This window comes from Eleutherodactylus coqui, chromosome 13, assembly GCF_035609145.1.
Source record: "Eleutherodactylus coqui strain aEleCoq1 chromosome 13, aEleCoq1.hap1, whole genome shotgun sequence".
In the NCBI taxonomy this organism is placed as follows: Eukaryota; Metazoa; Chordata; class Amphibia; order Anura; family Eleutherodactylidae; genus Eleutherodactylus; species Eleutherodactylus coqui.
In genome coordinates this window covers 128,079,733-128,151,821 of record NC_089849.1, presented here as the reverse complement: position 1 = coordinate 128,151,821, position 72,089 = coordinate 128,079,733, and the positions used below count along the sequence as shown (strand labels likewise).

The 72,089-nt window shown below is 51.6% G+C and overlaps 2 protein-coding genes across 4 annotated transcripts in view; both read right to left on the bottom strand.

Moving 5' to 3' along the window:
* The window catches only part of LOC136588320 (uncharacterized), a 30,815-nt gene extending 27,891 nt beyond the window's left edge, over positions 1 to 2,924 (bottom strand). For 2 of the 3 annotated variants that reach the window (XM_066587434.1, XM_066587436.1), the window contains exon 1: positions 2,546 to 2,647. The gene's annotated coding sequence lies outside the window, so the exon portion shown is untranslated. Of the gene's footprint in view, positions 1 to 2,545 lie in introns of all 3 variants that reach the window. The other variant, XM_066587435.1, reaches the window with a different exon arrangement.
* A 21,694-nt stretch (positions 2,925 to 24,618) lies between these two features.
* On the bottom strand, positions 24,619 to 67,695 carry LOC136587561 (oocyte zinc finger protein XlCOF7.1-like). Its single transcript, XM_066586220.1, has 5 exons — positions 67,417 to 67,695; positions 30,512 to 30,641; positions 28,576 to 28,767; positions 28,369 to 28,492; positions 24,619 to 27,318 (listed from the first exon to the last, which is right to left on the bottom strand). Exons 2-5 carry the CDS (start codon positions 30,584 to 30,586, stop codon positions 25,661 to 25,663), a joined length of 2,049 nt encoding a protein of 682 aa, XP_066442317.1. The 5' UTR covers positions 30,587 to 30,641; positions 67,417 to 67,695; the 3' UTR covers positions 24,619 to 25,660.
* Between the last annotated feature and the right edge of the window lie 4,394 nt (positions 67,696 to 72,089).

The following is a 72,089-nucleotide window of genomic DNA, read 5'->3' as shown; positions in this document are numbered from 1 at the left end:
CCCCCCCAAATGGGCGGAGAAACCGGAACGCCTCCCCCCCCAAATGGGCGGAGAAACCTTCGCTTTCTGTGCTGCGGGCGGCCCCGCGCTCTCTGTGCTGCGGGCGGCCCCGCGGGCCTGCGCTGTGGGCGGTCGCAGACGATCGCCGTCAGTCCTGCGCAGTACAGATTTTTTCCCGTACCGTTGCTAGGCGATGACACGGGTACCGCGGCCCGTCCATGATGTCGATTGCATATAGGTCGCGGATCGGACGGCTTCCATTGACCGATGGCGGCCGTCTGCGTGCAGCCTGCGGCACAATAAAGCATGCAGCGATTTAGGCCGTTCGTTTCCACGAATGTGAAGGTAAAAGTGCTTTGCTGCAGGTTCTCCGTGCGGATTCTGCAATGTGACCCGCCGGCGTGCCTCCGCCACCAGCGCCCGCTCGCGCCCGCTGAGGTCTCCCGTCCGTTATTCGCCCGCCCGCTGAGGTCTCCCGTCCGTTATTCGCCCGCCCGCTGAGGTCTCCCGTCCGTTATTCGCCCGCCCGCTGAGGTCTCCCGTCCGTTATTCGCCCGCCCGCTGAGGTCTCCCGTCCGTTATTCGCCCGCCCGCTGAGGTCTCCCGTCCGTTATTCGCCCCGCTCGCGCCCCCTCAGGTCTCCCGTCCGTTATTCGCCCGCTCGCGCCCGCTGAGGTCTCCCGTCCGTTATTCGCCCCGCTCGCGTCCGCTGAGGTCTCCCGTCCGTTATTCGCCCGCTCGCGTCCGCTGAGGTCTCCCGTCCGTCATTCGCCCGCTGAGGTCTCCCGTCCGTCATTCGCCCGCTCGCGCCCGCTGAGGTCTCCCGTCCGTCATTCGCGCCGCTCGCGCCCGCTGAGGTCTCCCGTCCGTCATTCGCCCGCTGAGGTCTCCCGTCCGTCATTCGCCCGCTGAGGTCTCCCGTCCGTCATTCGCCCGCTGAGGTCTCCCGTCCGTCATTCGCCCGCTGAGGTCTCCCGTCCGTCATTCGCCCGCTGAGGTCTCCCGTCCGTCATTCGCCCGCTGAGGTCTCCCGTCCGTCATTCGCCCGCTGAGGTCTCCCGTCCGTCATTCGCCCGCTGAGGTCTCCCGTCCGTCATTCGCCCGCTGAGGTCTCCCGTCCGTCATTCGCCCGCTGAGGTCTCCCGTCCGTCATTCGCCCGCTGAGGTCTCCCGTCCGTCATTCGCCCGCTGAGGTCTCCCGTCCGTCATTCGCCCGCTGAGGTCTCCCGTCCGTCATTCGCCCGCTGAGGTCTCCCGTCCGTCATTCGCCCGCTGAGGTCTCCCGTCCGTCATTCGCCCGCTGAGGTCTCCCGGCCGTCATTCGCCCGCTGAGGTCTCCCGTCCGTCATTCGCCCGCTGAGGTCTCCCGTCCGTCATTCGCCCGCTGAGGTCTCCCGTCCGTCATTCGCCCGCTGAGGTCTCCCGTCCGTCATTCGCCCGCTGAGGTCTCCCGTCCGTCATTCGCCCGCTGAGGTCTCCCGTCCGTCATTCGCCCGCTGAGGTCTCCCGTCCGTCATTCGCCCGCTGAACTCTCCCGTCCGTCATTCGCCCGCTGAGGTCTCCCGTCCGTCATTCGCCCGCTGAACTCTCCCGTCCGTCATTCGCCCGCTGAGGTCTCCCGTCCGTCATTCGCCCGCTGAGGTCTCCCGTCCGTCATTCGCTCCGCGCGCCCGCTGAGGTCTCCCGTCCGTCATTCGCCCGCTCGCGCCCGCTGAGGTCTCCCGTCCGTCATTCGCCCGCTGAGGTCTCCCGTCCGTCATTCGCCCGCTGAGGTCTCCCGTCCGTCATTCGCCCGCTGAGGTCTCCCGTCCGTCATTCGCCCGCTGAGGTCTCCCGTCCGTCATTCGCCCGCTGAACTCTCCCGTCCGTCATTCGCCCGCTGAGGTCTCCCGTCCGTCATTCGCCCCGCTGAGGTCTCCCGTCCGTCATTCGCCCGCTGAGGTCTCCCGTCCGTCATTCGCCCGCTGAGGTCTCCCGTCCGTCATTCGCCCGCTGAGGTCTCCCGTCCGTCATTCGCCCGCTCGCGCCCGCTGAGGTCTCCCGTCCGTCATTCGCCCGCTCGCGCCCGCTGAGGTCTCCCGTCCGTCATTCGCCCGCTCGCGCCCGCTGAGGTCTCCCGTCCGTCATTCGCCCGCTCGCGCCCGCTGAGGTCTCCCGTCCGTCATTCGCCCGCTCGCGCCCGCTGAGGTCTCCCGTCCGTCATTCGCCCGCTCGCGCCCGCTGAGGTCTCCCGTCCGTCATTCGCCCGCTCAGGTCTCCCGTCCGTCATTCGCCCGCTCGCGCCCGCTGAGGTCTCCCGTCCGTTATTCGCCCGCAGCCCATTTACACGCATAGAGTTGGTAAAGTCGCTGGTTTTGCGTGGAGTCGCAGGTCTCTGCTCGGCGCCGGTGGTTTCTGCGGCAGGTAATCGGCACAGACCGGACAGGCAGCAGGCAGGGACATCCCCGGCTCTACTGACCGCTAGTATGCGGCTGTGACCAGCCCTTATGTACCTCACGTGACACCCTACACCATACACAGCACTGACAGCCCCGCCGCCTCTCACCGTGTCCGCCGCTCCTCAGCCCGTCCTGGATGGAGGGGACGCGGGCGCTGGAGCCCCGGCTACTGACAGAACTTACACACCGGATGTTACCTGTTCACAAACTTCCTGTCTGCGTTCCAAGCCTCGCTGTCACTGACGTTGTAGGACCTTTGGTGATGTCATGGTCATGTGATCTGTCACATGTGGGGGAGGAGCCACGAGGAGGTTCGTGCAGTGCTCAGGGCTAGAGTGGAGTAGAGTCTGGAGAGAAAGGAGGAGAAACAGACTGGGGGGAGAGAAGGAGGATCAGACTGGAGGGAGGAGGAGGGTAAGGCTGGGGGGAGAGAAGGAGGGTCAGACTGGAGGGAGGAGGGTAAGGCTGGGGGGAGAGAAGGAGGGTCAGACTGGAAGGGAGGAGGAGGATCAGACTGGAGGGAGAGAAGGAGGATCAGACTGGAGGGAGGAGGAGGGTAAGGCTGGGGGGAGAGAAGGAGGGTCAGACTGGAAGGGAGGAGGAGGATAAGGCTGGGGGGAGAGAAGGAGGGTCAGACTGGAGGGAGAGAAGGAGGATCAGACTGGAGGGAGAGAAGGAGGATCAGACTGGGAGGGAGGAGGAGGGTAAGGCTGGGGGGAGAGAAGGAGGATCAGACTGGAGGGAGAGAAGGAGGATCAGACTGGAGGGAGAGAAGGAGGATCAGACTGGGAGGGAGGAGGAGGGTAAGGCTGGGGGGAGAGAAGGAGGATCAGACTGGAGGGAGAGAAGGAGGATCAGACTGGGAGGGAGGAGGAGGGTAAGGCTGGGTTCTCACTGGGTGGATTCCCGACGGAAATCCCACTGTTTGGCCGCAGCGAAAAAACGTGAGATTTCCGCCGGGAGTACCGCTGCTTCAAGACCCGCGGCGGTTTTGAAGCGGCCCGGCCGCTCGCTCTTCCGCTGCGGCCGGTGTTCCCTTGGAGGAGAGCGCGGCCGCAGCGGGAGAAAAATGGACATGCTGCAGTCGACAAATCCGCTCCGCAGCGGCGCCTTCTGCCGGCTTAGCCGCTGCGCATTTGCCTTCCCGTGTGGACGAGATTTCTGAGAAATCTCGTCCACATGGCCGGCTAATCCCAGGATTAGCGGCCGCAGGCAGATTTCCCGCGGCAAAATTCCGCATGGAATTTCCACAGCAAATCCGCCCTGTGTGAACCCAGCCTTAGACTGGAGAGGGGGAGCAGACTGGGGGGAAAGGATTAGACTGGAGAGGGGGCGGAGGAGGAGGATCAAACTGAAGGTGGGGAGAAGGAGGATCAGACTGAAGAGGGATGGGGGAAGGAGCAGACTGGAGGAGGGGGAAGAGGAGGATCAGACTGGAGGGGGAGGAGGATCAGAGTGGGGGTAAGGATCAGTGGGAGTAGGAGGAGGATCAGAATGGAGACGGAGTGGAGGATAAGACTGGAAAGAGTGGGGATCAGACTGGAGGGGGGGAGGAGGATCAGACTGGAGACGGAGTGGAGGATAAGACTGGAAAGAGTGGGGATCAGACTGGAGGGGGAGGAGGAAGTGACTCGAGAGGGGTGGGGGATCAGACTGGAGGGAAAGTGGGGGAGAATCAGACTGGAGATGGGAGGAGGAGGATTAGACTGGAGAGGGGGGAACAGACTAGAGGGGGGAGGAGGATCAGACTGGAGAGGGAGGGAGGAGGAAGAACAGACTGGGGGGAGGATCAGACTGGAGAGGGATGGGGGAAGGATCAGATTGGGGGGAGGAGGAGGAGGATCTGACTAGAGGGGGGGGGGGGAATTAGACTGGAGAGGGGTTAGGGAAGAATCAGTGTTTCGGTACTAGTGGGGTGCTTAGGTATGCACGCCACTGTCCCTTCCTGGAGATAGCCCTGATGGACATGTCCAGGCCGCCAACCCTGACCCTACGCTTACTAGGGGCGACAGGCAGGGACCGCAGTACATATGCAAGAGACAACTACCCACTAGCACCGACAGGAAAGGCAGATGACAAGAACCAACACCAAACAATATGAATAGAACAAAGGCAGATGGTGAGGCCTGGCTGATAACAGCGAGGTCTAGCAGACAAACTGACAGAAGCAAGATACAAACAGAGGAGGACTGGAAAACCCTGGCTGATAACAGCGAGGTCTAGTGGACAAGCTGACAGAAGCAGGATGCCAAACGAGGCAGACTGGCTAGAAGACTGAGGGAATGGCACAAAGTACCAGGGCCAGATTACCAGCAGGTCAGAGTAGCTGGAAAACTCAGCATACACTGAAAACTGAAACAGTAATTGGCCACTCCCAGGCAGCATGAGCTGGACTTTACCTATCGGCTCCTCCCACCTTCCTATAGATAGACCTGTCAATTACCAGCACACCTCCAGACACCTAGCAGGGTAATTAACCTGACTAGAAGGCACAGGATATGTTAACCCTGGCTCGTCTGGACAGAACAAGGTGTGCTTGCAAACTAAACTATGAGCTGACAGGCGTAACAATCAGACTGGAGAGGGGTGGAGGAAGAATCAGACTGGAGAGGGGTGGAGGAAGAATCAGACTGGAGAGGGGGCAGAGGAGGATCAGACTGGGGGGGGAGGAGGAGGATCAGACTGGAGGGGGGGGAGGAGGATCAGACTGGAGGGGGGGAGGAGGATCAGACTCGAGGGAGGGGAGCAGGAGGATAAGGGGGAGGGGAGTCAGACTGGAAGGGGAGGGGGGGAGGATCAGACTGGAGAGGGGGGAGGAGGAGGATCAGACTGGAGGGGAGGGAGGAGGAGGATCAGACTGGAGGGGAGGGAGGAGGAGGATCAGACTGGAGGGGAGGGAGGAGGAGGATCAGACTGGAGGGGAGAGGAGGATCAGACTGGAGGGGAGGGGGGAGGAGGATCAGACCGGAGGGGAGGGAGGAGGAGGATCAGACTGGAGAGTGGGTGGGAGGATCAAACTGGACAGGGGGGATCAGACTGGAGGGGGGGAGGAACAGACTCGAGAGGGGGTAGAGGATCAGACTGGAGGGGGGGGGGTCATACTGGAGAGGGATGGGGAAAGGAGCAGACTGGAGGAGGGGAAGAGGAGCATCAGACTGGAGGGGGGGATGAGGATCAGACTGGAGGTAGAGTGGGGGAGGATTAGACTGGAGAGGGGGAGGATCAGAAGGGGGGAAAGTATTAGACTGGAGAGGGGTGGAGGAGGGATCAGACGAGAGGGGTGGGGGAAGGATCAGACTGGAGAGGGGGGAGGAGGAGGATAAGACGAGGGGGGAGGATCCAACTTGAGGTGGGGAGGAGGATGATCAGACTGGAGAGGGAGGGGGAGGATCCGACTGGAGGGGGGGGAGGAGGAGGATCCGACTGGAGGGGGGAGGAGAAGGATCAGACTGGAGGGGGGAAGTTTAGACTGGTGATGGAGGATCAGACTGGAGGGTGGGGGAGGATCAGACTGGAGGGGGGGGAACAGACTCAAGAGGGTGTGGAGGATCAGACTGGAGAGGGAGGAGGAGGATCATACTGGAGAGGGATGGGGAAGGAGGATCAGACTGGAGGGGGGGGATAAGGAGGATCAGACTTGGGGGTAGGGTCAGAGTGGGGGTAGGAGGAGGATCAGACTGGAAACTGGGTGGAGGATAAGACTGGAAAGAGGGGGAATCAGATTGGAGGGGGGAGGGGGAGGATCAGACTGGAGGGGGGGCAGAGGAGGATGATCAGACTGGAGGGGGAGGAAGATCAGACTGGAAAGGGGGGGAAGAACAGACTGGAGGGGGTGAGGAGGATCAGACTGGAGAAGGAGGAGGATCCAACTGGAAGGGGGAAGGGAGAGGATCAGACTGGTGTTGGTGGTGGGGGGATCAGACTGGAGAGTGGGGAGGAAGAACAGACTGGAGGGGGGAGGAGGAGAATCCCTTAGTGATGCAGTCTGTACCGAGCAGTGTTGACTGGAGAGGGAGGAGGAGGATCCAACTGGAGGAGGTAGGAGGGGGAGGATCAGACTGAAGGGTGTAGGAGGGGGAGGATCAGACTGGAGGGTGTAGGAGGGGGAGGATCAGACTGGAGGGTGTAGGAGGGGGAGGATCAGACAGGAGGGGGGTTGAAAATCAGACTGTTCTCCCTCCCCCTTCTCCAGTCTGATCTTCACCCCCCCTCCAGTCTGATTCCTCCTCCCCCCCCTCCAGTCTGATTCCTCCTCCCCCCCCTCCAGTCTGATCCTCCTCCTTCCCCCTCCAGACTGATTCTCCTCCTTAAAACAAGGGGTTAATGCAGCGCATATGTTCTGGGAATTGCACAAATGCAAAGAACTTGTGCGAGTTTATTGCCGCGGTAAATATGCTCTCAGAGTAGGTGTAAATCCATGTGCGGACTGTGAATTCTGTTGTGAAGATCTGCATACAAAGAATGAAGTCCGCGGGAAAATCTGTGGCTTTCCACAACAAAGCACGCCGCGGGTTTGAAAATCTACAGCATCGCGATCTAACACTGCAGATTCTCTCCAGCGGGAGTGATTTGGGTTTGTTAGAGCATATTTCATGGTTAAGCAATTTTGGTGCGCAATTTAAAGCCCAAATTACACAATGTATGAAATCGCCATTACAAATAGTGAAAATTCGTGTTCAGTCCTGAGAATTCACAAAGCTTGTGTCTATTTTTTAGGAGTTTGTTTCATCTTATTTAGGTACGTTCACATGTAGCAGAAAGGTTGCTCATTTTCCACCACCCTTGGTGCAGATTTTGACTCTTCTCACCTTGCAATCAGCAGCCTGTAGTGGTTTCAGGCACTGGGTTGTAGCCTCAGGTGTAGTAGCGGAAGGTTTGGAGAGTAGCCAGGAAAGAACCAGGGGTCAGCAACCGGAGGTCTCATGTCGCAGTACAAATGGAGGACACAGCATTGTCAGAAGGGAAGCCAGAAGTCAGTATCAGGAGGTCTTGATCAAGGGCTTGTGGAGCACAATAATCATGCAAGGAAGGAGGGAACAGGGCCAGGTTTTATAGCAGGCTTAATTAGGAACAGGGCAGAGCTAGGACAGAGCTAGGACAGGAACTGGATAGCAGGATCTGGGAAACAAGAACTTGTCCAAAGGCCTGAATGGCTCAGTAGGGAGAGCCGCCGACTGGAGTGACATAGCTTTTAACTGCAGTGCACGGAGCAAAACTTACCCGGCGGCTGCTTCATCTGACAGCAACACTTAGTTGTGATTGCGAGGTGAGAGGAGCAGCAAGCCAAAATCAGCTGTTGATGTGCAGTTAATTTTGCGTCAAAATTCACATTTCGACTCAGTTTTTGATGCAGAAATACTGTAAATTTTGCTGCAGATTTGCAAATAAAGAAAACCCTAAATGGGCATTTCAATGATTTTTTTTCTTCATTGTGTAGCTGCCCTCCCAGTATATATAAGTTGGCTAGTGTTACCTTGGTTCATTATAACTTTCTATCTGAACTCCTGGCCTCCTCTTCCTCGGATGGTCATGTGATCTCATTCTGATCAGCTCAGATCTACTTGTGGTTAGGGAGTCATTTTCTAGTGAGATCAGTCTGCGTGATGCTGTTATATGGATCTACCACAGAAACTGCCTAAAGTGGGACACAGCTGCTGTCCCACAGGTACAGTAAAGGAGATCACAGCTCATCCTCCTGACTATACTTATGGACTGTAGCTTATTTGGGTGAATAAAGGTAATGATCAATGGTAAACAGCATTTTTGTTACAAAGAATGTGAATGGTTCTTAGCCAAGTCATGGGTGCTGAATTCGAAAATAAAATCAGTTTTTGCGTATCAGGTTCAGTTTTCTTGCGACGCGCTACCCTTTTTATAGAAAACCTTGAAAACGCATCCTTTAATTCAGCAGTTGTAATGCTTGAAAAACCATTGAAATATACTCGGAATTACAATACAAAACCCTTAGTTTAGAAAACCAGCCCCAGGAAATAATGGAGGCTTGGCCACATTGCCCATGAGTTTTGCTCGATGTACAAACATGTTCTGTTGCGTCAGCTGCCACCGGCATCCCAGCCTTGAGAGTTCAGGCAACAGTCGCTGTTGGAAGTGACGGCTTGTAGTTCTAGGTTTGTGTTTTGTGTCAGTTCAGAAGAAATGCCTCGTACCGCTGTCAGCAGCCCCGATTCTTTTTGTTATATCTGTGGACAGTTTACTCTGAAATCGCAAAAATGGAAACTTAATCCTCTTGTAGAAAAGTGCTACGGACTATATTGTGGGTGTAAGGTTGGTGGACCGGACCGCAGATGGGCTCCCCACATGTGCTGTTTGATATGTTACACTCCTGACAGGCTGGTTAAGAGGAACACGGCCCATGCCCTCTGCTGTTCCCATGATTCGGAGGGAACCAACAGATCATACAACAGACTGTTGGAATCACCTCGAAAACCAGGAAAACTGTGCAATATCCTGATTCCCATCTGCTATAAGCCCGGCATGTCACAGTGAAGAACTGCCACTAGCAGCGCCTCCTGAGAACGTGAGTGAAGGTGAATACAGTGACGACCATGCAGAAGACTGAGAGGGGACATACAGACCGACCCAACATCTCAGGACCCCTGGGAATCACATGAGACCCACTTTGTGACTCAATGGGGTCTCAGCGATCTTGTTCGTGATTTAAATTTGTCGAAGTAACGGGCTGAGCTTTTAGGTTCCAGATTGAAAGGATGGAATCTCCTTTCACGTGATACAAAAGTGTGTGTTTTTCGTGACCGACGTGCTATTTTTTTTTTTAATGTGTCTCCAAGGAAGGTGACGTGGCCTTGTGTAATATCGAATCCATTATGGGGACTCTTGCCCATGATTTCAATGTAAATGAGTGGCGCTTGTTCATAGACTCCAGCAAAGTTAGTCTGAAAGCAGGACTTCTTCATAATGGGAACGGATTTCCTTCAGTTCCGATTGCTCATGCATTAACCTGAAGGAGACATATGAGAACTTCAAACAGCTCCTCCCACTTGTCCAATATGAGAAATACAAATGGCGTATATGTGGAGATCCCAAGGTTTTTGCGATTCCGCTTGGCCTGCAGCTCGGTTACACAAAGCACTGCTGCCTTCTATGCGAGTGGGACAGCAGAGACAGAAAAAAACACTACTGTGGGAAAACATGGCCTGCTGGGAATGAACTGCTGCCTGGACAGAAGAATGGGGTCAACATTCCTCTTGGTGACCCCAAAAATGTGTATCTGCCTCCGCTGCACATGAAATTGGGTCTCACCAAAAACTGTGTAAAAGCCATGGACAAAACATCTCTGGATTCATGGACTTGTGGGGGAAGTTCCCAGGGATCAGTGAAGCAAAAATTAAGGAAGGAATATTTGTAGGACCGCTAATTAGGGAAGTGATGGCTGACGAAAATTTGCTTGATATGTTGAACGATGTTGAAAAAAAGGCATGGCTGTCTTACAAGTGTCTGCAAGAACCTTTTAGGCAACAATAAGGCAGAGAACTATCGTGATATTGTACATGAACTACTGAGATCATACCACCGTATGGGCCCCATAGTAATAGTACCCCCCATACATAGTGGCCCTCATAGTAATAGCACCCCCTACACACATACTGAGATCATACCACCGTATGGGCCCCCATAGTAATAGCACCCCCCCCCCCCCCACACAGTGTACCCCATAGTAATAGCATCCTCACCACACACATACTGTAATCATACCACTGTATGGGATGCAACACCTCATAGTAATAGTGGCCCCCATAGTAATAGCACCCCCCACACAGACAGTGGCCCCCATAGTAATACATCCCATACAGTGGTATGATCTCAGTATATGTGTGTGGGGGATGCTAACACCCCATAGTAATAGCATCCTCACCACACACATACTGTAATCATACCACCATATGGGATGTAACATGTCACTAAAAATACATTTCTTGAACGATCATTTGAACTTCTTCCCGGATAACCTTGGTGCTGTTAGTGATCAACATGGAGAACGGTTCCACCAGGACATTTCTCAAATGGAAAATTGTTATCAAGGCAAATGGAATGCCGCAATATTGTCCGACTACTGCTGGACCTTACGGAGAGACACTCCCGCGATTCGGGGGGCGCCGTGGGTGAGTGGGGGGGTTGCAGCGGGGAGTGGGGGGGGGGGGAGAGGGAGAGAGAGAGGGCTCCCCCCTGTTACCCCCCGCGCCGCCACGCCTCCCCCCGCCCCCCAGCGCCCCCCGAATCTTTTCACCAGAGTACTGAAGTACTCGAAAATCGCGGTGCTCAGTCGAGTAATTACTCGAAACGAGTACGTTCGCTCATCTCTAATTATGACTAAAATCCAATTTTTTCAACATATCTCCAATTTTAAAATTAACTTTCAGAAATTCAGAACTTTAAATGTGGGTTTTCCAAACCTTCTCCAACACTACATGGCCAATTCCTTCCAATACCGCTTAACTCTAGAGGCTTAAATTTAGGAGTGTGGGTTCCAATAAATGTAGACTCTTTACTCCAGCAACAATCCTGAATAATTGGGGAAGATTTCTGTAGTTGGTCCGAGGGTTTTATGCTTGGGTTGGATGCTGTGCCATTAATGAACGTCTTGCCATATCTCCTATATGTTCTACAATCTCTCTAAATACACTTCTCCTACAGAGTCTTCGAGCTACTGAAGTGTCCTGGCCAAGTCTATCTGGGCAGATTAACCACCTCCCTTAAACCATTCAATTCTCTCTCTGCACAAAACAGAGATGGGCTTGGCCTTCAGAAAGTATTATGAACACTGGGTTGCCATAGAACAATCTCTTCTCTCTCACTGTACTGGTTGTCATGGCCCAAGATGATCTTAGCCTACACCCAACAATAGGTCCATCTACACCCAACTAGAAGTCCCACTCTTCTAACCTGTAAACTGTTGTTCCTTGCAATTTGTTTCTTCTTTTCCAACTATTCTATTCCCTATTCTAGCAAACCCAAAGTTTCCCCTGTCCTAGAAGCAGTTTTTTTTTACATTGGTGGACCACGAGGAAGTAGAGAGCTGCACATTTCCTCTCTGGTTCCAACTTACTGTCTGATGATGAGAAGCTAATACCTATTATTGATCCTGTATGTAAAGATGCGCCTCCTGGTGTCCAAACCTCTGGACACAAAGGGGCACAGAAGGCCTCCGCTGTCACAGTGACGAACAGGGCAGGTGGACCTGAAGAGCCAGGAAGGCTGTGCAGCTATAGCAGGGTCAACTGGTTGGATAGAAGCCACTGACCCATTCTGGAAGCCCAGAAAATGTGAGCCTTCACAGAGCTTCTATAGGATCCAATAATTACAATTATAAACCAATAGTAACTAGCAGCAAGAGCCAACAGCACTACCAAAAAATACTCTTCAGAATTAAGATATTGACCAGAACATCCTGAAGACGTCTGAAAGCTCCAGCACTCTCACGACAATGCAGAAAGCACACGAAGCACAACAATATGGCGTCTGGCTGATCATCGGAGCTTTCTATGGTTGTGTTCTGTGGGCTCCGTGGGACTTTCCTGACAAACACACAGTACATACTCAGTAAATGTGCACTAAAAAATCTGCATACACCGCAAAAACACTAAACATGCACAAACACACAGCTAAAGTGTTAGAGATATTCCAGGGACCCCAAAGACATGTTGCCGGGTTCCAAATTAGTATATGTTACTACAGGCCTGGAGAATTCAAACATGTCGCTGTATTCAAGGAATTCCAAGTTTATTACTACAAACAGAGTCTTTATGAGGAAGAAGAAGGAGTCTTCATGGCTTTATGCCAACGCTTCACATACGTTCTCATGTGAAACTAACAGACAAGTACAGATCTACAAAAACTTGTAACATTCCTGCTGTGACATTCTGAGAAAACAAAGGGATGGCTGCACCCCCACATGAATCCTCATCTCAGGCAGAAAACAGAATTGGGCTAAAGTTCAGAGTTAGTGTTGTATGAAAGGAGACAAAATGCAGAAGAACAGAACTTCAGTCGTAACATAAGCATGCGTATGCCCGTGTGAATGAGGCCTTACTGACCATATAGCAGTAGACAGCAGCGCTACAGTCTTTCTGCCGACCATAGAAGTCATTTTAGTAGCATTGTATCCAGTCATCACAAGTGACATCCTCTCCAACTGAAGGCATTTGTATTCGCTTGTCTACATCTGGTTCGAACACCAGCACCCTTCTGACATTTTCTATACTTTTACATAATATCCCCATCTATAGTGCTCCAGATAGCCCTAGAGCCCTATACAGTAATATCCCCCCTGTAGACCCCCACAAGTGCTGCTTTTAGTGCTCACAGTAAAGGTGCCCCCTTTTATGCTCAACTCAATAATAATGCCTGTCACTTACAGGAGGAGGGGACAATGCCTATCGATCCCGCTCCTGTCCCCGATATCTCATGGATCGACTATTCCAAGCGCTGTCACAGCAGCGCCTCGATCAATCACTCTGGCGAAATTGCAAACTTGGATTTGGTAGAATACAGGCTGATTTGTACCCAGCTTTCCCGGGCTCCTGCATGAATGCGAAGCGGGAGCTCTAATGACCACTTATCTGTTCTAGCGCACCCCAAAGCTCTACAATGCCCACACACACAAATACCCGCTGCCACCACCAGTTACAGGTAAACTGGAACCCGGACTTGTGAATTATGAACACAATCTTCGAACTTAATGAGTCGTTTTAAAACAGAAAAGGCTTAACTGATAAATTGTGGATTTATTCTAGAAAAGGTCTAGCAGTGCAAATATAGATATGTACAAAGATATACACAAAAGGTTGTTACACGGGAGGATAAGCAAATACCGCATTAATACGCAACAGGCAGTATTTTAAAATAAACAGGAAGAAATTAACAGAACGTTACCAGATTTGGATATTGGTCCAATGTTCTGATTGGCAGAGGCTCAGAAACCAAGGGACAGCCCTTATGCCACAGTATAGCACTGTGGATTGACAAACAGGGTTTCTGGAGCCCCGAATTATAAAGGGTCCCTCAGAACACTTCACCCCAACCCCCTGGAATGACATTAGAGGGGGAGGAGTCCTGTATTCCTTGTGGGAAAAAAAAATCATAATTCCCCATTTTCAGTCATATCTTGGCGAGGTGGGGGGGGGGGGGGGCTCCGATCAGGAATGTAGGCCTGGCATATTTGTAGTCATGATTTTATCTATTCCTTGATATCAAGTGCGACACATAAATTCTGCCTGGTGTGCCAGCTTTATTCCACAGCTTACAGGTATATATACATACACAGTCCATATAGCTTTACGGTTCACAACCCACAGGGTCCTGTCACCAACCCCTCCTAGGGCATCTGAAGGGCAGCTTCTTTTGTCAGACAGGGTCACAGACCCAAGTGGTCTGCGCCGGACCTCCGGCTCCAAGTCCCTGATGCGGCTCCCTTCACCTTCCTGCTACACCCATCAGGTGTTAACCCTTACTTTTCCTTTCTCTAGGTACCAGACTGCCTATCTAGCACCCTCTGCAGGCCAGTCTGACACTGCCCTGCTACCTGCCCCCTCCCCCCTTGATAAAGGCCGTAGGCCGCATTACTCTTTTTTTCTTCCTTGGTTCCTCCAGGCTCGGGGGTCTCCATGTCTGGGACGATCACTTCCACTTTCTTCATGTTCTGAAACACTAACAACATTTTGATTTTTCTGCGTGTTCTTAACGATCTTCTCTTCGGTCTGACCATTAACTGGCCCTTTCCTAGCTGTCACCTCTGCAACCTCCTTTACAGGACTTTCTTCACCTGTACCTTCTGAGGCATCTTACCCGATCTCTACTTTAGTGGCCTTCTCTGCTACAGTAGCCTCACTTTCTGCCTCCTCCTTGGCCTCTTGTACTTTAGAGGTCTGTTCCGTCTGCATCTTTTGCTCAGCTCTCACCTTAATGACTTTTCTTTTGTTTACAGAAGTGATGTCTTTCCTCCAGATCATCCAAGTCTTTACAACCTGTTCACCCGGAGTGCCCAGGTCACCTTCACCTAATTTGGTACATTTCACCACTTGTGTCCTGTTTTTACAATTCTTCATTCCTGCCCCCGGTCGTTGGACCACGCCCTTGCGTTTTCTTTGTATCAGAGTTCGCTTTCCAGCATCATTATCGGGACTCTTCCACAAGCCCTTCTTCTCTTTTACTTGCTGTCTGAACTCGCTTCTAGACCTCACTAGTCTCTGAACCCTCTTTTCAGCAACATGACCCTGTGCTGCCCAGCGTTTCATCTTCATGCTTGAATTCTTGGCGAACTTTTGGAACAGCCCCCTTTTCTCTGACATCATTTTCAGGGTGTGCGTTAAAGTTAACACTTCGGTCTCTTTCATACAGACCCTTTCTTCAGCGCGCTCACATTCAGTGACATATCTTGCAGACCTGATTGTCTCCTCTGTAAGCTGCTGTCCACATATTTTCTGCGTCTTTCTTAGTTTGGACACAAGCTCCTTTTGGAGACCAAGCTTCACAGAAGCATCTTCTAACTCTTGCTGAAGGTATACTTTAACCTTCTCAAGCTTATCACAGGCAGCTGTCTTCTCTTCATACTTGTACCCTCACAGTTATAGACGAGCGGCTCCTACGCACTGGCGATACTCAGATTGTACCCTCACAGTTATAGACGAGCGGCTCCTGCACACTGGCGATACTCAGATTGTACCCTCACAGTTAGAGATGAGCGGCTCCTGCACACTGGCGATACTCAGATTGTACCCTCACAGTTATAGACGAGCGGCTCCTGCACACTGGCGATACTCAGATTGTACCCTCAGTTATAGATGAGCGGCTCCTGCACACTGGCGATACTCAGATTGTACCCTCACAGTTATAGACGAGCGGCTCCTGCACACTGGCGATACTCAGATTGTACCCTCACAGTTATAGACGAGCGGCTCCTGCACACTGGCGATACTCAGATTGTACCCTCACAGTTATAGACGAGCGGCTCCTGCACACTGGCGATACTCAGATTGTACCCTCACAGTTATAGACGAGCGGCTCCTGCACACTGGCGATACTCAGATTGTACCCTCACAGTTATAGACGAGCGGCTCCTGCACACTGGCGATACTCAGATTGTACCCTCACAGTTATAGACGAGCGGCTCCTACGCACTGGCGATACTCAGATTGTACCCTCACAGTTATAGACGAGCGGCTCCTGCACACTGGTGATACTCAGATTGTACCCTCACAGTTATAGATGAGCGGCTCCTGCACACTGGCGATACTCAGATTGTACCCTCACAGTTATAGACGAGCGGCTCCTGCACACTGGTGATACTCAGATTGTACCCTCACAGTTATAGATGAGCGGCTCCTGCACACTGGCGATACTCAGATTGTACCCTCACAGTTATAGACGAGCGGCTCCTGCACACTGGCGATACTCAGATTGTACCCTCACAGTTATAGACGAGCGGCTCCTGCACACTGGCGATACTCAGATTGTACCCTCACAGTTATAGACGAGCGGCTCCTGCACACTGGCGATACTCAGATTGTACCCTCACAGTTATAGACGAGCGGCTCCTACGCACTGGCGATACTCAGATTGTACCCTCACAGTTATAGACGAGCGGCTCCTGCACACTGGTGATACTCAGATTGTACCCTCACAGTTATAGATGAGCGGCTCCTGCACACTGGCGATACTCAGATTGTACCCTCACAGTTATAGACGAGCGGCTCCTGCACACTGGTGATACTCAGATTGTACCCTCACAGTTATAGATGAGCGGCTCCTGCACACTGGCGATACTCAGATTGTACCCTCACAGTTATAGACGAGCGGCTCCTGCACACTGGTGATACTCAGATTGTACCCTCACAGTTATAGATGAGCGGCTCCTGCACACTGGCGATACTCAGATTGTACCCTCACAGTTATAGACGAGCGGCTCCTGCACACTGGTGATACTCAGATTGTACCCTCACAGTTATAGATGAGCGGCTCCTGCACACTGGCAATACTCAGATTGTACCCTCACAGTTATAGACGAGCGGCTCCTGCACACTGGCGATACTCAGATTGTACCCTCACAGTTATAGACGAGCGGCTCCTGCACACTGGCGATACTCAGATTGTACCCTCACAGTTATAGATGAGCGGCTCCTGCACACTGGCGATACTCAGATTGTACCCTCACAGTTATAGACGAGCGGCTCCTGCACACTGGCGATACTCAGATTGTACCCTCACAGTTATAGACGAGCGGCTCCTGCACACTGGCGATACTCAGATTGTACCCTCACAGTTATAGACGAGCGGCTCCTGCACACTGGCGATACTCAGATTGTACCCTCACAGTTATAGATGAGCGGCTCCTGCACACTGGTGATACTCAGATTGTACCCTCACAGTTATAGATGAGCGGCTCCTGCACACTGGCGATACTCAGATTGTACCCTCACAGTTATAGATGAGCGGCTCCTGCACACTGGCGATACTCAGATTGTACCCTCACAGTTATAGACGAGCGGCTCCTGCACACTGGCGATACTCAGATTGTACCCTCACAGTTATAGACGAGCGGCTCCTGCACACTGGCGATACTCAGATTGTACCCTCACAGTTATAGACGAGCGGCTCCTGCACACTGGCGATACTCAGATTGTACCCTCACAGTTATAGATGAGCGGCTCCTGCACACTGGCGATACTCAGATTGTACCCTCACAGTTATAGACGAGCGGCTCCTGCACACTGGCGATACTCAGATTGTACCCTCACAGTTATAGACGAGCGGCTCCTGCACACTGGCGATACTCAGATTGTACCCTCACAGTTATAGATGAGCGGCTCCTGCACACTGGCGATACTCAGATTGTACCCTCACAGTTATAGACGAGCGGCTCCTGCACACTGGCGATACTCAGATTGTACCCTCACAGTTATAGACGAGCGGCTCCTGCACACTGGCGATACTCAGATTGTACCCTCACAGTTATAGACGAGCGGCTCCTGCACACTGGCGATACTCAGATTGTACCCTCACAGTTATAGATGAGCGGCTCCTGCACACTGGCGATACTCAGATTGTACCCTCACAGTTATAGACGAGCGGCTCCTGCACACTGGCGATACTCAGATTGTACCCTCACAGTTATAGACGAGCGGCTCCTGCACACTGGCGATACTCAGATTGTACCCTCACAGTTATAGATGAGCGGCTCCTGCACACTGGCGATACTCAGATTGTACCCTCACAGTTATAGATGAGCGGCTCCTGCACACTGGCGATACTCAGATTGTACCCTCACAGTTATAGATGAGCGGCTCCTGCACACTGGCGATACTCAGATTGTACCCTCACAGTTATAGACGAGCGGCTCCTGCACACTGGCGATACTCAGATTGTACCCTCACAGTTATAGACGAGCGGCTCCTGCACACTGGCGATACTCAGATTGTACCCTCACAGTTATAGACGAGCGGCTCCTGCACACTGGCGATACTCAGATTGTACCCTCACAGTTATAGACGAGCGGCTCCTGCACACTGGCGATACTCAGATTGTACCCTCACAGTTATAGATGAGCGGCTCCTGCACACTGGCGATACTCAGATTGTACCCTCACAGTTATAGACGAGCGGCTCCTGCACACTGGCGATACTCAGATTGTACCCTCACAGTCATAGACGAGCGGCTCCTGCACACTGGCGATACTCAGATTGTACCCTCACAGTTATAGACGAGCGGCTCCTGCACACTGGCGATACTCAGATTGTACCCTCACAGTTATAGATGAGCGGCTCCTGCACACTGGCGATACTCAGATTGTACCCTCACAGTTATAGACGAGCGGCTCCTGCACACTGGCGATACTCAGATTGTACCCTCACAGTCATAGACGAGCGGCTCCTGCACACTGGCGATACTCAGATTGTACCCTCACAGTTATAGACGAGCGGCTCCTGCACACTGGCGATACTCAGATTGTACCCTCACAGTTATAGACGAGCGGCTCCTGCACACTGGCGATACTCAGATTGTACCCTCACAGTTATAGACGAGCGGCTCCTGCACACTGGCGATACTCAGATTGTACCCTCACAGTTATAGACGAGCGGCTCCTGCACACTGGCGATACTCAGATTGTACCCTCACAGTTAGAGATGAGCGGCTCCTGCACACTGGCGATACTCAGATTGTACCCTCACAGTTATAGACGAGCGGCTCCTGCACACTGGCGATACTCAGATTGTACCCTCAGTTATAGATGAGCGGCTCCTGCACACTGGCGATACTCAGATTGTACCCTCACAGTTATAGACGAGCGGCTCCTGCACACTGGCGATACTCAGATTGTACCCTCACAGTTATAGACGAGCGGCTCCTGCACACTGGCGATACTCAGATTGTACCCTCACAGTTATAGACGAGCGGCTCCTGCACACTGGCGATACTCAGATTGTACCCTCACAGTTATAGACGAGCGGCTCCTGCACACTGGCGATACTCAGATTGTACCCTCACAGTTATAGACGAGCGGCTCCTGCACACTGGCGATACTCAGATTGTACCCTCACAGTTATAGACGAGCGGCTCCTACGCACTGGCGATACTCAGATTGTACCCTCACAGTTATAGACGAGCGGCTCCTGCACACTGGTGATACTCAGATTGTACCCTCACAGTTATAGATGAGCGGCTCCTGCACACTGGCGATACTCAGATTGTACCCTCACAGTTATAGACGAGCGGCTCCTGCACACTGGTGATACTCAGATTGTACCCTCACAGTTATAGATGAGCGGCTCCTGCACACTGGCGATACTCAGATTGTACCCTCACAGTTATAGACGAGCGGCTCCTGCACACTGGCGATACTCAGATTGTACCCTCACAGTTATAGACGAGCGGCTCCTGCACACTGGCGATACTCAGATTGTACCCTCACAGTTATAGACGAGCGGCTCCTGCACACTGGCGATACTCAGATTGTACCCTCACAGTTATAGACGAGCGGCTCCTACGCACTGGCGATACTCAGATTGTACCCTCACAGTTATAGACGAGCGGCTCCTGCACACTGGTGATACTCAGATTGTACCCTCACAGTTATAGATGAGCGGCTCCTGCACACTGGCGATACTCAGATTGTACCCTCACAGTTATAGACGAGCGGCTCCTGCACACTGGTGATACTCAGATTGTACCCTCACAGTTATAGATGAGCGGCTCCTGCACACTGGCGATACTCAGATTGTACCCTCACAGTTATAGACGAGCGGCTCCTGCACACTGGTGATACTCAGATTGTACCCTCACAGTTATAGATGAGCGGCTCCTGCACACTGGCGATACTCAGATTGTACCCTCACAGTTATAGATGAGCGGCTCCTGCACACTGGCGATACTCAGATTGTACCCTCACAGTTATAGACGAGCGGCTCCTGCACACTGGTGATACTCAGATTGTACCCTCACAGTTATAGATGAGCGGCTCCTGCACACTGGCGATACTCAGATTGTACCCTCACAGTTATAGACGAGCGGCTCCTGCACACTGGTGATACTCAGATTGTACCCTCACAGTTATAGATGAGCGGCTCCTGCACACTGGCGATACTCAGATTGTACCCTCACAGTTATAGACGAGCGGCTCCTGCACACTGGTGATACTCAGATTGTACCCTCACAGTTATAGATGAGCGGCTCCTGCACACTGGCAATACTCAGATTGTACCCTCACAGTTATAGACGAGCGGCTCCTGCACACTGGCGATACTCAGATTGTACCCTCACAGTTATAGACGAGCGGCTCCTGCACACTGGCGATACTCAGATTGTACCCTCACAGTTATAGATGAGCGGCTCCTGCACACTGGCGATACTCAGATTGTACCCTCACAGTTATAGACGAGCGGCTCCTGCACACTGGCGATACTCAGATTGTACCCTCACAGTTATAGACGAGCGGCTCCTGCACACTGGCGATACTCAGATTGTACCCTCACAGTTATAGACGAGCGGCTCCTGCACACTGGCGATACTCAGATTGTACCCTCACAGTTATAGATGAGCGGCTCCTGCACACTGGTGATACTCAGATTGTACCCTCACAGTTATAGATGAGCGGCTCCTGCACACTGGCGATACTCAGATTGTACCCTCACAGTTATAGACGAGCGGCTCCTGCACACTGGCGATACTCAGATTGTACCCTCACAGTTATAGATGAGCGGCTCCTGCACACTGGTGATACTCAGATTGTACCCTCACAGTTATAGATGAGCGGCTCCTGCACACTGGCGATACTCAGATTGTACCCTCACAGTTATAGACGAGCGGCTCCTGCACACTGGCGATACTCAGATTGTACCCTCACAGTTATAGACGAGCGGCTCCTGCACACTGGCGATACTCAGATTGTACCCTCACAGTTATAGACGAGCGGCTCCTGCACACTGGCGATACTCAGATTGTACCCTCACAGTTATAGATGAGCGGCTCCTGCACACTGGCGATACTCAGATTGTACCCTCACAGTTATAGACGAGCGGCTCCTGCACACTGGCGATACTCAGATTGTACCCTCACAGTTATAGACGAGCGGCTCCTGCACACTGGCGATACTCAGATTGTACCCTCACAGTTATAGATGAGCGGCTCCTGCACACTGGCGATACTCAGATTGTACCCTCACAGTTATAGACGAGCGGCTCCTGCACACTGGCGATACTCAGATTGTACCCTCACAGTTATAGACGAGCGGCTCCTGCACACTGGCGATACTCAGATTGTACCCTCACAGTTATAGACGAGCGGCTCCTGCACACTGGCGATACTCAGATTGTACCCTCACAGTTATAGATGAGCGGCTCCTGCACACTGGCGATACTCAGATTGTACCCTCACAGTTATAGATGAGCGGCTCCTGCACACTGGCGATACTCAGATTGTACCCTCACAGTTATAGATGAGCGGCTCCTGCACACTGGCGATACTCAGATTGTACCCTCACAGTTATAGATGAGCGGCTCCTGCACACTGGCGATACTCAGATTGTACCCTCACAGTTATAGACGAGCGGCTCCTGCACACTGGCGATACTCAGATTGTACCCTCACAGTTATAGACGAGCGGCTCCTGCACACTGGCGATACTCAGATTGTACCCTCACAGTTATAGACGAGCGGCTCCTGCACACTGGCGATACTCAGATTGTACCCTCACAGTTATAGACGAGCGGCTCCTGCACACTGGCGATACTCAGATTGTACCCTCACAGTTATAGATGAGCGGCTCCTGCACACTGGCGATACTCAGATTGTACCCTCACAGTTATAGACGAGCGGCTCCTGCACACTGGCGATACTCAGATTGTACCCTCACAGTCATAGACGAGCGGCTCCTGCACACTGGCGATACTCAGATTGTACCCTCACAGTTATAGACGAGCGGCTCCTGCACACTGGCGATACTCAGATTGTACCCTCACAGTTATAGACGAGCGGCTCCTGCACACTGGCGATACTCAGATTGTACCCTCACAGTTATAGACGAGCGGCTCCTGCACACTGGCGATCGTGATATCACTGCGTTTTTTTCAACACAAACGTCAATAGGACTTTCTAATGTTAAAAAGGCATCACAAGATTGTGGGGGTGCCGATACAATGTATCCAACTAATATGGAAGCTCTTGCACTGTGCATCATCCTCAGTGCAGGAAGGAAGTGACCTCTAGTACTTAAGAGCCTGTAGATCCCTCTGTGGCAACAATCACCTCCACTAAATGTTTCATACGGCTTGTACAATGAAGGGGGAACTCTGGACCGATCCCCCCCACAGATGTATTTCAGGTCATCAATATTTTTAGGATGCCCTACTTGCACAGCCTTCTTCAAGTTGTGCCACAACATCTCGGTAGGTTAAAGGGTTGTTCCAGACAGTGCTTGCCGTCACAGCCAGGATACAACGGGGTCAGAGGGGAAGCCCACGTAGCGGCCAGCGCTCGTAATTGCACTCAAAGCGCTCACTGAAATTAATGGGACTCTAGCCTGCAATTATGAGTGCTGGCCACTACAGAGGGTCGGAGCAGCAGCTTCCACTCCCAACCCTGATGGAGCCCGGCCCTGACAGCAGGACTTTTACTTGACTGTTCCAAACACAGATCATTTTCAACCTTTAGCCGATTTGTGTGCTTTGGGTTATTTCAGCTTGAGGTCATGGACTGCTGCTCTTACCAGATCCCCCTCCCATGCTTCACAGTTGGATGAGATTTTGGGGTTAATGCGTTCTATTTTCTCCAAACATGGTGTTGTACATTTGTGCTATAAGGCCTCACACCCACGTCCGGGTGGGATTACACCTGCAAAATATCGCAGCAGAATCAGACCTGGCGCTCCCCAGAGATCCTATACTGACCTCTCCGGATCCGCCGCGAGCGTCTCGACCAGCGAGCTGACGCGCATGCGCAGTGCATGACGCGGTACTTCTGCAGTGTTCACTGTGGAAGTATCGCAGGATGGACGGCTTCCATTGACTGCAATGGAAGCCATCCGTACGAATTTACACACAGAATAGAACATGCTGCGATTTTCCCCTGCGAGTGGAAAACTCTGCTGGTGGGCAGGGGACAATCATTTAACGTTGCAGGTCCATCGACAGACATTGCCGCGGAATTCATGGTGGGTATCTGAGCACGAATTCCACAGCGATAATGCGTCCGTGGGCACTCGGCCTAAAGTTCCACTTTTGTCTCATCTTCTAGAGAACATTTCTCAGAAGTACTATGGGACATCCAGCTGCTCTCCGATCAACTTGATATGAACTGCAATGTATTTTTTGACCAAGAACGGTGTCGATGGAAGAACACTACAATGTTTTCCTACTAGTTGACACATGAACAGAGTTTTTCTCTTTGCAGTTTGCTGAATCTTCTGTAGGGCCATCACAGTTACTAGAGATGAGCGAGCATACTCGCTAAGGACAATTACTTGATCGAGCATTGCCCTTAGCGAGTACCTGCCCGATCGTAAGAAAGGATTCGGCTGCCGGCGGGAAGTGGAGGTGGAGAGCGGGGAGGAACGGAGGGGAGATCTCTCTCTCCCCCCCGCTCACTGCTACAACTCACCTCTCACCCGTGCCGGCAGCCGAACCTTTTCTTCCGAGCGGGGAGATACTTGCTAAGGACAATGCTCGATCGAGTAATTGTCCTTAGGGAGTATGCTCGCTCCTCTCTAACGGTTACCCTTGGGTTTCCTCCCCCCTCTCAGCATGGTCTGTTGTGTTCTTGCAGTGATATTAACAAGAAGCCCACACCTAGGGAGATAAATTCTCTACCCATTTCAGGACTGTTGCTTGTCTTACTGTAGATTGATCTACACCCGGAGCTTTAGCAATGTTTTTGTAGGCATTCCAGCTTCATTTGTCCCTACACATGTCTTTTGAAAGCTGTTTGCTTCCAAGCATGGTTCACAGTAATCTTCCTTAAGAAAAACAGATTTGTCAGTAACCAGGCTTTGGGTGCCTTACTAGAAGTGGTCAAAGCACTTGTGAAACCCCCACTTCCACCATCATCTCCTTAATTGAAATGCCTTTTGCCAATTAACTCTTGGAGAAGTGATTAACAAACACAGAGGTGCACTTTTTCTCCCTGCACTGCAGATGTTTACTCAAGGTGCTCAACAAAAGACATGAAGAATAACGTAATAACAGCCAGTTGGAGTTAGATTGTATTTGTCTACAACTGTGACTTGTATAACTATCAGAACACTTTTTAGTACTCAGTGCAGAAATTCAGGTAGTTGCAAAGGGTTCACTTACTTTTTCTGGCAAATGTAGGGTTAGATTCTGATGCTTATAGTCTGGATTGAGAATGAATAAAGCATTGAAGCCTTACGGCAGAGGTATATGCTCCCCCCTGTACCTATGATGCAGCCCACTGTGTGTGGACACATGGTATACGTTTTTTGCATTGACCCTGTGTATAGCAAAGTGCAGTCTGTTGTGCTTTCCTATACTGTCAAACAAAAGGTGTGCCGACACAAATCAACCCAACGGAGGGCAAAATAGTACTCTTATGGGCGAATGGAGACCTATGGCTATGCTCCCACATGTGTATGTTACATGTAGGGGGATTTGCTTAGACAGACTGGCATATGAAAAGTCAAAGTAAAGACAGCGCCGGAATGAAGTGCGACAAGTTTATTAATAGTAGCTCATCTCTTAATAGACTCCACCCACGCCTCGCCAGTCCTATACGCCAGGCTGACCGCTGCGCCGGCTACCAGCTGGGAGAGATTCAACTATACTAGAGTTCAGAGCAGTTTCTTGCATACATTACAGTAAATCCGAAGGCCCTCAAGGCTCAACCTCTTTTCCCCCAAACCCCACCTACTTTCAGAAAAGCGGTCCCAAACAAACCCAAAAGGTTGTGAATTTGGGGGCAAATATGATGAGGACCAAAATGTCCACCTTTTATACACCACTACACTGGTGTAAAGACCTTCATTAACTCCCATGTGCCGCGCGTCGACTGAAGGGAGACGTTAGGACAGAATCCAGCAATGCTGTGACTGAGATATGTGCCCAAAATTGCCATTTAAAGGGAACCTGTCATCTGGAGCGTGCTGTCCAAACGGCAGGCATCATATTAAAGAGTGGGAGGAGCTGAGCAGGCGATTATATAGGTTTATAGGGTAAGAGTCCGTAGTCCAGTGGGCGGAGCCATCAGTGTATGACTGTACATACAGATAGCTGTCAGTCACCAACAGCTCCGCCCACTGGACTGTTAAGCTCACAAAGAGCAGAGATGTAAATGAATATATTACAAGTTGTACTATAAACTACACATCCGTCCTCCGGCTCCTCCGGCCCTGTAACATCACCCCTGCAGTTTGGACAGCAACCTCCAGCTGACAGACTATTTAAGGGAGTGCGAGCGGCAATACTTGATAGCTCAAGGCAAGAGTGGAGCTGTTTTTGACGGGAAGGGGTTTATTTTTTTTTTACGTTGACAACTAAATGGTAGTGTAGGTGGTGTATGTGTGGAGGTTAAAGGTCAGATAACTATGGCTACCCACCAAAGATCACATAGGTTAGGGCCGATTCATTTTCTCGTGTGACCGATCTAGATGCTCAGTATAAAAACTTACATTTTATGTCATTAAAAAAAGTCAACTAACCATTCCCCCCCCCCCCCACAATATATACAGTAACACAAAAAAAAAAATCAACTGCCCCCGTGAGCAGCGCCCGGCTCCGCCGCCGCGTGGAGCGCCATGTGTTTACTGAGCATTGTCTTTGAACTAAAAAAGTGGCCACAATGAGAACACGGCAAAGGCTTCTGCGGCAGGTGAATCTTCTCATGGCGGACGAGGTCAGACTTTTTGATGAAACGTTTGCCACATTCGGCGCAAGGAAAGGGTTTCTCTCCTGTGTGTATCCTCCTGTGCATGAATATATTCGAGACGCTGGTAAAACATTTGCCGCACTCTGGGCAGGAGAACGGCTTCTCCCCCGTGTGGATCCGTTCGTGACGGATCAGATCCGGCTTCCGAGTAAAGCTTTTCCCGCAGTGAGAACAAGAATATGGTTTCTCTCCTGTGTGAATTCTCTCATGTATTACAAGATAGGAGGCGCTAGCAAAGCATTTCCCGCAGGCAGAACAGACGTGCGGCTTCCGACCTCGGCACAGCAGCCGATGTTTGGCTAGATTTGTGTCATTGGTGAAACATTTCTTACAATCCGCACACCCGTAGAGCTGTGACACGGCGTACGCCGCTCTGCCGCTGTCATTTTCATCGTCGGTACTATAACTTATTATAGACATAGTTTTAGTCGCATTTGCCTTCTTGATCATGGCGCCCCTGCAGTCTTCCAGGTTACCTGCATGCAGAGGTTGGAGTTGTCCTGAAGTTCCAGAGTGGTCTCCAAAATCCCCTTGGTCATACTCGGTCTTAATATGCAGAGCGGCGTTCTCCAAGGACAGGTAAGAGTCTCTGTGGGCTTGGCCTCTGCTCCACGGCGCAGCGTCACCTCTCGCACTGGCGGCTTTGTCTTCCCTACGCTTTGGCCGCACATACACGTTCTGCAGCTCCATGCCTCCATCCTCCCATGAGACCAGCTCTTTCTTTATACTCGTTAGATCTGCTTGTGTTAGTTCTTCCGGAGTGTAAAACTTGGTGTAGATGACATCCTTCCCCCATGACATGGGGGTCTCTTCCGCCTTGTCAGATGCATGCAGTGTAGTTTTATGGGCGGTGGGAGTATAAATATCTGGGCTGGTGAAATCCCCTTCTTCACACACAGTTGCGACCTCAATAATACAACTAGGTGTATACGGGGCGTTTATGTGGCGCGGGGTTATAGGATAGTCTACATAGTTTAGGTTGGTTACCCATTCAGGTGGGTGACCTCTAAGATTGGTAGATTTGAGACACGGCGGTGGGTAAATCTGGTCACCTGCGAGTACGCCATCTTCCCCGGACTCTACCTCCCCCCCCATGTGCTCAGCTGCGTTTTGTATCTGTTCAGTAATCAGGCAGAGATCCGAGTCCTCTTGATCGCCACCATTATATGGCCTGGAAGCGACAGCGGAATGTCCCGTCACAGCATTGTCTGTGGGCACCAACACAACATCAGCCTCCTTGTGCTCATACAAGCTCTCCTTCCCAACGTCAGCCAGGTCCGTCTGCGTGTACTTCGTACAGGTGAGTGCGTGAGTCAAGCGCTCATGCTCTACTGGGAGAGGTAACTCTTGGACGTCTTCTAAAACACTATTTTTGGCGTTTGGCCTACGTGACCTTGGCAAATCATCCTTACATGCAGTATCAGGGGACGTCAAGGAAGGTAAACTTCCAGACGCTAAGTTCTCCGCGCTTGGAAAATCTAGAAAAAACAAATATGATGAAAAATGGGATGATATGTTTAAAGAAAAAAGTATGGACTACAACAGCATTATAATTAGTAGCCTTTAGTAGCAGGGTTGTAAAACTACTGTGTGTCCTATCCTTAGGATAGGCCATCAATAGTCAATTGGTGGGGGTCTGCTGCCAGGGACCCCTGACAATCAGCTCTTTGGCGAGCCAGTGCGTTCATGTACTGAGCTGATTTCTGCAGGAAGTAAACAGCTCTGTTCCCACTGCAGTGGCCAAGCTAGGTATAACAGGTGAGGTTCCCATTCATTTCAATGGGGACATGGCCTGCAATACCAAGTCTGGCCACTGCAGTAGGAATGCAGCTGTCCGCTTCGTGCCCAAATCAGCTCAATCCATAATCACACCAGCCTAGTGAACAATGTCAGGGATCCCTGGCGGCAGGCGCCAACCAATTTACTATTTATGGCCTGTCCTGCACAAAGGCCATCAATAGTTTACAAGTGGACAACCCCTTTAATTTGAATAGAACTGCTTAATAATAGGTTATGTGCAGGACCAGGTGTGTGCAGCCACTGCAGATCCATTTTAGATTTACTTATCCCATTATCCTCAGAAATACGTTACATATTTTTATTTAAGTCAGGTCTGTGTGATTCAATATTCTTTTTATATGAATAGTCACAAAAGTAGAAAAAAGTGTAACATTGCAGGTTTTTAAAAACTGGCTACTAGAGCTAATGCTTCCTGTTTTCTGCAGCTAACATGTTGGCTTTACTGTGTAGACTGGGGTAGGGCTAGCAGAGGGTGCAGTATTTGTCCAAGAATGCCACACAATGGCTGCCCGCTGTGGAGTGTTCGACCCTGTGGCCCACCTATGGCTCTACCCCTTCCCTCTCCAGTCTCTGCACACATTCTCCCATCCCAGCTTGGGTTTGCACAGGCTGCATGGATGGCAGCCGTTTTGTGGGCCCGATGCTTTGGCGATTTCTCTTCTATGCCTACAAATGACTGTAATTAAACACAGGCTGACGATGAAGAAGATCATTAAACCTGATCTTACCACTGGAACCAAACGACGTGTGATTCTCTGTTATGAGGTGCTTGTAGAGCTCCTTGTGTCCTTCTACATACTCCCACTCCTCCATTGTGAAACAGACAATGATGTCTTCAGATCTTATTGGCACCTGCCACACACAAGGATACCGTCATCATCAATCTCTCCCTTGTGTTACCGTATAACCTCCCCCCCCATCCCCGGGGCGCTCACCTCTCCCGTCAGCAGCTCAGTGATCTTGTTGGCGAGGTCAAGGATCTTCTCATTATTGTTCTTCTCGTGGACCTCTGATGGGGGTGGAGGATCGGTGACGGGGCGCACCGTCTTCTGCAGCCCTCTTGGCTGACAAGGAGTTGCACAGATGGTTCCAACATGTTTACCAGTTTTATTAACCACCAAGTAATCCTGCAAGACATTACAGAAGCCCAATGCTTTACTGGAGAGCATGCTAGACATGGCATACCCACACAGTCCGTATGGGGACATTGGCCTTGTCACGGTCAGCCACATCCTCAACCAAAGCTGGACAGACCCCATTACAGTCAATGCAGTCTGTTCAGTTCTCCCATAGGACGGGTCCGTTCGGCAATCCGGCTCCTTTAACAGAGTGGGAAAATTGAACCCCTGGACGGAAACCCAGCGGAATGTGGAAGTGGGCATCCTTGATGTCAATGAAGGAAATGACAAGTCTCAGGGACTCCATGCGCAAATGCTGAACCTTAACGTACTGATTCAGGTTCTTCAGGACCAGAACAGGCCTGGCAGACCCGTCCTTCTGGGGAACCACCAATAGCTTGGAATAGAACCCCATAAACCACTGTGAAGGGTGAACCGGAACGATGACGCCTTGAGCAGATAAACTGCGCATCGCCCGTATGAAGGCTCTGGCCTTTGGAGGAGACCTCAGAATTTTGGAGCTGAAGAAGCAATTGCGAGGTCAGGCAGAAAATTCTATGGCGTAGGCCAAAGTGCCGACCTCCTGCACCAAGGAGCCTGGGACACGGGCGGGCCAGACCTCTTCTCCCCCACCCTGGAAAGGAATAGAATATATTTTTGATGGGATAGGTTTGATGGGAAACAATTCTGTTGCAGGGGAGGAGGTGCCGCCTACCGGATAGGAGGGTGTGAGGGAACGGGTGAGTGGAACTAGAAGCAGCGCCGGTCCAGGCGCAACACTCCAGCATGCAAGTCTCATCAGCGACAGCGCGATACAACTTCTTTACTTCAACATCTCCAATCCCGGCTGCCCCGCAGTGAAGGCAAGCAGGATTCTCTTTAACCCTTCGGAACCCTCCGACTGTCTGTATACTTTTACCAGTTGAACTGAAGAACGGGACTCTTCCCTGAAACGCATTTTCTTCTGTTGTATCACACGGTCGCCGATCAGACCTTCAGCCTAAAAGTGCAGCGCCTGCAGCAGCGGTCCGTGCCACGGGAGTGGGCCTGCATAGAGTGGACTCCGTCAGATCCTTGTCGTGGGTGCCCAAGTAAGGTGGGAGCTGCGTCCCCCAAGGATGCGGGCGAGAAGCAAACAAATTCTTATTTGTCGTTCCATCGCTGGCCTGGTCACAATGAACAATCATCGCTCAAGTTCACACAATCCAACGATTTTTGAACGCTCCTCCGTGTTAAAGGGCCCTTAGTCATTAGGAGGTCTCATATCTACCAGATAACTGGGTGTCTCTTAGGCTGGTTTCACGTGGGCGAGGGCGTGAATCACGGCCCAATATCAATATGGGAAACCCCTGGATGCGAAGCGTTATGGTAACAGCCTTGGCTCCCTGCAGGGCTGAAGGAACCCCCCGCCGCGGCAGAGGATGGCGATGTTATCCCATTGGTTTTCACATGCTGTGATTTGTTTTCCTGCAGAGTATCGCAACACTGTGTCATGCAGAACATCGCTCATGCGTCTCGCCGTGTGAACCGGCCTTACTGAGAACGATCCCCGAGGCATTCACTTGGGGCAGATTTACTCCACAGTGTGATGATAAGAGCCGTCTCTGTGGTCCCTGGTCTGTTGCTATAATAGAGCGGCAGTCATTCCATCTTCCCAGACCCCCAGTCACCCGTCATGGCAGCAGTACACGGATACAAGTGACACCTCCCCTCCAGTAATACAGGTAACTGCCGCCCTCCCAGAAGCCCTCACCTCTCCTGTCAGCAGGTAGATGATCTCCAAGGTGAGCTTCAGGATCTTCTCAGTAATGTGACTCTTGTCCATCATAGATTGCAGGCTGTGGAATACGTTACTTAATGTCTCATTAAGAGCTGATCAAAATCTACAAAGACGATATAAGAAACAATAATAGTCAATTCACAGTCAGCCTGCCCCCCCCTCCCCCCTCACAGGCTTAAAGGGGTTCTCCGATAGTGATCTACTGATGGCCTATCCTCAGAATAAGTCACCAATTGTACTCTAGTGGGGGTCCGTTGCCCGGGCCCCCTGCTCATCAGCTGTTTTCCAGGCCAGCGTAATTGTGCACTAAGCTGAGTTTGCAGGAAGCAGACAGCTCTGTTCTTACTGTAGAGGCTATGGTTGGTATTACAAGCCAAGTTCCAATTGAAATGAATGTGAATTCTGCCTGCAATACCGAGTTTGGCCACTACAGAAAGACGGAGTGAGCACAAAGGCGCAATACTGGTTTTGTGTTTTTTTTCCCTGAAGGCATTCCCCGTGCGAGATAAATGATGCAGTATTTTAATAGAAGAGACTTTACAGATGCAGCGATGCCACATTGTTTTTTATTTTATAAATGGAATAATACTGGGTTAAACCTTTTAGTATTTTTTATACTTTTTAGTCCCTGTAGGGGATTTGAACTGGCAATCACTTATAATATACTGCAATACTGAAGTAGTGCAGTATAGTATATTTTGGCAGGCATTCTATTAACATCTTAACGCCACATATGTAAGTTTGTGTCCTGGGCGCACGGTATCAGTAGTGAGCCCACACCATCCCACAGCAGGAGCTGGCTGTCACTGGCAGCCGGTCTCCCGTTGCAGCAGTAGGAATTGATTAGAGCATCAATCCGCGTTATTAACTCCTTACGTGCCATGATCAATGAAGATGTGATGTCATCAGCCTTCTGCTATGTGATTGTGGAGGGCTGATGGTAACCGGATGCCAGACAATGGTGTCCGGGTCGGCCATGGCCTGTGGTCACTATTGTGTGTGACAATGCACAGCAGTACAAAAGTATTGCAATGCATTATCATGGTGATCAGAGCTTTTCTGCTTCAAGTCCTCTACAGGGACATTAAAGAAAGGAGAAAAATAAACCACGTTAATAAAAAATAGTAACAACCCCCCCATCCCCCCCTTTTTCTGCACATTCTCCTCTTTGTATAAAATTGTTTTGTAAAAACCCACATATTTGGTATCATTGTATCCGTAATGACCGCTACAAGGAATGGAGTACACTATTTATCTTGGTTCGCAAAAACTTTTTTTTTTAAAAAGAATTTTTGAAAAAGGAGCCAGAATGTAAGGCTTGAGGGACAGTTAGGAGGGAAAGCGTCATGGGATCTGGGAGCTTTATGTACATGATGGGTGGATGATATGTCACCCTCTATGAAGCCTCATGGGATCTGGGAGCTTTATGTACATGATGGATGGATGATATGTCACCTTCTATGGAGCCTCATGGGATCTGGGAGCTTTATGTACATGATGGATGGATGATATGTCACCCTCTATGGAGCCTCATGGGATCTGGGAGCTTTATGTACATGATGGATGGATGATATGTCACCCTCTATGAAGCCTCATGGGATCTGGGAGCTTTATGTACATGATGGATGGATGATATGTCACCCTCTATGGAGCCTCATGGGATCTGGGAGCTTTATGTACATGATGGATGGATGATATGTCACCCTCTATGGAGCCTCATGGGATCTGGGAGCTTTATGTACATGATGGATGGATGATATGTCACCCTCTGTGGAGCCTCATATGATCTAGGAGCTTTATGTACATGATGGATGGATGATATGTCACCTTCTAAGGAGCCTCATGGGATCTGGGAGCTTTATGTACATGATGGATGGATGGATGATATGTCACCTTCTATGGAGGCTCATGGGATCTGGGAGCTTTATGTACATGATGGATGGATGATATGTCACCCTCTATGGAGCCTCATGGGATCTGGGAGCTTTATGTACATGATGGATGGATGATATCTCACCCTCTATGGAGCCTCATGGGATCTGGGAGCTTTATGTACATGATGGATGGATGATATGTCACCCCCTATGAAGCCTCATGGGATCTGGGAGCTTTATATACATGATGGATGGATGATATGTCACCTTCTATGGAGCCTCATGGGATCTGGGAGCTTTATATACATGATGGATGGATGATATGTCACCTTCTATGGAGCCTCATGGGATCTGGGAGCTTTATGTACATGATGGATGGATGGATGATATGTCACCTTCTATGGAGGCTCATGGGATCTGGGAGCTTTATGTACATGATGGATGGATGATATGTCAACCTCTATGGAGCCTCATGGGATCTGGGAGCTTTATGTACATGATGGATGGATGATATGTCACCTTCTATGGAGCCTCATGGGATCTGGGAGCTTTATGTACATGATGGATGGATGATATGTCACTCTCTATGGAGCCTCATGGGATCTGGGAGCTTTATGTACATGATGGATGGATGATATGTCAACTTCTATGGAGCCTCATGGGATCTTGGAGCTTTATGTACATGATGGATGGATGATATGTCACCCTGTATGGAGCCTCATGGGATCTGGGAGCTTTATGTACATGATGGATGGATGACATGTCACCCTCTATGGAGCCTCATGGGATCTGGGAGCTTTATGTACATCATGGATGGATGGATATGTCACTCTCTATGTAGCCTCATGGGATCTGGCAGCTTTATGTACATTACGGATGAATGATATGTCACCTTCTATGTAGCCTCATGGGATCTGGCAGCTTTATGTACATTACGGATGAATGATATGTCACCTTCTATGGAGCCTCATGGGATCTGGGAGCTTTATGCACATGATGGATGGATGATATGTCACTCTCTATGGAGCCTCATGGGATCTGGGAGCTTTATGTACATGATGGATGGATAATATGTCACCTTCTACAAAGCCTCATGGGATCTGGGAGCTTTATGTACATGATGGATGGATATGTCCCCTGCATGGAGCCTCATGGGATTTGGGAGCTTTATGTACATGATGGATGGATATGTCACCCTCTATGGAGCCTCATGGGATCTGGGAGCTTTATGTACATGATGGATGGACGATATGTCACCTTCTATGGAGCCTCATGGGATCTGGGAGCTTTATGTACATGATGGATGGATGATATGTCACTCTCTATGGAGCCTCATGGGATCTGGGAGCTTTATGTACATGATGGATGGATGATATGTCAACTTCTATGGAGCCTCATGGGATCTGGGAGCTTTATGTACATGATGGATGGATGATATGTCACCCTGTATGGAGCCTCATGGGATCTGGGAGCTTTATGTACATGATGGATGGATGATATGTCACTCTCTATGGAGCCTCATGGGATCTGGGAGCTTTATGTACATGATGGATGGATGATATGTCACCCTCTATGGAGCCTCATGGCATCTGGGAGCTTTATGTACATCATGGATGGATATGTCCCCTGCATGGAGCCTCATGGGATCTGGGAGCTTTATGTACATGATGGATGGATGACATGTCACCCTGTATGGAGCCGCATGGGATCTGGGAGCTTTATGTACATGATGGATGGATGGACATGTCACTCTCTATGGAGCCTCATGTACATGATGGATGGATGATATGTCACCCTGTATGGAGCCTCATGGGATCTGGGAGCTTTATGTACATGATGGATGGATGATATGTCACCCTCTATGGAGCCTCATGGGATCTGGGAGCTTTATGTACATGATGGATGGATGACATGTCACCCTGTATGGAGCCGCATGGGATCTGGGAGCTTTATGTACATGATGGATGGATGGACATGTCACTCTCTATGGAGCCTCATGTACATGATGGATGGATGATATGTCACCCTGTATGGAGCCTCATGGCATCTGGGAGCTTTATGTACATGATGGATGGATGATATGTCACCTTCTATGGAGCCTGGGAGCTCTATGTACATGATGGATGGATGATATGTCACCTTCTATGGAGCCTCATGGGATCTGGGAGCTTTATGTACATGATGGATGGATGATATGTCACCCTCTATGGAGCCTCATGGGATCTGGGAGCTTTATGTACATGATGGATGGATGGATGATATGTCACTCTCTATGGAGCCTCATGGGATCTGGCAGCTATATGTACATTATGGATGGATGATATGTCACTCTCTATGGAGCCTCATGGGATCTGGGAGCTTTATGTACATGATGGATGGATGATATGTCACCCTCTATGGAGCCTTATGGGATCTGGGAGCTTTATGTACATGATGGATGGATGATATGTCACCTTCTTTGGAGGCTCATGGGATCTGGGAGCTTTATGTACATGATGGATGGATGATATGTCACCCTCTATGGAGCCTCATGGGATCTGGGAGCTTTATGTACTTGATGGATGGATGATATGTCACCCTGTATGGAGCCTCATGGGATCTGGGAGCTTTATGTACATGATGGATGGATGTGTGTCACCTTCTATGGAGCCTCATGGGATCTGGGAGCTTTATGTACATGATGGATGGATGATATGTCACCCTCTATGGAGCCTCATGGGATCTGGGAGCTTTATGTACATGATGGATGGATGACATGTCACCCTGTATGGAGCCGCATGGGATCTGGGAGCTTTATGTACATGATGGATGGATGATATTTCACCATCTATGGAGCCTCATGGGATCTGGGAGCTTTATGTACATGATGGATGGATGATATGTCACCCTGTATGGAGCTTCATGGGATGTGGGAGCTTTATGTACATGATGGATGGATGGATCTGTCACTCTCTATGGAGCCTCATGTACATGATGGATGGATGATATGTCACCCTGTATGGAGAAGGTTTTCTGGTTAACCATGATATGTTACACAGGTCATTACTGGGTCAGATGAGATGGCAGAGAGTGAGTTCTGCCCAGTGATGGGCTGGTTGGCAGCAGCACATGATTGGCTGAAGAAAAATGGCGGGAAATGCCTGTAGTTGTCAGACAGAATCTGGTGGCCTGACAGTGGCTGCTAATTGGTCCAGAGGAACAGGCTGAGAGGAGCAGCAGTGAGATATGGAGGTGCAGAGTTGTGGGCCATCATCATCTGGAAAGGAAGCAGCATGCAGCATCCCGGTGACTTCTCCCTGTACCTGTCAGCTCCGCTCACAATTCCTGTCACAGCTTCAGACCGTCTGAAGATGGAGGACCTTCTACAGCGGCTGATCGTCGGCGTGTATGAAGCGGACGGTGAGGAATAGCTGCGCAGATGTCTGGCATCCCCTGCGCTGCAGCTTAGAACTTGTCAGAAGCGCCGGCCAGGAGGAGCTGCAGAGGACATTATGTGAACGCTTGTATCCGAGGACTTGTCAGTAGAAAACCACCAGCGAAGCGAACGCAGAGGCTGCCTTTACCTTCATCCGATCGGAGGTGACTGAAACCTGGCAGCGGGAACAGTGCCCAGCAGATGCCAACACCAGCAGGAACAGTGCTCAGCAGATGACAACACCAAGTCCTCTGCTGCTGCAGGTGCAGGGTACAGGTGAAGCTCTACAAGATGGCGACGGCACCTCTGCCAAGTAACGTCTTGCTGCAGGTGCAGGGTACGGATAAAGCTCTACAAGATGGCGCCGGCACCTCTGCCAAGTCCTGTGCTGCTGCAGATGCAGGGTACAGGTGAAGCTCTACAAGATGGCAACGGCACCTCTGCCAAGTCCTGTGCTGCTGCAGGGTACAGGTGAAGCTCTACATGTTGGTCAGACCCCGGGTAACAGGTGGTCCCCCTGGTTACTGGCACCTGTGTATAGAAGGATTTAGCTTGTGTAGCAGTTGGTAGTGATTTCGTACGGCGGGTTTTGTGTCTGATTTTTGGCGGGCCGGAGCCAGGAGCGGCTCCATTATAGGGAAGACATGCAAATCTTTCCATTATGCTTTCTCTCTGCTCCTGGCTTTGGCTCACAGGGTGCTGGGCATGGGGGCCGTCGTGTGAGCGCCCCCTAAGGTAGATTTGTCAGTTTTAAATGTGTTAGTGGTAACACTTACTAGGCTGTAAAGAAAGGGCGAGTCAGGGTGATGAGGGGGAAGGTATGTCTGCTTAACAGTTGTGTTTTATTAATGGTATCATGTCTGAGCTGAGGTAACTGAGCGCTGCACTGAGGTAACTAAACGCTGCAGAAGACTGTCAGCTGTGAGGTAACTGGGCGCTGCAGGAGACTGTCAGCTGTGAGGTAACCACTGCATGCAGACTGTCAGCTGTGAGGTAACCACTGCATGCAGACTGTCAGCTGTGAGGTAACCACTGTATGCAGTCTGTCAGCTGTGAGGTAACCACTGCCCGCAGTCTGTGGTTGAGGCGGCTGCTGCTGTTAATCAGATTTGGTTTATAATTATTACTTGTTATTTTATAACTGTTACTTTCATATAAAGAAGCAGAATCTAATGATGACCGGAAGAAACACAGATGGTTAATAATGGTTCCCGGGGTGTTGGTGTTACCTCGGTGTAACTAGTTAGGTGGTTGTTGGACATCCTTGGGGCGCCTCACTACCTCGTTGTAACTAGCTGGGTGGTTGTTAGACATCCTTGGGGCGCCTCACTACCTCGGTGTAACTAGTTAGGTGGTTGTTAGACATCCGTGGGGCGCCTCACTACCTCGGTGTAACTAGTTAGGTGGTTGTTAGACATCCGTGGGGCGCCTCACTACCTCGGTGTAACTAGTTAGGTGGTTGTTAGACATCCTTGGGGCTCCTCACTACCTCGGTGTAACTAGTTAGGTGGTTGTTAGACATCCTTGGGGCACCTCACTACCTCGGTGTAACTAGTTAGGTGGTTGTTAGACATCCTTGGGGCACCTCACTACCTCGGTGTAACTAGTTAGGTGGTTGTTGGACGTCTGTGGGGCGCCTCACTACCTCGGTGTAACTAGTTAGGTGGTTGTTGGACATCCTTGGGGTGCCTCAGTACCTCGGTGTAACTAGTTAGGTGGTTGTCGGACGTCCGTGGAGCTCCTCACTACCTGGATGTAACTAGTTAGGTGGTTGTTAGACATCCTTGGTGCACCTCACTACCTCGGTGTAACTAGTTAGGTGGTTGTTAGATATCCTTGGGGCGCCTCACTACCTCGGTGTAACTAGTTAGGTGGTTGTTAGATATCCTTGGGGCGCCTCACTACCTCGGTGTAACTAGTTAGGTGGTTGTTAGACATCCTTGGGGTTCCTTACTACCTGGATGTAACTAGTTAGGTGGTTGTTAGACATCCTTGGGGCTCCTCACTACCTGGATGTAACTAGTTAGGTGGTTGTTAGACATCCTTGGGGCTCCTCACTACCTCAGTGTAACTAGTTAGGTGGTTGTTAGACATCCTTGGGGCGCCTCACTACCTCGGTGTAACTAGTTAGGTGGTTGTTAGACATCCGTGGGGCGCCTCACTACCTCGGTGTAACTAGTTAGGTGGTTGTTGGACATCCTTGGGGTGCCTCAGTACCTCGGTGTAACTAGTTAGGTGGTTGTCGGACGTCCGTGGAGCTCCTCACTACCTGGATGTAACTAGTTAGGTGGTTGTTAGACATCCTTGGGGCTCCTCACTACCTCAGTGTAACTAGTTAGGTGGTTGTTAGACATCCTTGGGGCGCCTCACTACCTCGGTGTAACTAGTTAGGTGGTTGTTGGACATCCTTGGGGCTCCTTACTACCTGGATGTAACTAGTTAGGTGGTTGTTAGACATCCTTGGGGCTCCTCACTACCTCAGTGTAACTAGTTAGGTGGTTGTTAGACATCCTTGGTGCACCTCACTACCTCAGTGTAACTAGTTAGGTGGTTGTTAGACATCCTTGGTGCACCTCACTACCTCGGTGTAACTAGTTAGGTGGTTGTTAGATATCCTTGGGGCGCCTCACTACCTCGGTGTAACTAGTTAGGTGGTTGTTAGACATCCTTGGGGCTCCTTACTACCTGGATGTAACTAGTTAGGTGGTTGTTAGACATCCTTGGGGCTCCTCACTACCTCAGTGTAACTAGTTAGGTGGTTGTTAGACATCCTTGGTGCACCTCACTACCTCGGTGTAACTAGTTAGGTGGCTGTTGGACATCCTTGGGGTGCCTCAGTATCTCGGTGTAACTAGTTAGGTGGTTGTCGGACGTCCGTGGGGCGCCTCACTACCTCGGTGTAACTAGTTAGGTGGTTGTTGGACATCCTTGGGGCGCCTCACTACCTCAGTGTAACTAGTTGGGTGGTTGTTAGACATCCTTGGTGCACCTCACTACCTCGGTGTAACTAGTTAGGTGGCTGTTGGACATCCTTGGGGTGCCTCAGTATCTCGGTGTAACTAGTTAGGTGGTTGTCGGACGTCCGTGGGGCGCCTCACTACCTCGGTGTAACTAGTTAGGTGGTTGTTGGACATCCTTGGGGCGCCTCACTACCTCAGTGTAACTAGTTGGGTGGTTGTTAGACATCCTTGGTGCACCTCACTACCTCGGTGTAACTAGTTGGGTGGTTGTTAGACATCCTTGGTGCCCTCACTACCTCGGTGTAACTAGTTAGGTGGTTGTTAGACATCCGTGGGGCGCCTCACTACCTCGGTGTAACTAGTTAGGTGGTTGTTAGACATCCTTGGGGCTCCTCACTACCTGGATGTAACTAGTTAGGTGGTTGTTAGACATCCTTGGGGCTCCTCACTACCTCAGTGTAACTAGTTAGGTGGTTGTTAGACATCCTTGGTGCACCTCACTACCTCGGTGTAACTAGTTAGGTGGTTGTTGGACATCCTTGGGGCGCCTCAGTAACTCGGTGTAACTAGTTAGGTGGTTGTTGGACATCCTTGGGGCTCCTCACTACCTGGATGTAACTAGTTAGGTGGTTGTTGGACATCCTTGGGGCTCCTCACTACCTGGATGTAACTAGTTAGGTGGTTGTTAGACATCCTTGGGGCTCCTCACTACCTCAGTGTAACTAGTTAGGTGGTTGTTAGACATCCTTGGGGCGCCTCACTACCTCGGTGTAACTAGTTAGGTGGTTGTTAGACATCCTTGGTGCACCTCACTACCTCGGTGTAACTAGTTAGGTGGTTGTTAGACATCCTTGGTGCGCCTCACTATCTCGGTGTAACTAGTTAGGTGGTTGTTAGACATCCTTGGGGCGCCTCACTACCTTGGTGTAACTAGTTAGGTGGTTGTTAGACATCCTTGGGGCGCCTCACTACCTTGGTGTAACTAGTTAGGTGGTTGTTAGACATCCTTGGGGCGCCTCACTACCTTGGTGTAACTAGTTAGGTGGTTGTTAGACATCCTTGGGGCGCCTCACTACCTCGGTGTAACTAGTTAGGTGGTTGTTAGACATCCTTGGGGTGCCTCACTACCTGGATGTGTGGTTACATTTATGGGATCGAGGTAATGGAGAGGTGTGGGTACTGAGGTAAGAGCTGTGGGTACTGACATGAGGGCTCATATTGGGCCGCTCTCATCCATTTATTGTTGTTTTAGTTAGAAATCAGTACAAATTCCTTGCATCCAGGAAATAGAGAATTTCCTGCAATAGGGCAAGACTCCAGTGAGGCTCTCATATTGGAAGTGGGCCCGGCTCATTAAAGAAGGCTCCCAGTACTGCCTATATGTGCATGAGTTAAAGGGCCTCAGCTGTGAAGGGGTTAAGTTAATTTCAGTTGAGGAAGTTAAATTGCTAAGCACATAGCTGAGGGCAGAGTTGCCGGTCATTTTGATACCCCCCTTTTTTCCATTTGAGGTTGTCCCCTTTAAGGGTGATACCACAGAAGTAGTCTATCTCCTGGTTATTTATCATCTATCTTACCCCAAGCAGCTATCTCTGAATGCTGAGGGGCTCCTGAGCTGCTGGCAGTAAGATATGCATCATGTGACTACATTGGCTTTATTATGGCACTTCTGTCATGTGATGTAGTATCCGGATAACTTCTTATTGGTTGGGGTGTTAATCCTTTGGTTTCCGTTTGGCGTTACCGATGGGATCTAAGGCATCCCGCTATTATTTAGGACTATCCTCATCGTTTGAGTAGGTAGGAGGAAGGAATCCCCTGATGTTGGTGTAATACACTACTTAGATGCTTGTTGTTTATGGGGCATCAGGGTAATGAGGGTATGCACAAGTTTTAGAGGGCATGTGGTCAGGATGGAGGATTTTGGGGTGCGGCTGGTGAACGGAAAAATGGTATGGCCGTGTACTCTGTTGGAGTTTTAGGTATTTAATTGACAGCATTGTGATGGTTGTTCTAATTGCCAATGTCAGGGGGGTATAGTTTATGGGTTAATTAGTCAGACATTATGTATGAAGGACGATTACATGGAGGAAGGTGCTGCGGTTAGCAGGTCTGTCCTGTTCGGCTTCACAGGTGATTATTATTGGTCGCAGGTATTCCCGCAGGTCATGTGTGGTGATGTGCGGTTGGAAGGCCCATACATCGCATGCGCGGATGTCAAGGGAGCTGAAGCAGGATCTAGTGTATGGTTGGTATCTGTGACTTTAATGGTCAGTCAGCTTGGTGATGGGAGCTTGTGGAAGCGGAGGAGCTCTCATGAGGTGCTGACATCAGTGGATAATGGTTATGGAGTGATTGTTGGTAAGAGCCGGTCGGCAGGAGTTATCATTAGGTGCTGACATCAGTGGATAATGGCTATGAAGTGATGTTTGGTAAGAGCCGGTCGGCAGGAGTTATCATGAGGTGCTGACATCAGTGGGTAATGATTATGGAGTGATGGTTGGTCAGAGCCGGTCGGCAGGAGTTATCATGAGGTGCTGACATCAGTGGGTAATGGTTATGGAGTGATCGTTGGTCAGAGCCGGTCGGCAGGAGTTATCATGAGGTGCTGACATCAGTGGGTAATGGTTATGGAGGGATCGTTGGCCAGAGCCGGTCGGCAGGAGTTATCATGAGGTGCTGACATCAGTGGGTAATGGTTATGGAGTGATTGTTCGTCAGAAACGGTCAGCAGGAGTTATCATGAGGTGCTGACATCAGTGGATAATGGTTATGGGGTGATGGTTGGTCAGAGCCGGTCGGCAGGAGTTATCATGAGGTGCTGACATCAGTGGATAATGGTTATGGAGTGATGGTTGGTCAGAGCCGGTCGGCAGGAGTTATCATGAGGTGCTGACATCAGTGGATAATGGTTATGGAGTGATTGTTGGTAAGAGGCGGTCGGCAGGAGTTATCATGAGATGCGGACATCAGTGGATAATGGTTATGGAGTGATTGTTGGTAAGAGCCGGTCGGCAGGAGTTATCATGAGGTGCTGACATCAGTGGATAATGGTTATGGGGTGATGGTTGGTCAGAGCCGGTCGGCAGGAGTTATCATGAGGTGCTGACATCAGTGGATAATGGTTATGGAGTGATGGTTGGTCAGAGCCGGTCGGCAGGAGTTATCATGAGGTGCTGACATCAGTGGATAATGGTTATGGAGTGATTGTTGGTAAGAGGCGGTCGGCAGGAGTTATCATGAGATGCTGACATCAGTGGATAATGGTTATGGAGTGATTGTTGGTAAGAGCCGGTCGGCAAGAGTTATCATGAGGTGCTGACATCAGTGGATAATGGTTATGAAGTGATTGTTGGTCAGAGCCGGTCGGCAGGAGTTATCATGAGGTGCTGACATCAGTGGATAATGGTTATGGGGTGATGGCTGGTCAGAGCCGGTCGGCAGGAGTTATCATGAGGTGCTGACATCAGTGGATAATGATTATGGAGTGATGGTTGGTCAGAGCCGGTCGGCAGGAGTTATCATGAGGTGCTGACATCAGTGGGTAATGGTTATGGAGTGATTGTTCGTCAGAGACGGTCAGCAGGAGTTATCATGAGGTGCTGACATCAGTGGATAATGGTTATGGAGTGATGGTTGGTCAGAGCCGGTCGGCAGGAGTTATCATGAGGTGCTGACATCAGTGGATAATGGTTATGGAGTGATTGTTGGTAAGAGGCGGTCGGCAGGAGTTATCATGAGATGCTGACATCAGTGGATAATGGTTATGGAGTGATTGTTGGTAAGAGCCGGTCGGCAAGAGTTATCATGAGGTGCTGACATCAGTGGATAATGGTTATGGAGTGATTGTTGGTCAGAGCCGGTCGGCAGGAGTTATCATGAGGTGCTGACATCAGTGGATAATGGTTATGGGGTGATGGCTGGTCAGAGCCGGTCGGCAGGAGTTATCATGAGGTGCTGACATCAGTGGATAATGATTATGGAGTGATTGTTGGTAAGAGCCGGTCGGCAGGAGTTATCATGAGATGCTGACATCAGTGGATAATGGTTATGGAGTGATTGTTGGTCAGAGCCGGTCGGCAGGAGTTATCATGAGATGCTGACATCAGTGGATAATGGTTATGGAGTGATTGTTGGTAAGAGCCGGTCGGCAGGAGTTATCATGAGATGCTGACATCAGTGGATAATGGTTATGGAGTGATTGTTGGTCAGAGCCGGTCGGCAGGAGTTATCATGAGATGCTGACATCAGTGGATAATGGTTATGGAGTGATTGTTGGTAAGAGCCGGTCGGCAAGAGTTATCATGAGATGCTGACATCAGTGGGTAATGGTTATGGAGTGATGGTTGGCCAGAGCCGGTCGGCAGGAGTTATCATGAGGTGCTGACATCTGTGGATAATGGCTATGGAGTGATGGTTGGTAAGAGCCGGTCGGCAGGAGTTATCATGAGGTGCTGACATCAGTGGGTAATGGTTATGGGGTGATTGTTGGTAAGAACCGGTCGGCAGGAGTTATCATGAGGTGCTGACATCAGTGGATAATGGTTATGGAGTGATTGTTGGTAAGAGCCGGTCGGCAGGAGTTATCATGAGGTGCTAACATCAGTGGATAATGGTTATGGGGTGATGGTTGGTAAGAGCTGGTCGGCAGGAGTTATCATGAGGTGCTGACATCAGTGGGTAATGATTATGGAGTGATGGTTGGTCAGAGCCAGACGGCAGGAGTTATCATGAGGTGCTGACATCAGTGGGTAATGGTTATGGAGTGATGGTTGGTCAGAGCCAGACGGCAGGAGTTATCATGAGGTGCTGACATCAGTGGGTAATGGTTATGGAGTGATGGTTGGTCAGAGCCAGACGGCAGGAGTTATCATGAGGTGCTGACATCAGTGGGTAATGGTTATGGAGTGATGGTTGGTCAGAGCTGGTCGGCAGGAGTTATCATGAGGTGCTGACATCAGTGGATAATGGTTATGGGGTGATGGTTGGTCAGAGCCGGTCGGCAGGAGTTATCATGAGGTGCTGACATCAGTGGATAATGGTTATGGAGTGATTGTTGGTAAGAGCCGGTCGGCAGGAGTTATCATGAGGTGCTGACATCAGTGGATAATGGTTATGGGGTGATGGTTGGTCAGAGCCGGTCGGCAGGAGTTATCATGAGGTGCTGACATCAGTGGATGATGGTTATGGAGTGATTGTTGGTCAGAGCTGGTCGGCAGGAGTTATCATGAGGTGCTGACATCAGTGGATAATGGTTATGGAGTGATTGTTGGTAAGAGCCGGTCGGCAGGAGTTAGTCCGTAGTCAGATGATGTCTAACATATAACCTCTTACTGATGTCAGATGGTCGCTGTGAGATTAATGCGGCTGCTATTTCAAAGTCTTGTTTGCTGATGCAGCAATTCAGGGAAGAAGAGTCCAACATTTAGGCTGCGGCTCATATAGTCAGTGTCGGAGGCATTGTCAGGCTTTCTTTTATCTGGCACCTACTAATTCTGTTTTTCAGGTAGAGCGATTGATCAGGGGCTGTACGGCAGTGGTGTACGCCGCTGATCAGGGGCTGTAAGGCAGTGGTGTACGCCGCTGATCAGGGGCTGTAAGGCAGTGGTGTACGCCGCTGATCAGGGGCTGTAAGGCAGTGGTGTACGCCGCTGATCAGGGGCTGTAAGGCAGTGGTGTACGCCGCTGATCAGGGGCTGTACGGCAGTGGTGTACGCCGCTGATCAGGGGCTGTACGGCAGTGGTGTACGCCGCTGATCAGGGGCTGTACGGCAGTGGTGTACGCCGCTGATCAGGGGCTGTACGGCAGTGGTGTACGCCGCTGATCAGGGGCTGTACGGCAGTGGTGTACGCCGCTGATCAGGGGCTGTAAGGCAGTGGTGTACGCCGCTGATCAGGGGCTGTAAGGCAGTGGTGTACGCCGCTGATCAGGGGCTGTAAGGCAGTGGTGTACGCCGCTGATCAGGGGCTGTAAGGCAGTGGTGTACGCCGCTGATCACCGCTCTGCTATCACATGTAGCTTACTAGGGAAGTTGGTGAAAGTATTGCCTGAAGTGTGTAGATCAGCATATGAGGTCCAGCTGTTTAGATGTGACTTTGGGGCCTTAAGAATGTGTCAAACCATGGGAGCTTTATAATAATTAGAGACATAATGGATAAAGGGGCGTGGCTTCGCTTGTTTGCTCATTTGCATGAGAATATATGCCTGGTTAGGGCTCTGTAGGCGTTTATGCGTCTGTGCCCGCAAGCACCAGGTTCTTTGTTGATCCATGTACCCTGTTTCCCTGGAGATAAAACCTACCCCGGAAATAAGCCCTAGCAGGATGTTTCAGGATGCTTGAACTTTAAGCCCTATTCCAAAAATAAGCCCTAGTTGCAGTTATGTAAAAATGTCAATGTAAATGGTGTCCAGGCAGCTATACATGGTAAAAGTAAGATCTTATGGAGCAATTAGTAGAAGACCCTGTCTTGTTTTCGGGGAGGCAGGGATGATGGACAGTCATTATCTCGCTTTAATCTATAATGGGGCTTAAACTGTTTACAGGTGCAGCTTTATTGGAGAACAAGTAAACAGATGGGGATCATCTCGGGTTAAGGTGTACAGGCGCTTGAATAATATGGGGTAATGATTCTTTTTTTCATTTTAGGAATTAAGAAAAGTATTGTGTGGATTGTTGGACCCTCCTTTGTGTACTGGGCTGGAGAAGGGCAGCAGATGGCTGTTATTCCGAAAATTTGGGATTGTACAGATCACAGTTTGAAATCTTTGGTGCGGTAATAGAAGTATGAGGTGGAGTGGATTAATGGCTGAACTGATGTATAAAGAGTCACGTGGGCATAGAGGGTCAGGTGGGCATAGAGGGTCACGTGGGTCCAGATGTTTTGATTTTACACTTAGGGGTTAATGACATAGAAGAGAACACATTGATGTGTCATGGGACATTGAAAGGGAGATGGGGAGCATTAGACAAGGTTCCAGATACAGTGATAGTTTTTTCAGATATTGTTCCTCGATTATTAGGGTCATTGCCGAGGTCTGTATATAGCGAGAGAATTCGGAGAAGGGTTACCCCGGTGGTAGAGCTCACGCCAGGAGTGGATGTTCTCTTTTTAGACATGCTGATATGGAAGGTTTGGTTCCAGGATTCCATAGGAGTGTTATAGTATACTAGTCAGAGATTGCGTTGGATATTGGTAATATGGATTTGTGTAGATGATTGAGGAGGCTGCGGGTTTAGGGGGGCCATGTCATTAGTGGATGCCATGGCCTGGTGGGGGATTGTCGCCCGCATTAGGCGGGTGGGCAGGTAAACTTGGGGAGAGTTTGGTGGTGGTAAACTCGTGTCTGTAAGACAGAGTTTACATGAACTGTTATGGTTATTGATTGGTTAATAAACTTGGGTCTGTAAAACAGAGTTTACAGGAAGTGTTCTGGTTATTATTGGTTACATTTCTCCCCAAATGTTTGTAACCCCGTTAATAAACACCGCGGCCTTATTTATCCAATATTGGTGTCTGTGTTGGTTATTTATAAGAGTTTGGTAAGGTTTTAATAAAGCGTAAGATCCCATGTAAGGCTTGAGGGACAGTTAGGAGGGAAAGCCTCATGGGATCTGGGAGCTTTATGTACATGATGGATGGATGATTTGTCCCCCTCTATGGAGCCTCATGGGATCTGGGAGCTTTATGAACATGATGGAGGGATGATATGTCACCCTCTATGGAGCCTCATGGGATCTGGGAGCTTTATGTACATGATGGATGATATGTCATCTTCTATGGAGCCTCATGGGATCTGGGAGCTTTACGTACATGATGGATGGATGATATGTCACCCTCTATGGAGCCTCATGGGATCTGGGAGCTTTATGTACATGATGGATGGATGATATGTCACCTTCTATGGAGCCTCATGGGATCTGGGAGCTTTATCTACATGATGGATGGATGATATGTCCCCCTCTATGCAGCCTCATGGGATCTGGGAGCTTTATGTACATGATGGATGGATGATATGTCACTCTCTATGGAGCCTCATGGGATCTGGGAGCTTTATGTACATGATGGATGGATGGATGATATGTCACCCTCTATGGAGCCTCATGGGATCTGGGAGCTTTATGTACATGATGGATGGATGATATGTCACCCTCTATGGAGCCTCATGGGATCTGGGAGCTTTATGTACATGATGGATGGATGATATGTTACTCACTATGGAGCCTCATGGGATCTGGCAGCTTTATGTACATGATGGATGGATAATATGTCACCTTCTATGGAGCCTCATGGGATCTGGGAGCTTTATATACATTAGGGATGGATGATATGTCACCTTCTATGGAGCCTCAGTGGATCTGGGAGCTTTATGTACATGATGGATGGATGATATGTCACCCTCTATGGAGCCTCATGGGATCTGGCAGCTTTATGTACATGATGGATGGATGATATGTCACCTTCTATGGAGCCTCATGGGATCTGGGAGCTTTATGTACATGATGGATGGATGATATGTCACCTGCATAGAGCCTCATGGGATCTGGGATCTTTATGTACAGGATGGATGGATGATATGTCACTCTATGGAGCCTCATGGGATGTGGGAGCTTTATGTACATGATGGATGGATGATATGTAAATTCTATGGAGCCTCATGGGATGTGGGAGCTTTATGTACATGATGGATGGATGATATGTCACCCTCTATGGAGCCTCATGGGATCTGGGAGCTTTATGTACATGATAGATGGATGATATGTCACCTTCTATGGAGCCTCAGGGGATGTGGGTGCTTTATGTACATGATGGATGGATGATATGTCACCATCTATGGAGCCTCATGGTATATGGGAGCTTTATATACATGATGGATGGATATGTCACCTTCTATGGAGCCTCATGGGATCTGGGAGCTTTATGTACAGGATGGATGGATGATATGTCACCTTCTATGGAGCTTCATGGGATCTGGGAGCTTTATGTACATGATGGATGGATGATATGTCACCTTCTATGGAGCCTCATGGGATCTGGCAGCTTTATGTACATTACGGATGAATGATATGTCACCTTCTATGGAGCCTCATGGGATCTGGGAGCTTTATGCACATGATGGATGGATGATATGTCACTCTCTATGGAGCCTCATGGGATCTGGGAGCTTTATGTACATGATGGATGGATAATATGTCACCTTCTACAAAGCCTCATGGGATCTGGGAGCTTTATGTACATGATGGATGGATATGTCCCCTGCATGGAGCCTCATGGGATTTGGGAGCTTTATGTACATGATGGATGGATATGTCACCCTCTATGGAGCCTCATGGGATCTGGGAGCTTTATGTACATGATGGATGGACGATATGTCACCTTCTATGGAGCCTCATGGGATCTGGGAGCTTTATGTACATGATGGATGGATGATATGTCACTCTCTATGGAGCCTCATGGGATCTGGGAGCTTTATGTACATGATGGATGGATGATATGTCAACTTCTATGGAGCCTCATGGGATCTGGGAGCTTTATGTACATGATGGATGGATGATATGTCACCCTGTATGGAGCCTCATGGGATCTGGGAGCTTTATGTACATGATGGATGGATGATATGTCACTCTCTATGGAGCCTCATGGGATCTGGGAGCTTTATGTACATGATGGATGGATGATATGTCACCCTCTATGGAGCCTCATGGCATCTGGGAGCTTTATGTACATCATGGATGGATATGTCCCCTGCATGGAGCCTCATGGGATCTGGGAGCTTTATGTACATGATGGATGGATGACATGTCACCCTGTATGGAGCCGCATGGGATCTGGGAGCTTTATGTACATGATGGATGGATGGACATGTCACTCTCTATGGAGCCTCATGTACATGATGGATGGATGATATGTCACCCTGTATGGAGCCTCATGGGATCTGGGAGCTTTATGTACATGATGGATGGATGATATGTCACCCTCTATGGAGCCTCATGGGATCTGGGAGCTTTATGTACATGATGGATGGATGACATGTCACCCTGTATGGAGCCGCATGGGATCTGGGAGCTTTATGTACATGATGGATGGATGATATTTCACCATCTATGGAGCCTCATGGGATCTGGGAGCTTTATGTACATGATGGATGGATGATATGTCACCCTGTATGGAGCTTCATGGGATGTGGGAGCTTTATGTACATGATGGATGGATGGATCTGTCACTCTCTATGGAGCCTCATGTACATGATGGATGGATGATATGTCACCCTGTATGGAGAAGGTTTTCTGGTTAACCATGATATGTTACACAGGTCATTACTGGGTCAGATGAGATGGCAGAGAGTGAGTTCTGCCCAGTGATGGGCTGGTTGGCAGCAGCACATGATTGGCTGAAGAAAAATGGCGGGAAATGCCTGTAGTTGTCAGACAGAATCTGGTGGCCTGACAGTGGCTGCTAATTGGTCCAGAGGAACAGGCTGAGAGGAGCAGCAGTGAGATATGGAGGTGCAGAGTTGTGGGCCATCATCATCTGGAAAGGAAGCAGCATGCAGCATCCCGGTGACTTCTCCCTGTACCTGTCAGCTCCGCTCACAATTCCTGTCACAGCTTCAGACCGTCTGAAGATGGAGGACCTTCTACAGCGGCTGATCGTCGGCGTGTATGAAGCGGACGGTGAGGAATAGCTGCGCAGATGTCTGGCATCCCCTGCGCTGCAGCTTAGAACTTGTCAGAAGCGCCGGCCAGGAGGAGCTGCAGAGGACATTATGTGAACGCTTGTATCCGAGGACTTGTCAGTAGAAAACCACCAGCGAAGCGAACGCAGAGGCTGCCTTTACCTTCATCCGATCGGAGGTGACTGAAACCTGGCAGCGGGAACAGTGCCCAGCAGATGCCAACACCAGCAGGAACAGTGCTCAGCAGATGACAACACCAAGTCCTCTGCTGCTGCAGGTGCAGGGTACAGGTGAAGCTCTACAAGATGGCGACGGCACCTCTGCCAAGTAACGTCTTGCTGCAGGTGCAGGGTACGGATAAAGCTCTACAAGATGGCGCCGGCACCTCTGCCAAGTCCTGTGCTGCTGCAGATGCAGGGTACAGGTGAAGCTCTACAAGATGGCAACGGCACCTCTGCCAAGTCCTGTGCTGCTGCAGGGTACAGGTGAAGCTCTACATGTTGGTCAGACCCCGGGTAACAGGTGGTCCCCCTGGTTACTGGCACCTGTGTATAGAAGGATTTAGCTTGTGTAGCAGTTGGTAGTGATTTCGTACGGCGGGTTTTGTGTCTGATTTTTGGCGGGCCGGAGCCAGGAGCAGCTCCATTATAGGGAAGACATGCAAATCTTTCCATTATGCTTTCTCTCTGCTCCTGGCTTTGGCTCACAGGGTGCTGGGCATGGGGGCCGTCGTGTGAGCGCCCCCTAAGGTAGATTTGTCAGTTTTAAATGTGTTAGTGGTAACACTTACTAGGCTGTAAAGAAAGGGCGAGTCAGGGTGATGAGGGGGAAGGTATGTCTGCTTAACAGTTGTGTTTTATTAATGGTATCATGTCTGAGCTGAGGTAACTGAGCGCTGCACTGAGGTAACTAAACGCTGCAGAAGACTGTCAGCTGTGAGGTAACTGGGCGCTGCAGGAGACTGTCAGCTGTGAGGTAACCACTGCATGCAGACTGTCAGCTGTGAGGTAACCACTGCATGCAGACTGTCAGCTGTGAGGTAACCACTGTATGCAGTCTGTCAGCTGTGAGGTAACCACTGCCCGCAGTCTGTGGTTGAGGCGGCTGCTGCTGTTAATCAGATTTGGTTTATAATTATTACTTGTTATTTTATAACTGTTACTTTCATATAAAGAAGCAGAATCTAATGATGACCGGAAGAAACACAGATGGTTAATAATGGTTCCCGGGGTGTTGGTGTTACCTCGGTGTAACTAGTTAGGTGGTTGTTGGACATCCTTGGGGCGCCTCACTACCTCGTTGTAACTAGCTGGGTGGTTGTTAGACATCCTTGGGGCGCCTCACTACCTCGGTGTAACTAGTTAGGTGGTTGTTAGACATCCGTGGGGCGCCTCACTACCTCGGTGTAACTAGTTAGGTGGTTGTTAGACATCCGTGGGGCGCCTCACTACCTCGGTGTAACTAGTTAGGTGGTTGTTAGACATCCTTGGGGCTCCTCACTACCTCGGTGTAACTAGTTAGGTGGTTGTTAGACATCCTTGGGGCACCTCACTACCTCGGTGTAACTAGTTAGGTGGTTGTTAGACATCCTTGGGGCACCTCACTACCTCGGTGTAACTAGTTAGGTGGTTGTTGGACGTCTGTGGGGCGCCTCACTACCTCGGTGTAACTAGTTAGGTGGTTGTTGGACATCCTTGGGGTGCCTCAGTACCTCGGTGTAACTAGTTAGGTGGTTGTCGGACGTCCGTGGAGCTCCTCACTACCTGGATGTAACTAGTTAGGTGGTTGTTAGACATCCTTGGTGCACCTCACTACCTCGGTGTAACTAGTTAGGTGGTTGTTAGATATCCTTGGGGCGCCTCACTACCTCGGTGTAACTAGTTAGGTGGTTGTTAGATATCCTTGGGGCGCCTCACTACCTCGGTGTAACTAGTTAGGTGGTTGTTAGACATCCTTGGGGTTCCTTACTACCTGGATGTAACTAGTTAGGTGGTTGTTAGACATCCTTGGGGCTCCTCACTACCTGGATGTAACTAGTTAGGTGGTTGTTAGACATCCTTGGGGCTCCTCACTACCTCAGTGTAACTAGTTAGGTGGTTGTTAGACATCCTTGGGGCGCCTCACTACCTCGGTGTAACTAGTTAGGTGGTTGTTAGACATCCGTGGGGCGCCTCACTACCTCGGTGTAACTAGTTAGGTGGTTGTTGGACATCCTTGGGGTGCCTCAGTACCTCGGTGTAACTAGTTAGGTGGTTGTCGGACGTCCGTGGAGCTCCTCACTACCTGGATGTAACTAGTTAGGTGGTTGTTAGACATCCTTGGGGCTCCTCACTACCTCAGTGTAACTAGTTAGGTGGTTGTTAGACATCCTTGGGGCGCCTCACTACCTCGGTGTAACTAGTTAGGTGGTTGTTGGACATCCTTGGGGCTCCTTACTACCTGGATGTAACTAGTTAGGTGGTTGTTAGACATCCTTGGGGCTCCTCACTACCTCAGTGTAACTAGTTAGGTGGTTGTTAGACATCCTTGGTGCACCTCACTACCTCAGTGTAACTAGTTAGGTGGTTGTTAGACATCCTTGGTGCACCTCACTACCTCGGTGTAACTAGTTAGGTGGTTGTTAGATATCCTTGGGGCGCCTCACTACCTCGGTGTAACTAGTTAGGTGGTTGTTAGACATCCTTGGGGCTCCTTACTACCTGGATGTAACTAGTTAGGTGGTTGTTAGACATCCTTGGGGCTCCTCACTACCTCAGTGTAACTAGTTAGGTGGTTGTTAGACATCCTTGGTGCACCTCACTACCTCGGTGTAACTAGTTAGGTGGCTGTTGGACATCCTTGGGGTGCCTCAGTATCTCGGTGTAACTAGTTAGGTGGTTGTCGGACGTCCGTGGGGCGCCTCACTACCTCGGTGTAACTAGTTAGGTGGTTGTTGGACATCCTTGGGGCGCCTCACTACCTCAGTGTAACTAGTTGGGTGGTTGTTAGACATCCTTGGTGCACCTCACTACCTCGGTGTAACTAGTTAGGTGGCTGTTGGACATCCTTGGGGTGCCTCAGTATCTCGGTGTAACTAGTTAGGTGGTTGTCGGACGTCCGTGGGGCGCCTCACTACCTCGGTGTAACTAGTTAGGTGGTTGTTGGACATCCTTGGGGCGCCTCACTACCTCAGTGTAACTAGTTGGGTGGTTGTTAGACATCCTTGGTGCACCTCACTACCTCGGTGTAACTAGTTGGGTGGTTGTTAGACATCCTTGGTGCCCTCACTACCTCGGTGTAACTAGTTAGGTGGTTGTTAGACATCCGTGGGGCGCCTCACTACCTCGGTGTAACTAGTTAGGTGGTTGTTAGACATCCTTGGGGCTCCTCACTACCTGGATGTAACTAGTTAGGTGGTTGTTAGACATCCTTGGGGCTCCTCACTACCTCAGTGTAACTAGTTAGGTGGTTGTTAGACATCCTTGGTGCACCTCACTACCTCGGTGTAACTAGTTAGGTGGTTGTTGGACATCCTTGGGGCGCCTCAGTAACTCGGTGTAACTAGTTAGGTGGTTGTTGGACATCCTTGGGGCTCCTCACTACCTGGATGTAACTAGTTAGGTGGTTGTTGGACATCCTTGGGGCTCCTCACTACCTGGATGTAACTAGTTAGGTGGTTGTTAGACATCCTTGGGGCTCCTCACTACCTCAGTGTAACTAGTTAGGTGGTTGTTAGACATCCTTGGGGCGCCTCACTACCTCGGTGTAACTAGTTAGGTGGTTGTTAGACATCCTTGGTGCACCTCACTACCTCGGTGTAACTAGTTAGGTGGTTGTTAGACATCCTTGGTGCGCCTCACTATCTCGGTGTAACTAGTTAGGTGGTTGTTAGACATCCTTGGGGCGCCTCACTACCTTGGTGTAACTAGTTAGGTGGTTGTTAGACATCCTTGGGGCGCCTCACTACCTTGGTGTAACTAGTTAGGTGGTTGTTAGACATCCTTGGGGCGCCTCACTACCTTGGTGTAACTAGTTAGGTGGTTGTTAGACATCCTTGGGGCGCCTCACTACCTCGGTGTAACTAGTTAGGTGGTTGTTAGACATCCTTGGGGTGCCTCACTACCTGGATGTGTGGTTACATTTATGGGATCGAGGTAATGGAGAGGTGTGGGTACTGAGGTAAGAGCTGTGGGTACTGACATGAGGGCTCATATTGGGCCGCTCTCATCCATTTATTGTTGTTTTAGTTAGAAATCAGTACAAATTCCTTGCATCCAGGAAATAGAGAATTTCCTGCAATAGGGCAAGACTCCAGTGAGGCTCTCATATTGGAAGTGGGCCCGGCTCATTAAAGAAGGCTCCCAGTACTGCCTATATGTGCATGAGTTAAAGGGCCTCAGCTGTGAAGGGGTTAAGTTAATTTCAGTTGAGGAAGTTAAATTGCTAAGCACATAGCTGAGGGCAGAGTTGCCGGTCATTTTGATACCCCCCTTTTTTCCATTTGAGGTTGTCCCCTTTAAGGGTGATACCACAGAAGTAGTCTATCTCCTGGTTATTTATCATCTATCTTACCCCAAGCAGCTATCTCTGAATGCTGAGGGGCTCCTGAGCTGCTGGCAGTAAGATATGCATCATGTGACTACATTGGCTTTATTATGGCACTTCTGTCATGTGATGTAGTATCCGGATAACTTCTTATTGGTTGGGGTGTTAATCCTTTGGTTTCCGTTTGGCGTTACCGATGGGATCTAAGGCATCCCGCTATTATTTAGGACTATCCTCATCGTTTGAGTAGGTAGGAGGAAGGAATCCCCTGATGTTGGTGTAATACACTACTTAGATGCTTGTTGTTTATGGGGCATCAGGGTAATGAGGGTATGCACAAGTTTTAGAGGGCATGTGGTCAGGATGGAGGATTTTGGGGTGCGGCTGGTGAACGGAAAAATGGTATGGCCGTGTACTCTGTTGGAGTTTTAGGTATTTAATTGACAGCATTGTGATGGTTGTTCTAATTGCCAATGTCAGGGGGGTATAGTTTATGGGTTAATTAGTCAGACATTACGTATGAAGGACAATTACATGGAGGAAGGTGCTGCGGTTAGCAGGTCTGTCCTGTTCGGCTTCACAGGTGATTATTATTGGTCGCAGGTATTCCCGCAGGTCATGTGTGGTGATGTGCGGTTGGAAGGCCCATACATCGCATGCGCGGATGTCAAGGGAGCTGAAGCAGGATCTAGTGTATGGTTGGTATCTGTGACTTTAATGGTCAGTCAGCTTGGTGATGGGAGCTTGTGGAAGCGGAGGAGCTCTCATGAGGTGCTGACATCAGTGGATAATGGTTATGGAGTGATTGTTGGTAAGAGCCGGTCGGCAGGAGTTATCATTAGGTGCTGACATCAGTGGATAATGGCTATGAAGTGATGTTTGGTAAGAGCCGGTCGGCAGGAGTTATCATGAGGTGCTGACATCAGTGGGTAATGATTATGGAGTGATGATTGGTCAGAGCCGGTCGGCAGGAGTTATCATGAGGTGCTGACATCAGTGGGTAATGGTTATGGAGTGATCGTTGGTCAGAGCCGGTCGGCAGGAGTTATCATGAGGTGCTGACATCAGTGGGTAATGGTTATGGAGGGATCGTTGGCCAGAGCCGGTCGGCAGGAGTTATCATGAGGTGCTGACATCAGTGGGTAATGGTTATGGAGTGATTGTTCGTCAGAGACGGTCAGCAGGAGTTATCATGAGGTGCTGACATCAGTGGATAATGGTTATGGGGTGATGGTTGGTCAGAGCCGGTCGGCAGGAGTTATCATGAGGTGCTGACATCAGTGGATAATGGTTATGGAGTGATGGTTGGTCAGAGCCGGTCGGCAGGAGTTATCATGAGGTGCTGACATCAGTGGATAATGGTTATGGAGTGATTGTTGGTAAGAGGCGGTCGGCAGGAGTTATCATGAGATGCGGACATCAGTGGATAATGGTTATGGAGTGATTGTTGGTAAGAGCCGGTCGGCAGGAGTTATCATGAGGTGCTGACATCAGTGGATAATGGTTATGGGGTGATGGTTGGTCAGAGCCGGTCGGCAGGAGTTATCATGAGGTGCTGACATCAGTGGATAATGGTTATGGAGTGATGGTTGGTCAGAGCCGGTCGGCAGGAGTTATCATGAGGTGCTGACATCAGTGGATAATGGTTATGGAGTGATTGTTGGTAAGAGGCGGTCGGCAGGAGTTATCATGAGATGCTGACATCAGTGGATAATGGTTATGGAGTGATTGTTGGTAAGAGCCGGTCGGCAAGAGTTATCATGAGGTGCTGACATCAGTGGATAATGGTTATGAAGTGATTGTTGGTCAGAGCCGGTCGGCAGGAGTTATCATGAGGTGCTGACATCAGTGGATAATGGTTATGGGGTGATGGCTGGTCAGAGCCGGTCGGCAGGAGTTATCATGAGGTGCTGACATCAGTGGATAATGATTATGGAGTGATGGTTGGTCAGAGCCGGTCGGCAGGAGTTATCATGAGGTGCTGACATCAGTGGGTAATGGTTATGGAGTGATTGTTCGTCAGAGACGGTCAGCAGGAGTTATCATGAGGTGCTGACATCAGTGGATAATGGTTATGGAGTGATGGTTGGTCAGAGCCGGTCGGCAGGAGTTATCATGAGGTGCTGACATCAGTGGATAATGGTTATGGAGTGATTGTTGGTAAGAGGCGGTCGGCAGGAGTTATCATGAGATGCTGACATCAGTGGATAATGGTTATGGAGTGATTGTTGGTAAGAGCCGGTCGGCAAGAGTTATCATGAGGTGCTGACATCAGTGGATAATGGTTATGGAGTGATTGTTGGTCAGAGCCGGTCGGCAGGAGTTATCATGAGGTGCTGACATCAGTGGATAATGGTTATGGGGTGATGGCTGGTCAGAGCCGGTCGGCAGGAGTTATCATGAGGTGCTGACATCAGTGGATAATGATTATGGAGTGATTGTTGGTAAGAGCCGGTCGGCAGGAGTTATCATGAGATGCTGACATCAGTGGATAATGGTTATGGAGTGATTGTTGGTCAGAGCCGGTCGGCAGGAGTTATCATGAGATGCTGACATCAGTGGATAATGGTTATGGAGTGATTGTTGGTAAGAGCCGGTCGGCAAGAGTTATCATGAGATGCTGACATCAGTGGGTAATGGTTATGGAGTGATGGTTGGCCAGAGCCGGTCGGCAGGAGTTATCATGAGGTGCTGACATCTGTGGATAATGGCTATGGAGTGATGGTTGGTAAGAGCCGGTCGGCAGGAGTTATCATGAGGTGCTGACATCAGTGGGTAATGGTTATGGGGTGATTGTTGGTAAGAACCGGTCGGCAGGAGTTATCATGAGGTGCTGACATCAGTGGATAATGGTTATGGAGTGATTGTTGGTAAGAGCCGGTCGGCAGGAGTTATCATGAGGTGCTGACATCAGTGGATAATGATTATGGAGGGTTTGTTGGTAAGAGCCGGTCGGCAGGAGTTATCATGAGGTGCTAACATCAGTGGATAATGGTTATGGGGTGATGGTTGGTAAGAGCTGGTCGGCAGGAGTTATCATGAGGTGCTGACATCAGTGGGTAATGATTATGGAGTGATGGTTGGTCAGAGCCAGACGGCAGGAGTTATCATGAGGTGCTGACATCAGTGGGTAATGGTTATGGAGTGATGGTTGGTCAGAGCCAGACGGCAGGAGTTATCATGAGGTGCTGACATCAGTGGGTAATGGTTATGGAGTGATGGTTGGTCAGAGCCAGACGGCAGGAGTTATCATGAGGTGCTGACATCAGTGGGTAATGGTTATGGAGTGATGGTTGGTCAGAGCTGGTCGGCAGGAGTTATCATGAGGTGCTGACATCAGTGGATAATGGTTATGGGGTGATGGTTGGTCAGAGCCGGTCGGCAGGAGTTATCATGAGGTGCTGACATCAGTGGATAATGGTTATGGAGTGATTGTTGGTAAGAGCCGGTCGGCAGGAGTTATCATGAGGTGCTGACATCAGTGGATAATGGTTATGGGGTGATGGTTGGTCAGAGCCGGTCGGCAGGAGTTATCATGAGGTGCTGACATCAGTGGATGATGGTTATGGAGTGATTGTTGGTCAGAGCTGGTCGGCAGGAGTTATCATGAGGTGCTGACATCAGTGGATAATGGTTATGGAGTGATTGTTGGTAAGAGCCGGTCGGCAGGAGTTAGTCCGTAGTCAGATGATGTCTAACATATAACCTCTTACTGATGTCAGATGGTCGCTGTGAGATTAATGCGGCTGCTATTTCAAAGTCTTGTTTGCTGATGCAGCAATTCAGGGAAGAAGAGTCCAACATTTAGGCTGCGGCTCATATAGTCAGTGTCGGAGGCATTGTCAGGCTTTCTTTTATCTGGCACCTACTAATTCTGTTTTTCAGGTAGAGCGATTGATCAGGGGCTGTACGGCAGTGGTGTACGCCGCTGATCAGGGGCTGTAAGGCAGTGGTGTACGCCGCTGATCAGGGGCTGTAAGGCAGTGGTGTACGCCGCTGATCAGGGGCTGTAAGGCAGTGGTGTACGCCGCTGATCAGGGGCTGTACGGCAGTGGTGTACGCCGCTGATCAGGGGCTGTACGGCAGTGGTGTACGCCGCTGATCAGGGGCTGTACGGCAGTGGTGTACGCCGCTGATCAGGGGCTGTACGGCAGTGGTGTACGCCGCTGATCAGGGGCTGTACGGCAGTGGTGTACGCCGCTGATCAGGGGCTGTACGGCAGTGGTGTACGCCGCTGATCAGGGGCTGTACGGCAGTGGTGTACGCCGCTGATCAGGGGCTGTACGGCAGTGGTGTACGCCGCTGATCAGGGGCTGTACGGCAGTGGTGTACGCCGCTGATCAGGGGCTGTAAGGCAGTGGTGTACGCCGCTGATCAGGGGCTGTAAGGCAGTGGTGTACGCCGCTGATCAGGGGCTGTAAGGCAGTGGTGTACGCCGCTGATCAGGGGCTGTAAGGCAGTGGTGTACGCCGCTGATCAGGGGCTGTAAGGCAGTGGTGTACGCCGCTGATCACCGCTCTGCTATCACATGTAGCTTACTAGGGAAGTTGGTGAAAGTATTGCCTGAAGTGTGTAGATCAGCATATGAGGTCCAGCTGTTTAGATGTGACTTTGGGGCCTTAAGAATGTGTCAAACCATGGGAGCTTTATAATAATTAGAGACATAATGGATAAAGGGGCGTGGCTTCGCTTGTTTGCTCATTTGCATGAGAATATATGCCTGGTTAGGGCTCTGTAGGCGTTTATGCGTCTGTGCCCGCAAGCACCAGGTTCTTTGTTGATCCATGTACCCTGTTTCCCTGGAGATAAAACCTACCCCGGAAATAAGCCCTAGCAGGATGTTTCAGGATGCTTGAACTTTAAGCCCTATTCCAAAAATAAGCCCTAGTTGCAGTTATGTAAAAATGTCAATGTAAATGGTGTCCAGGCAGCTATACATGGTAAAAGTAAGATCTTATGGAGCAATTAGTAGAAGACCCTGTCTTGTTTTCGGGGAGGCAGGGATGATGGACAGTCATTATCTCGCTTTAATCTATAATGGGGCTTAAACTGTTTACAGGTGCAGCTTTATTGGAGAACAAGTAAACAGATGGGGATCATCTCGGGTTAAGGTGTACAGGCGCTTGAATAATATGGGGTAATGATTCTTTTTTTCATTTTAGGAATTAAGAAAAGTATTGTGTGGATTGTTGGACCCTCCTTTGTGTACTGGGCTGGAGAAGGGCAGCAGATGGCTGTTATTCCGAAAATTTGGGATTGTACAGATCACAGTTTGAAATCTTTGGTGCGGTAATAGAAGTATGAGGTGGAGTGGATTAATGGCTGAACTGATGTATAAAGAGTCACGTGGGCATAGAGGGTCAGGTGGGCATAGAGGGTCACGTGGGTCCAGATGTTTTGATTTTACACTTAGGGGTTAATGACATAGAAGAGAACACATTGATGTGTCATGGGACATTGAAAGGGAGATGGGGAGCATTAGAACAAGGTTCCAGATACAGTGATAGTTTTTTCAGATATTGTTCCTCGATTATTAGGGTCATTGCCGAGGTCTGTATATAGCGAGAGAATTCGGAGAAGGGTTACCCCGGTGGTAGAGCTCACGCCAGGAGTGGATGTTCTCTTTTTAGACATGCTGATATGGAAGGTTTGGTTCCAGGATTCCATAGGAGTGTTATAGTATACTAGTCAGAGATTGCGTTGGATATTGGTAATATGGATTTGTGTAGATGATTGAGGAGGCTGCGGGTTTAGGGGGGCCATGTCATTAGTGGATGCCATGGCCTGGTGGGGGATTGTCGCCCGCATTAGGCGGGTGGGCAGGTAAACTTGGGGAGAGTTTGGTGGTGGTAAACTCGTGTCTGTAAGACAGAGTTTACATGAACTGTTATGGTTATTGATTGGTTAATAAACTTGGGTCTGTAAAACAGAGTTTACAGGAAGTGTTCTGGTTATTATTGGTTACATTTCTCCCCAAATGTTTGTAACCCCGTTAATAAACACCGCGGCCTTATTTATCCAATATTGGTGTCTGTGTTGGTTATTTATAAGAGTTTGGTAAGGTTTTAATAAAGCGTAAGATCCCATGTAAGGCTTGAGGGACAGTTAGGAGGGAAAGCCTCATGGGATCTGGGAGCTTTATGTACATGATGGATGGATGATTTGTCCCCCTCTATGGAGCCTCATGGGATCTGGGAGCTTTATGAACATGATGGAGGGATGATATGTCACCCTCTATGGAGCCTCATGGGATCTGGGAGCTTTATGTACATGATGGATGATATGTCATCTTCTATGGAGCCTCATGGGATCTGGGAGCTTTACGTACATGATGGATGGATGATATGTCACCCTCTATGGAGCCTCATGGGATCTGGGAGCTTTATGTACATGATGGATGGATGATATGTCACCTTCTATGGAGCCTCATGGGATCTGGGAGCTTTATCTACATGATGGATGGATGATATGTCCCCCTCTATGCAGCCTCATGGGATCTGGGAGCTTTATGTACATGATGGATGGATGATATGTCACTCTCTATGGAGCCTCATGGGATCTGGGAGCTTTATGTACATGATGGATGGATGGATGATATGTCACCCTCTATGGAGCCTCATGGGATCTGGGAGCTTTATGTACATGATGGATGGATGATATGTCACCCTCTATGGAGCCTCATGGGATCTGGGAGCTTTATGTACATGATGGATGGATGATATGTTACTCACTATGGAGCCTCATGGGATCTGGCAGCTTTATGTACATGATGGATGGATAATATGTCACCTTCTATGGAGCCTCATGGGATCTGGGAGCTTTATATACATTAGGGATGGATGATATGTCACCTTCTATGGAGCCTCAGTGGATCTGGGAGCTTTATGTACATGATGGATGGATGATATGTCACCCTCTATGGAGCCTCATGGGATCTGGCAGCTTTATGTACATGATGGATGGATGATATGTCACCTTCTATGGAGCCTCATGGGATCTGGGAGCTTTATGTACATGATGGATGGATGATATGTCACCTGCATAGAGCCTCATGGGATCTGGGATCTTTATGTACAGGATGGATGGATGATATGTCACTCTATGGAGCCTCATGGGATGTGGGAGCTTTATGTACATGATGGATGGATGATATGTAAATTCTATGGAGCCTCATGGGATGTGGGAGCTTTATGTACATGATGGATGGATGATATGTCACCCTCTATGGAGCCTCATGGGATCTGGGAGCTTTATGTACATGATAGATGGATGATATGTCACCTTCTATGGAGCCTCAGGGGATGTGGGTGCTTTATGTACATGATGGATGGATGATATGTCACCATCTATGGAGCCTCATGGTATATGGGAGCTTTATATACATGATGGATGGATATGTCACCTTCTATGGAGCCTCATGGGATCTGGGAGCTTTATGTACAGGATGGATGGATGATATGTCACCTTCTATGGAGCCTCATGGGATCTGGCAGCTTTATGTACATGATGGATGGATGATATGTCACCTTCTATGGAGCCTCATGGGATCTGGGAGCTTTATGTACATGATGGATGGATGATATGTCACCTTCTATGGAGCCTCATGGGATCTCGGAGCTTTATGTACATGATGGATGGATGATATGTCACCCTCTATGGAGCCTCATGGGATGTGGGAGCTTTATGTACATGATGAATGGATGATATGTCACCCTCTATGGAGCCTCATGGGATCTGAGAGCTTTATGTACATGATGGATGGATGATATGTAACCTTCTATGGAGCCTCATGGGATCTGGGAGCTTTATGTACATGATGGATGGATGATATGTCACCCTCTATGGAGCCTCATGGGATCTGGGAGCTTTATGTACATGATGGATGGATGATATGTCACCTTCTATGGAACCTTGTGGGATCTGGGAGCTTTATGTACATGATGGATGGACGATATGTCACTCTCTATGGAGCCTCATGGGATGTGGGAGCTTTATATACATGATGGATGGATGATATGTCACCTTCTATGGAGCCTCAGGGGATCTGGGAGCTTTATGTACAGGATGGATGGATGATATGTCACCTTCTATGGAGCCTCATGGGATCTGGGAGCTTTATGTACATGATGGATGGATGATATGTCACCTTTTATGGAGCCTCATGGGATCTGGGAGCTTTATGTACATGATGGATGGATGATATGTCACCTTCTATGGAGCCTCATGGGATCTGGGAGCATTACGTACATGATGGATGGATGATATGTCACCCTCTATGGAGCCTCATGGGATCTGGGAGCTTTATGCACATGATAGATGGATGGATGATATGTCACCATCTATGGAGCCTCATGGGATATGGGATCTTTATATACATGATGGATGGATGATATATCACCTTCTATGGAGCCTCAGAGGATGTGGGAGCTTTATGTACATGATGGATGGATGTCACTCTCTATGGAGCCTCATGGGATGTGGAAGCTTTATGTACATGATGGATGGATGATATGTCACTCTGTATGGAGCCTCATGGGATCTGGGAGCTTTATGTACATGATGGATGGATGATATGTCACCCTCTATGGAGGCTCATGGGATCTGGGGGCTTTATGTACATGATGGATGGATGATATGTCACCCTCTATGGAGCCTCATGGGATCTGGGAGCTTTATGTACATGATGGATGGATGATATGTCACCCTCTATGGAGCCTCATGGGATCTGGGAGCTTTATGTACATGATGGATGGATGATATGTCACCCTCTGTGGAGCCTCATGGGATCTGGGAGCTTTATGTACATTACGGATGAATGATATGTCACCTTCTATGGAGCCTCATGGGATCTGGGAGCTTTATGTACATGATGGATGGATGATATGTCACCCTCTATGGAGCCTCATGGGATCTGGGAGCTTTATGTACATGATGGATGGATGATATGTCACCCTCTGTGGAGCCTCATGGGATCTGGGAGCTTTATGTACATTACGGATGAATGATATGTCACCTTCTATGGAGCCTCATGGGATCTGGGAGCTTTATGTACATGATGGATGGATGATATGTCACCCTCTATGGAGCCTCATGGCATCTGGGAGCTTTATGTACATGATGGATGGATGATATGTCACCCTCTATGGGGCCTCATGGGATCTGGGAGCTTTATGTACATGATGGATGGATGATATGTCACTCTCTATGGAGCCTCATGGGATCTGGGAGCTTTATGTACATGGTGGATGGATGATATGTCACCTTCTATGGAGGAGGTTTTCTGGTTAACCATGATATGTTACAAAGGTCATTACTGGGTCAGATGAGATGGCAGAGAGTGAGTTCTGCCCAGTGATGGGCTGGTTGGCTGCAGCAGATGATTGGCTGAAGAAAAATGGCGGGAAATGCCTGTGGTTGTCAGGCAGAATCATGTGGCCTGACAGTGGCCGGTGATTGGTCCAGAGGAACAGGCTGAGAGGAGCAGCAGTGAGATATGGAGGTGCAGAGATGTGGGCCATCATCATCTGGAAAGGAAGCAGCATCCCGCCCGCCCTCCCATAGGTTTGTCGCGGTGTTGTTAATGGGGGATTGTCGCCCGCATTAGGCGGGTGGGCAGGTAAACTTGGGGAGAGTTTGGTGGTGGTAAACTCGTGCCTGTAAGACAGAGTTTACAGGAAGTGTGATGGTTATTATTGGTTACATTTCTCCCCAATGTTTGTAACCCCGTTAATAAACACCGCGGCCTTCTGTATCCAATATTGTTGTCTGTGGCGGGTATTTATAAGAGTTTGGTGAGGTTTTAATAAAGCTTATTTTGTTCATTTTGCCTGCCTTAAGAAATGCCATAAAAGTGCTTTAAAAAAAAAAGGCGCCTGTACCCAAATATGGTATCAATAAAGACTACAGGTCATCATGGTAAAAACATCCCTCACAGCCCTCCGGCCGCGGGAGGAGAGGTCGCTGCGCACGCAGACGGAACTGAACAATCCAGGGAAGAATGGTCAAAAAGATGTGTTACAAAAATGTCAACTAGGGATCAAAAGCCTCGGAAGATGAAAGCGGCCCAGACTGCAGGAAACGAGGCCAGACGGAAGGAAGGACTTGGCCAGATGAGACAGGAAACCGTGGAGAAGTGGAGGCAAAAAGAATGATGGGCTGGACCCTGCTGGAGATGGGGGCGGCGACGGGAAGCTCCGGCGCGGGCTGGACCCTGCTGGAGATGGGGGCGGCGACGGGAAGCTCCGGCGCGGGCTGGACCCTGCTGGAGATGGGGGCGGCGACGGGAAGCTCCGGCGCGGGCTGGACCCTGCTGGAGATGGGGGCGGCGACGGGAAGCTCCGGCGCGGGCTGGACCCTGCTGGAGATGGGGGCGGCGACGGGAAGCTCCGGCGCGGGCTGGACCCTGCTGGAGATGGGGGCGGCGACGGGAAGCTCCGGCGCGGGCTGGACCCTGCTGGAGATGGGGGCGGCGACGGGAAGCTCCGGCGCGGGCTGGACCCTGCTGGAGATGGGGGCGGCGACGGGAAGCTCCGGCGCGGGCTGGACCCTGCTGGAGATGGGGGCGGCGACGGGAAGCTCCGGCGCGGGCTGGACCCTGCTGGAGATGGGGGCGGCGACGGGAAGCTCCGGCGCGGGCTGGACCCTGCTGGAGATGGGGGCGGCGACGGGAAGCTCCGGCGCGGGCTGGACCCTGCTGGAGATGGGGGCGGCGACGGGAAGCTCCGGCGCGGGCTGGACCCTGCTGGAGATGGGGGCGGCGACGGGACGCTCCGGCGCGGGCTGGACCCTGCTGGAGATGGGGGCGGCGACGGGAAGGTCCGGCGCGGGCTGGACCCTGCTGGAGATGGGGGCGGCGACGGGAAGCTCCGGCGCGGGCTGGACCCTGCTGGAGATGGGGGCGGCGACGGGAAGCTACGGCGCGGGCTGGACCCTGCTGGAGATGGGGGCGGCGACGTGATGCTTTGGTGGCCACGAAGATTCGGAAGCCATTGAACCAATAAACAAAGGGGGTCAGAGGTGCGCAGACTTCCAGGCTAACATTGCCCCTTTTCCAAGCACACATTCTAGCGGTCCCCGTGGCCCTCGCGGACCCCTGCTGTCACGTTTGTTGGTTTGTGTTCGTTCTTTAACATTCTTTCCCGGATTGTTTGGCGCAGAGATCTCTCCTTGAGGTGTCGGGCTGCGCCCCAATCACTGTATGCGCAGCGGCAGTACCACGGCGGACGGGGACTGCGGTGCCAGCGGATTCGGACCCCAACCAGGTAAGTTCCCTTCCTTTATACTCACGGGCTCATATAGGCGCACCCCACTCTGCAGGGGGCCGTGGAACAAAAAGAGCATTTAAAAAAAATAATGAAAAAGTGCTTTCATTGTGCAAAACTGGAAAGAAAAACTAAGAAAGAAACTGGTATTGTGATAATCGCACCAAACTAGACAAAAACATTCTCACGTAATTTACGCCGTGTGATAAACGATGTAAGAAAGCCAGCGGTGCAACTCACTGCGCCGACACCCCCCGGAGCAACTCACTGGGCGGACACCCCCCGGAGCAACTCACTGGGCGGACACCCCCCGGAGCAACTCACTGGGCGGACACCCCCCGGAGCAACTCACTGGGCGGACACCCCCCGGAGCAACTCACTGGGCGGACACCCCCCGGAGCAACTCACTGGGCGGACACCCCCCGGAGCAACTCACTGGGCGGACACCCCCCGGAGCAACTCACTGGGCGGACACCCCCCGGAGCAACTCACTGGGCGGACACCCCCCGGAGCAACTCACTGGGCGGACACCCCCCGGAGCAACTCACTGGGCGGACACCCCCCGGAGCAACTCACTGGGCGGACACCCCCCGGAGCAACTCACTGGGCGGACACCCCCCGGAGCAACTCACTGGGCGGACACCCCCCGGAGCAACTCACTGGGCGGACACCCCCCGGAGCAACTCACTGCGCGGACACCCCCCGGAGCAACTCACTGCGCGGACACCCCCCGGAGCAACTCACTGCGCGGACACCCCCCGGAGCAACTCACTGCGCGGACACCCCCCGGAGCAACTCACTGCGCGGACACCCCCCGGAGCAACTCACTGCGCGGACACCCCCCGGTGCAACTCACTGCGCGGACACCCCCCGGTGCAACTCACTGCGCGGACACCCCCCGGAGCAACTCACTGCGCGGACACCCCCGGTGCGCCCCTGCGGAGGGAGGAATAGCTAAGGGTTTTAAAAAAGTCTAAATAAAAATCCCCCCCAAATTGTTGCGTCCTCGTGGCCAGAATGGGCAGTCATCAGGGGTTAAAAAATGCCACAAGCAGGTCTTAATAGGCAGAAGTAGACGGCAGCCCCGGGGGGCCCTACCCGGCGGCAGCCAGCAATCTCCTTGTGAGTGCGACGGGCAGCTCTTTTAAATCCTGCTGCCAGAACTGATAGCAGCATCTAAAGGGTTAAAGGCGTCCTGATCGCAGCCGTTCCGGACGGCCGACCCCCCGGGTCTGCCCCATACAAACCTCTAACCCCAGAACTCTTAGGCCTTATTTCCGGGGGCCCCTCCAGCCATGAGGTGACAAATAGATTATACTCCCCTCGGTCGCGGCCGGATCTTCTTCCTCCCGCCCGGCGGGTGTGCCCGCTGGGCTGGCAGTGTGCCCCGTGCCTGCGCCGTACACACTTTTTTACGCCAGCTTTCCCGTGGCTCAGCACAACAGCTGCGGGCGCGCCACGGAAACGGACGGCTTCAATGGAAGCTGCAGGAGCCGTCCCTGCGGGAAAACCGCACAAAACGGGGCGTGCGGCGGGTGCGATCCGCGGGTATTTCATTACGATTCCCGAAGGGCGCGGATTTATTCTATTGTGCCCCTGGACATTGGGCCTCAAGGGGGCAGTAGGGGTCCACCCCCGGGGGCAGCCCGTCCCTGACCGCGCGCCCAGCCCGTGTGAGGGCACCCAGCGCACAGAGCGGGGTGTATTGTCGGGCGGTGTGAACGCTGCTGTACGCTCTACCTGCCGCCCTCCGGCGGACCCCTCGCACCTGCGCAATATTCCTGCAAGACGCACCTGAAGAGGCAGAGCATTCCGCAGCGCGGCCGCACGGGGCAGGAATACGGAAACTGTGCAGGTGTGAACGGCCCGCCGGACAACGCCGAGACGAGTGCAGCCACCGGGGCGAGAGGGCAAAGACCAGCCTACAACCTGCATAGCCTGCGACAAGACAGCCAGGCGGCCGCCACAGAGGGGGGGGGGGGCGTGCTGGCGGCAGCCACAGAGGGGGGGGGGGGGGAGGGCGTGCTGGCGGCAGCCACAGAGAGGGGGGGGGGGGGGGGGAGAGACACTGGCGGCAGCCACAGAGAGGGGGGGGGGGGGGGGCGTGCTGGCGGCAGCCACAGAGAGGGGGGGGGGGGGGGGGGGAGAGACACTGGCGGCAGCTCTTACCCTCCCAGCAGCTCTGTAGGAAGTCCCGGCACCTCACGACATGTCAGGCAGTCACCCCTAAACACAACACTGGAAGTGATACCGCACAGGATTCTGGGACTTGTAGTCCGCTGGCGCCCACTTCCGGAATCCGACCACTAGGAGACAGGGCCGATATTTGTGCTGCACCCGCAGCCCCTCCCGCCGGGACCCCCTCGGTCGCGCGGCGCACAGGGCTACTGCTGATCCGGGAGAGCGGCACCGCGGGAGAACCGGGAATTATACCGGGGCTCCAGAAACATGGCGGCCGCAGCGGACACATTTACCTCTAGCGACCCCTGCAGGCGGAGGACGACATGGCGGTGACAGACTGCAGAGAGCCCTCCCCGTGTCTGCTGACAGCCTGACGGTCACATGACTGAGCTGTAGGCTCCTTCCCCTACCGAGCGCCAGAAGGAGGACACCGGGGGTAACATACCTGCCTACCTAACGCCATAAAAACCGTGTCCTCCTGCCCACCGGCCGCCCCGACAGCTCGGCTGTCCTCCTGCCCACCGGCCGCCCCGACAGTCCCGCTGTCCTCCTGCCCACCGGCCGCCCCGACAGTCCCGCTGTCCTCCTGCCCACCTGCCGCCCCGACAGCCCCGCTGTCCTCCTGCCCACCGGCCGCCCCGACAGCCCCGCTGTCCTCCTGCCCACCGGCCGCCCCGACAGTCCCGCTGTCCTCCTGCCCACCGGCCGCCCCGACAGTCCCGCTGTCCTCCTGCCCACCTGCCGCCCCGACAGCCCCGCTGTCCTCCTGCCCACCGGCCGCCCCGACAGCCCCGCTGACCTCCTGCCCACCGGCCGCCCCGACAGCCCCGCTGACCTCCTGCCCACCGGCCGCCCCGACAGCCCCGCTGTCCTCCTGCCCACCGGCCGCCCCGACAGCCCCGCTGTCCTCCTGCCCACCGGCCGCCCCGACAGCCCCGCTGTCCTCCTGCCCACCGGCCGCCCCGACAGCCCCGCTGTCCTCCTGCCCACCGGCCGCCCCGACAGCTCGGCTGTCCTCCTGCCCACCGGCCGCCCCGACAGTCCCGCTGTCCTCCTGCCCACCTGCCGCCCCGACAGCCCCGCTGTCCTCCTGCCCACCGGCCGCCCCGACAGCCCCGCTGTCCTCCTGCCCACCGGCCGCCCCGACAGCCCCGCTGACCTCCTGCCCACCGGCCGCCCCGACAGCCCCGCTGACCTCCTGCCCACCGGCCGCCCCGACAGCCCCGCTGACCTCCTGCCCACCGGCCGCCCCGACGACCTCCTGCCCACCGGCCGCCCCGACAGCCCCGCTGACCTCCTGCCCACCGGCCGCCCCGACAGCCCCGCTGACCTCCTGCCCACCGGCCGCCCCGACAGCCCCGCTGTCCTCCTGCCCACCGGCCGCCCCGACAGCTCGGCTGTCCTCCTGCCCACCGGCCGCCCCGACAGCCCCGCTCTCCTCCTGCCCACCGGCCGCCCCGACAGCCCCGCTCTCCTCCTGCCCACCGGCCGCCCCGACAGCCCCGCTCTCCTCCTGCCCACCCGCCGGCCCGACAGCCCCGCTCTCCTCCTGCCCACCCGCCGGCCCGACAGTCCCGCTCTCCTCCTGCCCACCGGCCGCCCCGACAGCCCCGCTCTCCTCCTGCCCACCGGCCGCCCCGACAGCCCCGCTCTCCTCCTGCCCACCGGCCGCCCCGACAGCCCCGCTCTCCTCCTGCCCACCGGCCGCCCCGCTCTCCTGCCCACCGGCCGCCCCAACAGCCCCCACATCCTCCTGCCCACCGGCCGCCCCGCTCTCCTGCCCACCGGCCGCCCCGACAGCCCCGCTCTCCTCCTGCCCACCGGCCGCCCCGACAGCCCCCACGTCCTCCTGCCCACCGGCCGCCCCGACAGCCCCGCTCTCCTCCTGCCCACCGGCCGCCCCGACAGCCCCGCTCTCCTCCTGCCCACCGGCCGCCCCGCTCTCCTCCTGCCCACCGGCCGCCCCGCTCTCCTCCTGCCCACCGTCCGCCCCGACAGCCCCGCTCTCCTCCTGCCCACCGGCCGCCCCGACAGCGCCGCTCTCCTCCTGCCCACCGGCCGCCCCGCTCTCCTCCTGCCCACCGGCCGCCCCGACAGCCCCGCTCTCCTCCTGCCCACCGACAGCCCGCTCTCCTCCTGCCCACCGGCCGCCCCGACAGCCCCGCTCTCCTCCTGCCCACCGGCCGCCCCGCTCTCCTCCTGCCCACCGTCCCCACCGACAGCCCCGCTCTCCTCCTGCCCACCGGCCGCCCCGACAGCCCCGCTCTCCTCCTGCCCACCGGCTGCCCCGACAGCCCCGCTCTCCTCCTGCCCACCGGCCGCCCCGCTCTCCTCCTGCCCACCGGCCGCCCCGCTCTCCTCCTGCCCACCGGCCGCCCCGACAGCCCCGCTCTCCTCCTGCCCACCGGCCGCCCCGACAGCCCGGCTGTCCTCCTGCCCACCGGCCGCCCCGCTCTCCTCCTGCCCACCGGCCGCCCCGCTCTCTTTCTGCCCACCGGCCGCCCCGCTCTCCTCCTGCCCACCGACAGCCCCGCTCTCCTCCTGCATAAATAAAGTGATAGCTCTTCTCTGTGGGTCGATACGATTATAAAAGATACCAAAATTATATTAAGTTTTTCTACTTTTGTACAATTAAAACCATTTTTTGGAAAGTATTTATTTCGCCGGCCGTGTATTTTTCCTAGTACAAGGGATGGGCCGGGCCCCGGGCCCCAACAGCCGAGGGAGGTCGTGTCCAGAATAAACAACAGCACATACAGACGGTGTGCCACGAGCCATGCCATATACAAGCAGAAGGTTGTGGTGAGGCTCAGACTGCCTGAAGGAAGGATTCTAAGGAGTCCGCACTATGTGTGAAGGGGGGGGGGGGAGAGAGAAATCGGGGAGGTCTGGTGGGTCTAGAGGGGGAGAAGAAGAAGGGAAGATCGGGGAGGTCTGGTGGGTCTGGAGGGGGAGAAGAAGAAGGGAAGATCGGGGAGGTCTGGTGGGGGAGAAGAAGAAGGGAAGATCGGGGAGGTCTGGTGGGGGAGAAGAAGAAGGGAAGATCGGGGAGGTCTGGTGGGTCTGGAGGGGGAGAAGAAGAAGGGAAGATCGGGGAGGTCTGGTGGGTCTAGAGGGGGAGAAGAAGAAGGGAAGATCGGGGAGGTCTGGTGGGTCTGGAGGGGGAGAAGAAGAAGGGAAGATCGGGGAGGTCTGGTGGGTCTAGAGGGGGAGAAGAAGAAGCGAAGATCGGGGAGGTCTGGTGGGTCTAGAGGGGGAGAAGAAGAAGGGAAGATCGGGGAGGTCTGGTGGGTCTAGAGGGGGAGAAGAAGAAGGGAAGATCGGGGAGGTCTGGTGGGTCTGGAGGGGGAGAAGAAGAAGGGAAGATCGGGGAGGTCTGGTGGGTCTAGAGGGGGAGAAGAAGAAGGGAAGATCGGGGAGGTCTGGTGGGTCTAGAGGGGGAGAAGAAGAAGGGAAGATCGGGTGGGTCTGGAGGGGGAGAGGAGAAGGGGAGATGCAGGCCTTGTTTGATAAGGTTCATTACATTTTTTGGAAGACAATGACCAATAAATGCGCCGCGGCTCCAGTTTCCCCTTTTTCGTCCCGTTTGCCGTGTGCCCGGTGTGCGGCAGCGCCTGTTACAGACGGGATGAGGGCAAACGGGGTTTTGTTTTTTAAACAAAAAGAGAAAGATGCGTAAAAAAGTTTTTCTCCTTTTTTTTTTTCTTTTATTCCTCTTCTTTAAGGTCCCCGTATCGCGATCGCTCAGACGTACTTCTGTACTGCAGTGTGTTATCACTGGAGACCGTTGATTCGGGTCCGGTTGCCATGGTAACCCATTGACCCTCCATGGTTTCAGGGCAAATGACCAGTGACATCAGAGAGCGAGTGCCCTCCCTCTATTAACCCCTTACAAGCAGCAAGCAAGGTTCATTGTGGGATTGTTGTCCCTGCTGCTGCAGCAGAAGGCCGGCTGTCAGTCACTGCCTGCTTCTGCGGTGGATGGTGCTGGTTCAGCTCCTGAGTTAGCGCCACCTACATGCTGTAAATATATGGCATTAACCTCCCGCTTCCCATGATGGACATGGAGGTTGTGGGGCCTGAAGTAATAGATTTTATTGTTTCTGCCAGAATGATTGATGCCAGCGGCGCCATTCTAAGTGGGTGGAACGGGCGCTGCTGCTGTCGGATCTGGGGCGATGCCATCATTATACCTACAGACTGCGGGCATACACTGCACTACCTGCCCTATGGGGTGTGACGGCTTGTCCTGACCGGTTCTTGCTCACTGAGGTTCGGATGCATCCTTAAAGAAGGGCCACAACTGTAGTAATGTAATCTGTCAATGACACGCGTGTTACCAGTATATACATGAAGCACTCCCATCACCCAGGGGGTCTTACAACCCTCATCCGTCCGGACATGGCACCGGGCGCCCCCCTAGTCATCGGTACAAGAGCTTCCAACGGTTTATACACAGTAACATACCGGGCGTTCTATAAACAGCGTCTGCACGCGGCGAAGGTCAGCGCTCAGGTGTTGTCGATCTGTAACGGCCAACTCCCAAATACACGTGAGGCGGAGTAATAAGACTTGTCCCCAGACCATGATGGCGCCCAGGAAGTTACAAGCTCCCAGCAAGCCTGCAAAAACAAGTTACATAGACTAGAGAATTCAATAAG

What these genes read in the sequence shown, in the direction of transcription:
- LOC136587561 (XM_066586220.1), bottom strand. Translation starts at nt 30,586, where the DNA reads ATGATGGACAAGAGTCACATTACTGAGAAGATCCTGAAGCTCACCTTG. An exon ending in TCTACCTGCTGACAGGAGAG is followed by an intron (nt 28,768 to 30,511) that starts GTGAGGGCTTCT and finishes AATGTCTTGCAG; the next exon opens with GATTACTTGGTGGTTAATAA. An exon ending in CACGTCGTTTGGTTCCAGTG is followed by an intron (nt 27,319 to 28,368) that starts GTAAGATCAGGT and finishes TGTTTTTTCTAG; the next exon opens with ATTTTCCAAGCGCGGAGAAC.